We start from the raw sequence: 72,089 nt of genomic DNA, 5'->3' as shown, positions 1-72,089 counted from the left end.
CTAATTTATTTATTTATATTAATTAAACAAACAAAAATTTTAGATTTTTGTTTTGTTTGCCGCCTCAACTTATGCTAAATGGCTTATTTTCCATTTTGGTCCTTTTATTTTCTTTTAATCTACAATTCAACTTTTACCCTTTATTCACTTTAGTCCTTTTTCCTAATTGTTCTTAATTAAGCTAATTTCACCTTATTAGAACCTACTTAGGCACACCACTAGTCTCATAAATATTTCTAATAATTATTTACGAACCCATTTCACTAAGACGGAGGCTCGATATTCAACTTTTCCGATACCCGTGAATTTTGGGTCATTACACGTTTGCTATAAAAATAAATACCGAAATGGATTCGTTGCTTCAAATATTTACGGTTATCCATTTTGGTATTTAATTTTTTTGGATTATTGTGGTAAAAGAACTACATTTTACATATGTTGAATATCTCTTACGTAATAAAAATTTTGTTTTTGGGATAAAAAATGGAAAAAATAAATAAATGAGATGGTTTTGAAATAATAAACGATCGACTTACATTAGTGTATCCCAAATTATGTTGTTATATATTTGTTCATATGTGTAAAAATATAAGTAATTATTAAAAAAATAACAAAATGGTACAAAATTCATTTTCGTTAATTGTTAAGGCGATGATTGAATTTTTTGTGAGAAACTGCAGATATCGAAATGGCTTCTTTGATCACAGAAACGGATCACATATCAAATACGATTGATGTATCGGTAATAAAATTGTTATTTGTTATTCAGGGATCACCTTATAAGCTTGCACGTAATTGTAAACTAAAAAATATATAGGATTTTTCCTATATAATTCATCACCTTTTTACTTAAATTTATTGTTAAAACTAAGTAATTGTTTAATAAATTAATGAAATATGTGAAAATATGAAATTAGGGCATAGAAATTATTAAAATATGATTTTATACTTTATTATATAGTTTTCATGCATTAAATGACTTATTTTATGTTAATTTGAGCATATCATATTTTTAAGCTATAAAGTAGGCCATGCATGATTAAATTAAATAATAAAATTTAAAGTTATATTTAATATTTCATTTTTAATATTTCATTAATAAATTGAGTTTTAATTAATTAAGTAAATTGATTAATTAAAGTGGTTAAATTATATTATTTGGTCCTCTAAACTATCTACTATTTTTGGACAGGTCCGAGAATTTTCTTCTAATTGCAAAACTGTCCAAATTGGGAACCAAGTCAACCCAATTTTCGACTGCACAAGGATGTCACAAATCATTTTTTTGGTTTAATTACACAAAGTCCTTGAAGAGTTAAAGAAATCGGAGATTTTCCCGAAGATTTGCTGATGACCGAGTCTTAGTCATGAGTTGTTGTGGCACTCAAATTGACCAAAAATCAAGGAAAAATCAGCCACATTTCCTCAATTCATGGCCGGCCACTCTTGGAGGAAGTTTCAAAGGATGAACACTCCTATTTTTAGCAAACTAGCTCCCTTGCCTCACCTATAAATAAGAGCTCATTTCTCACTTTTTCAATCATCCTTCATCCCATCATCTCTCACTCATTCATCATTCTCTCAAATTTTTTAGCTATATTTCCCCTTCATTATCATTGTATAAGGATTTTAGCAATTAAGCCTCTTAAAGAACCATTGGTTGGCCACCTTAGAGAGCTATCAGCAAAGGAGCAACGCAAAGAAGCGAAAAAGCCTCGTCAGTCAAAGTCTTGGGTGACAGCTACTCTAAATTGGGTTTAATATTTCTTTCTTTAAATTTAATTTGAAGATGTTTGCTATGTGTTCTTTGTTCTTGTTTACAACAATGATAGCTTAATTTTATTTAAGCTAGGATGATTATTTTGATTAAATAGCATTTATTTGATTCATGCTTATAATGTTAATTTGTGCCTCAATCGATCATGTTTTCAATTAAAATCAAGTCTGTATTTCGTTCATACGTGATTGAAATGCACCTGAATTAGCTGAGCGATCCTAACCAGACGACGGCTAATGGACGCATAATTGAAATGTGCATGCTCAATTTAGATCCTAACCCGATTGAATTGTAGGTTGCATAACAACTCTAAGCAAGCTCTATTATCTGTATAGTTTTTAGATTTGTGTGATTAAATTGTTTCAAACCTAACACGTCCCTGATACCTCACACGAATGCTAAGAAACCCTTAGTAAATAAGGATCAGTAAAATGTGTGTAAAGGGTTCCGAAAAGACCTAATGTGGTTTCCAAACTCATGAAAGATCGAGTTGCCATGGAATGTTTTTTCGAATGTTATTAAGCATGTTGATAATAAATTGAGTTTAATTAAAGTAATTATCCTAGTTTATTTATGTTATAATTGTTGCAAATTGTGTTTAATTTTACTAAAATCTATTTCATTCATATAGTTTGCATACTTAGGATAATTTTCATTAGGGATCATTGCATTTAGTTTAATACATTTTAATCACCACTTCTCAACTATATTGTATTTTATTTATAATTTTACAAATTAAGTGACTTAGCACAAATACAATTCCTATGGAGACAATAACTCGATACTTACTTATTACTTGATAACGACTGTGTACACTTGCAGAAACCCGAGCGTTACAAGTTTTTGGCGCCGTTGCCGGGGATTGTCAATTGTTGCCATAGTCATTTTTTTCGTGAAATTATTTATTTTCAATTTGATTTTTTTAACATTGTTAACTTATTCTTTTTAATTTTTTTGATTTTCTCAGGTGTTTATGAGTATAGATCGAATTATCGATTTACTCCCTCTAGACCCTGAAATTGAACGAACTTTCAGACAAAGAAGACGTGAACGAATAGCTCAAAGACAAGTCGAGATGGACCTTGGAAATCAAAATCAAGACCAAGGTAATGAAGCCGATCATGTACGAAATCCTATCCTCATTAACGATGATAGGGATCGATGCATATGGCAATATGTTGTGCCACTTTTCAGTGAGTTAAACCCAGGAATTAGAAGGCCAGATATTGAGGCAACCCAGTTTGAATTGAAACCAGTGATGTTTCAAATGTTACAAATGGTGGGCAAATTTAGTGGTATGCCCACGGAAGATCCACATCTCCACATTCGATTTTTTATGGAGGTGAGTGATTCATTCAAGATAGTCAGTGTGACTAAATACGCACTGAGGTTGAAGTTGTTTCTGTACTCGTTGCGAGATCGAGCACGAGCATGGCTCAATTCATTGCCCCCAAGTTCCATATCTACATGGTAAGAATTAGCAGAGAAATTTTTGGTTAAGAATTTCCCACCTAGCAAAAATGCTAAGTTAAGGAACGAGATCACAACTTTCCAACAATTGAATGACGAGTCTTTGTATAAGGCTTGGGAGCAATTCAAGGAGTTACATCGTAAGTGTCCTCATCATGGGATTCCTCATTGTATCCAATTGGAGACATTCTATAATGGTCTCAATGCACATACAAGATTGATGGTAGATGCTTTCGCGAATGGTGTAATTTTGTCTAAGTCTTATAATGAGGCTTATGAGATCATCGAGAGGATTGCGAGTAATAACTATCAATGGCCAACAAATCGAACAGCTTCAGGAAGACGTGTAGTCAGAGTTCATGAAGTTGACTCTCACTTCGTTATCAGCTCTGGTATCATCTATTTTCTCTATGTTAAAACAGCTAACCGCTAATAGTACTAATAATTTTGTAGCCTAGCTACCAAGTCCATTTGAAGTAGTTTCCTATGTGTACTATGGGGAAGGTCATTCTTTTGAGAATTGTCCATCAAATCCCGAGTTAGTGTACTATGTGGGGAACCAATATAAAAATAGGAGTGGACAAGGACCCCAGTCCAACTTTTACAATCCTTCATGTCGTAATCATCCTAACTTTTCTTAGAGCAACCAAGGAAATGGACCAAACAACAACTTATTGCAGCAAAGACCCAACCAATCTCAAGGGTTTAATCAGTAAGCTCCAAAACCACCTCAAGCTGAGGCATCAAATAGTTTGGAGAACTTGTTGAAAGCGTACATGGCAAATAATGATGCTTTGATCCAAAGCTAAGTAGCAACACTGAAAAATTTGGAAAGCCAAATGGGTTAGTTGGCTACGGTGCTTTGTAATAAACCACAAGGAACCTTGCCGAACAATACTGAGAATCCAAGTAATTTGGGTAAAGAACATATCAAGGTAGTGGCATTGCGAAGTGGTAAGACTCTGGAACCCCGATTGATTGATGTCGAAGATGAGCATATTGAAAAGGAGGGAAGTCAACTAGATGTTGAAGTTCCTACACCAAAAGAATCAGAATCTGCAAAGTCTGACAAGGTAAACCCTGACTTAGTGAATTTAAATATTTTAACATCTTCTTTGGATGCAGATTTACCTACTCAGAAAATTTGTCTAGTTCAACCGAAAGTTCCATCACCTCCATATGCGCAAAGATTGCAGGTACACAAGTAGAAACATGAGGTGCAATTCAAGAAGTTTTTGGATGTTCTGAAGCAGTTACACATCAATATTCTGTTAGTGGAGGCTTTAGAACAAATGTTGAATTATGTGAAGTTTATGAAGGATATACTATCCAAGAAGAAACGACTGAGTGAGTATGAGATTGTTGACTTGACAAAGGAGTGCAGTGCGTTCCTGTAGAACAATCTGTCACTGAAATTGAAAGACCCAGAAAACTTTACTATACCCTGTAACATTGGTGAATCTTACTGTGGTAAAGCTTTGTGTGACTTAGGAGCGAGTATCAACTTGATGCCTAAGTCTATTTTCAAGATGTTAGGGATAGGTGAAGTAAGACCTATAATTGTGACGCTTCAGCTAGCAGATTAATCGTTAGCATATCCTGAAGGAAAGATCGATGATGTTTTGGTAAGAGTCGATAAATTTATTTTTCCTACTGATTTCAGTAATTTAGATTTTGAAGCAGATAAGGAAGTGCCAATTATCCTTGGGAGACCTTTTCTAGCCATGGGGAGAACGTTAATTGATGTGCAGAAAGGTGAACTCACCATGCGAGTTCAAGACGACCATGTAACTTTTAACATTCTTAAAGAGATGAAATTTCCCGATCTGACAGAGGAGTGTTCAGTTATGGAAGAGATAGAAACCTTGATTTCTATGGGAAGCAATTTTGAAGAAGATCCATTGGAGAAAGCCTTAGATCTTAACCCTTTAGAGGATGAAGAAAGTGAAGAAAACATGGCTTTGATGGAAGCCAATCCGAGAAATTTTATTCAATCCACACGGTTTGAACCATTGGAGTTGAAAGTTAGAGAATTTGTGTAACCCAATTTGTCAATCGAAGAACCACCTACACTCGAACTAAAGGTACTTCCTTCCCATTTGAAATATGTTTATTTATGTGATTGTTCTACTTTGCATGTGATTATTTCAGCAGAACTAACAAAATATCAAGAGGAACAACTGATTGTTGTTTTAAAAAAATTTAAGAAAGCAATTGGTTGGACCATAGTTGATATTCGAGGTATAAGCCCTTCATTTTGCATACACAAAATTATTTTAGAAGAAGGTGAAAGAGCTTGAATTGATGGGCAAAGGAGGCTCAATCCTATTATGAAAGAAGTTGTGAGGAAGGAAGTGATCAAATGGCTAGATGCGGGGATCATCTATCCTATTTCAGATAGTTTGTGAGTAAGTCCGGTGCAGTGTGTGTCGAAGAAATGTGGAATCACAATTGTTGAAAATGAGCGTAACGAGTGAATTCCAACGAGAACTATTACCGGTTGGAGAATCTGTATTGATTACAGAAAGTTGAACAAAGCCACTTGGAAGGACCATTTTCTGGATCAGATGTTAGATCCTAAGGTAGTCATACGATTCCTACATAAGCATGTGTTTACACGATTTAGGACACCAAGAGCTATTATTAGTGGTGAAGGTTCTCACTTTGGAAACAAATGGCGTAAGTGGTTGCTTGATAAATATGATGTGAAGCACAAGATTGCTACTGCCTATCACCCTCAGTCTAATGGGCAAGTTGAAAGAGTGAATCGCGAAATCAAAGGTATCCTTGAAAAGGTAGTTCACCCAAGCAGAAAAGATTGGTCTCGAAGGCTCGATAATGCATTATGGGCCTATCGAACAACATTTAAGACTCCATTAGGAATGACTCATTATCGATTAGTCTTTGGAAAGGCATGCCATTTACCATTAGAGTTGGAGAATAAAGCTCATTGGGCTTTGAAGTAGTTGAACTTTGATCTTGAGCAAGCCGGCGAGAGAAGGATGTTACAATTGGATGAGTTGGAAGAGCTGAGGCTGTTTTCCTATGAGAATGCCAAAATGTGCAAAGAAAGATCAAAGAGATGGCATTATACTCATATACAACCTCTCGAGTTTAAAGAAGGCCAAAAGGTGTTGTTGTTTAATTCAAGGCTGAAGTTATTTCCTAGGAAACTGAAATCCCGATGGAAAGGACCTTATACCATCTACCGAGTTTATCCGTATAAGGCTATTGAATTATACGACAATTACAGAGGTACATTTAAACTTAATGATCAACGTCTCAAACACTACTGGGATGGTGAAGTTGAGCAAATTGAATCCTCGCTCAAATTAGCAAACCCTTAATTTTTCATGAACTCATTGTATAAATAAATAAGTAATTAGAACTTATTTTCTTAATTTATTACATTTAAGTAATTCTTTCTAAGGAGATTGGAACTTAAGCGGGACCGCTGTGACCCCTCCAACCTTTCCTGGAAATTAATTTAATGTAATTTGTTAAGAAGAAATTTTCTAATTAAAATTTTTAAGTTTCATTTTGTTTAGTTTATATTTTAAATTTTTATGTTAATATAGGGGGTCAAATTTGGCGCAAGTACTAATCAGTTTTTTTTTAAGATACAGTCTGAGTTTGAGGCCCAAGATAGCAAAAAGGAGGAAAAAAATAGGCTACACCCTAAAAATCCCTAAATCTTTTCTTTGTGCCGTCAACTTCAAATCCCAAAAGAAACCATAGTCATTTTCTTTTTTTTTTGCCGAAATACACGTTTGCTGCCGCAAAGAGATCGCTGTCGTACTATCCTTGCTATCGCAAGATTTTTTCCATAGCAAGTTATACCAACTTTGCCGATTTCTCTTTTCTCTCTTGTGCAGAAACTCTGCTGAATTTTCGGGAAAATACCATGTCTCACAAAAGAACTAAATCATTAAAGACTACTCCTGAAAACCAGATTGTGGTTGATGAAGAAGTGAAAGAGTGATTTGATTCAATTTTCAAGCATCAACCTATGATGCCAGAAAAAGGTTTTAGCCTGAAGAGTAATAATGTGATGGTTGTTCCTGTACCAATTAGAAAGATAACCAATGCTCTCAAATGGGAATGATTCTCGTTCACTTCCCGATGATGAACGAGTTCAAGAATTCTATGCTAGTTTGATTACGCAAGATGCTACTGAAGTCATTGTTCGAAAGAAAAAGGTACCTCTTACTTCTAAGTCCATCAATGATTTGTTAATTTACCTGATGTTGAAGAAGATAAGTACTACCCTATGATGAGCAAAATCAATTGGGATTTTCTTCAACAAGTACTTGATGTTGTGACAAATTCGGGATCCAATGGATTATAAGAAAGTATGAGAGCCATTCTTGTTGAAGAGAATACTTGAAACCAGTAGCAAATGTATGGTTTTATTTTGTTTGCTACAGTTTTATGCCTATCTCACATAGTTTCACCATCTCGATGGAACGGATGCTCTTGTTCATGATTGTGCTAAAAAGAATAAAGGAAGTGTTTATTTCCCATCATTAATCATTTCACTTTGCTTAAGGGCTCGTGTTAGAACACAAGCAAATCTGAAGGGGCAGTATGTTCAAGGATGCATTACAAATATGATCTTGAAAGATTAGTAGAGAGGGTGCATGAATTGAATCAATGCGAGCAAGAAGAGCCAACTGAGTCGGATACAGAGGAGTCAACAGATGGAATCAAATCGAAGCTAATTGATCCACAGAATCAAGAGGAAGAATCTGATAAGGAACTGAACATTCCTGAACCAAGGGTTGTGCCAGAAGAAGAACCGGTCAAGCTAAGTGTTGAACCTGAATATACAACTGTCATGCCGAATTCTGCAAGTACTTCAAGGAAATCGGAGTTGTCAATTTTGATGGATATGTGCAAGTTCATGCACAATCAACAACAAACATACTGGAAATATGCAAAAATTAGAGATGACTCAATTCAAAATGCTTTTAAGAATATCCCTAATACTTTTGTTCCTGAGTTCCCAAATGTTGTCTTTGAGACATGGACGGAAGATACTGACGATGCAAGTGAAGATGGAGCTAAAGAAGACAAGGGGAATAAGCAGAAAAATAAAAGGAGGGATTCCTGTCCTGTTATTTTTTTAATTATTTTTAGGTCTTTAGGAATTTATTTCTTTCGTAATTAGGATTTAATTTTTGCAAAATAAAACATAACAAGCATGAATAAATACTTCTTTAGAAAGAAAAATATTAAGTGATGGCAATGAGAATGAACATGTTTAGGATTGGGTTATTAGGAAAGACTTAGTATTTAAGAAGTCTTAATGACTCATCTCTCTTTCTTTACAACCCTACCTGGTGTTCAGTTTTCATTCATTACTTTATTCTCGCAATGAAGACATTGCTTCTTTTTAAAGGGGGTAAAGCAAATTGCTCAAATTTTTAAAATTTTCAAGTATGTTTCAAATCATTCTTTCATAAGTATGTCTTAATAAATGAATGTTTAGAGAAATTCTTTTTAATAAGATAGCTTGTATGCAAGCATGAAGGATAATTTTATCTGAGTGATTGTATGTTATGAAAAATGGAATGTTTTTATGATCTTAGTCTTAAGTAATGTTTGCCCTGAAAACTTAGTTTCTCTTGAGATTAGACATGCATGAAGGTTTAATCTTTAGAATTGACTTAGTAACTTTCTTGAGGCGAAATCCTAGGGGGACATAAAAATCTAAAATGATATAGGCACCATTTTTCTTTGGATCGTTTGAGCCTTTTCAAGCCCACCTTATGATATTAAACCCTTGAAACTATAATTTTGAGCTTAAAGGCCTGTTCATTGTAGTTAACCTACATTATAAACCAGTTACCATCTTTTTTAAAATTCTCCTAATTTTGTGCACCTATCTTAACTAAATTTTTCTTGGGAATCAACATTTGAGGAAATTTTCAGAAAGATGTATGTGCTTATGCTTAAAAAACAACAACAACAAAGACAAAAAAAAAAGAGTGTAGAAAAATTTGCTCAGTCTCCAAAAATAAAATGTATGAGTATCAGTTCAAAATAAGTTTGGGGGAGTTCCACAGGTTCACTTGAAGAAAAAGGTTGAATTTTGAAAAATCCAAGACAAGTTAAAGGTTAATATTTTGAAACCGAAATGTCCCATCTCTTAAAATTCCCACCTTTAATCGAGCCCAATTACAACCTTGTGAAAAACCCATTGATTTGATGATTATGTCACCTACATTAGTGGAGAGGAAGTATTAAGTTCAACATATGAATATCATAAATAAGCCTTATGATTGTTTTGCTTGATTGATGAGAAATTGTGTTGAATGAAGAATATTATCTATAGATGGGACATACATGCAAACTATGATTCCTGTTGACATATCTTGAAACTTAGAATAAAATTTTCAAAATGTTTGTATATGAGTTACTTGTTAATAAAGAAGATATATGAGCATAAATTTATTGATGCATGATTATGAGACAAAGATTGATGCTACTTACACTCTTAGCAAAATTTGCCTTAGCAAGACCTTGTGCTGTGCATGAACATTACTCGGGACGAGCAATGATTTAAGTTCGGGGGTGTGTAAATTGAAAATTATATAGGATTTTTCCTATATAAGTCATCACCTTTTTACTTAAATTTGTTATTAAAACCAAGTAATTGTTTAATAAATTAATGAAATATGCGAAAATATGAAATTAGGACATAGAAATTATTAAAATGGCTTATTTTATGTTAATTTGAACATATTATATTTTTAAGCTATAAAGTGGGCCATGCATGATTAAATTAAATAATAAAATTTAAAGTTATATTTAATAATTCATTTTTAATATTTCATTAATAAATTGAGTTTTAATTAATTAAGTAAATTGATTAATTAAAGTGGTTAAATTATATTATTTGGTTCTCTAAACTATCTACTATTTTGGACAGGTCTGAGAATTTTCTTCTAATTGCAAAACCATCCAAATTGGGGACCAAGTCAACCCAATTTTCGGCTGCACATGGATGTCATAAACCATTTTTTTTGGTTTAATTACACAAAGTCCTTGAAGAGTTAAAGAAATCGGAGATTTTCCCGAAGATTTGCTGATGACCGAGTCTTAGTCATGAGTTGTTGTGGCACTCAAATTGACCAAAAATCAAGGAAAAATCAGCAACATTTCCTCAATTCATGGCCGGCCACTCTTGGAGGAAGTTTCAAAGGATGAACACTCCTATTTTTAGCAAACTAGCTCCCTTGCCTCACCTATAAATAAGAGCTCATTTCTCACTTTTTCAATCATCCCTCATCCCATCATCTCTCACTCATTCATCATTCTCTCAAATTTTTTAGCTATCTTTCCCCTTCATTATCCTTGCATAAGGATTTTAGCAATTAAGCCACTTAAAGAACCATTGGTTGGCCACCTTGGAGAGCTATCAGCAAAGGAGCAACGCAAAGAAACGAAGAAGCCTCGTCAGTCAAAGTCTTGGGTGACAGCCACTCTAAATTGGGTTTAATATTTCTTTCTTTAAATTTAATTTGAAGATGTTTGCTATGTGTTCTTTGTTCTTGTTTACAACAATGATAGCTTAATTTTATTTAAGCTAGGATGATTATTTTGATTAAATAACATTTATTTGATTCATGTTTATAATGTTAATTTGTACCTCAATCGATCATGTTTTTAATTAAAATCAAGTATGTATTTCGTTCATACGTGATTGAAATGCATCTGAATTAGCTGAGCGAGCCTAACCAGACGACGGCTAATGGACGCATAATTGAAATGTGTATGCTTAATTTAGATCCTAACCCGATTGAATTGTAGGTTGCATAACAACTCTAAGCAAGCTCTGTTATCCGTATAGTTTTTAGATTTGTGTGATTAAATTGTTTCAAACCTAAAACGTCCCTGTTACCTCACACGAATGCTAAGAAACCCTTAGTAAATAAAAATCAGTAAAATGCGTATTTACTAAGTAAAGGATTCCGAAAAGACCTAATGTGGTTTCCAAACTCATGAAAGATTGAGTTGCCATAGAATGTTTTTTCGAATGTTATTTAGCATGTTGATAATAAATTTAGTTTAATTAAAGTAATTATCCTAGTTTATTTATGTTATAATTTTTTCAAATTGTGTTTAGTTTTACTAAAATCAATTTCATTCATATAGTTTGCATACTTAGGATAATTTGCATTAGGGATCATTGCATTTAGTTTAATATATTTTAATCACCACTTCTCAACTATATTGTGTTTTTATTTACCAAATTTTTAATATAATTTTACAAATTAAGTGACTTAGCATAAATACAATCTCTGTTGAAATGATAACTCGATACTTACTTATTACTTGATAACGACTGTGTACACTTGCACAAACCTAAGCGTTACAGTAATTTTTTTATTTAGTTGGCATACATTAATTATTACGGTTGAATATCTGGTCATGGACAGAGTCCTTACCGCGTGCTGATGGGTCATGTCAACAGTGTGGGCTATTTGTTGGGTGAACGTATTATGCCATACTTGGAGGCATTCGGATTCAGATCGGCGACATTGATTTACATGTTTTATTTGAAGTGCGACTTGATCTCCGTTTTGGTTAAATGGTGGCGCCCAGAGACCCACACCTTTCATTTGCCGTATGGGGAGTGTACCATCACTCTGGAAGATGTCACACTGCAATTGGGGCTCCCCATCGACGGTTTTGTGGTCACAGGTTTTAGTATATTGTTCGATCTGGAGACCTTTTGCTATGACTTATTAGGGCACTCGTCCGATGTTGGTGAGGATAAATTAACGAGTTTGAGATTTACATGGCTGAAGGCGAATTTTGAGTATTCACCAAATACTGCCACTGAGCAGGATTTCATGTTCGCCACTCGAGCATATATAATGCATATCATAGGGGGTGTACTCATGTCTGATGCAAATATAAACAAGGTCCACTTGATGTACTTGCCCCTGTTGCAGGATTTATACGTTGTCTATTTGTATAGTTGGGGCTCAGTAGTACTAGCTACATTGTATCGCAAACTTTTTCGAACGACAAAGCATCGTGGACATAGGCGGTTGCTTGGTATTACTGCAGTCCTAGATTCTTTACAGGATGTTATTCTTGGCATCAATTAAGCACTAAATATATGTCTTTCCACTCATGAATAGGTGATAAAATTTAACCATCACAACAAGAATTTTGCTTTGTCCAATATGAAAATTTGTTTTAACAAGTTTAATCTTTTTGTAAACGTAGTACTTCTCTGGGTATCTAGAAGTCATATACGTTTCCCATTTACTGATAGATGATCGAGACACACGTCGGGTCCTGAGTATTTTTTTCTAATATTCAATATATGTTATTAATTGTGTTACTACCTTTATGTCATTTGAATCGTGTTACTACTTCAATGCTATTAATTGTGCAGTTCATCTAGATGTCGTACTCATTACCAGACATTGCGCAAGTTATTCCCCCATTTGCTCACATCCACTCACACTTGTGGTGCATTAACGTACCCTTGATGAATTTCCAAATGGTCAAGTGGTATAATGAGGATCGAATATTGCAACAATTCGGGTGCGCCCAACATATTTTACATCTTTTATAGAGTTTGAGGGTTGTATATGGAATTAACAAATGGGGGAAACACGACAAGAATTCGACATTGGAGCATGAAGAATTTATTATATTATGTAACAACCAGACGAGGCGGAGACCTTGGATGGATTATGCATTGTCTCGTACATGGAATGTGGGAAACCCTTTTTATTTGGTGGGCAAACAATGCTAGTCCCTCCACATTTGTATAGACTAAGGCACCTTTCCCACCGCATGTCACATCCGCCTTCTGCACCCGAACCGGAGCTCGCACCTGAACCGAAGCCCGAATTGGACCCTATTCATGACAGGTCTTATTTACATTCTGAGGGTAGTTATTATCATTCGAACCTGGGGGTGATAATTATTTTTTGAGCTCATCAGGCTTCGCATATCAATCGAAGATTTTCAGTTCCAATTCAAATCATAAGGATCCAAAATCATTGATGATGTTTGATACCTTCAGCTCGAACCCACCCTAGTACTCAACCCCTTCAGGGCAAACCTTTAAGACATACGATTTCTCGAGTCTGTTTAGCACACCCCAAGGTTTGTCGACAAATACCTTGAATGATGACATCCACGAGCAACCTCAACATGAATTTCGACCGCCACAATGGTATACCCCTAGGACAACACCATCCGATCATTAATTTTAAAACTTGTAATTATATTTACTACATGTAATTTGCAATTTAAATTTTCAAGATTGTGTTAATGATAAAATTTTTATTACAAGCCCAAACATGGAGTACAGTCTAGCCATATTCCACCTGATTGCGATGATTATCCAATATGGTAGAGTAGATGCGGGCATTTATTCCGATTATAACCAACTACTCTGCACACACCACAAATTTTATCATCGATTTTCTCCCTCATGTCCATTTTATTATGGATCCTAGTGACTTACGGGTGACCTTTCAACTTCCTATGTAACTTTTTGTCCAGGAAAAGCTCGAAAGTCGGCGGAGACACTTCATATATAGACAGATCACGTAGCATGGGGAACTCATTTTCCCAGATACGTAATGTGCACTTGAGAGTGTACACCTCATCGATATATTGTTCAGCATTGATCGAGGCGCGAGCACAAGCTGCAATTGTGTGCGCATTGGCATAACGAAGTGATTGGAACCTTCCGTAATTACACTGTCCATTTCAGAGATCAACTTCGTAAGACCTAGGTGGGGTACCGGGTCAACGACTGATGGACTTCTAAACTAAAAAAGTTTCTAACTGTTGAGAATATATTTCTACATTCATCGACCTAGATCTCTGATGATTCACATCCATTGCCTTCCTAACATCTTCGAAAAACATGTATCCCACCTCCATCTAGTTGACTTGTTTTAGCCCCGTTCTTGCATCAATGTAGCCAACTTATAGAACGTAACTGAGAAAATAGATGAAATCGGAAGATGTCGTGTTCGTCTCAACACGAAGTTAACTGCCACTGTCAAGTTGGTGGTCATTTGACCATATTGAGCCCCATCATTGAAACTTAGAGCCCATTTCCACGATTCCATGGTACCCAACCACTCTCGAAAAGGAGTATTCGTTTCACTTTGTATGTCACCCACAAGTCTGGTCATCTTTTGCCTAAAAAGGTATGGCTTTAACTCGTACACTTTGTATGTATTAACAAAAGACAAGTTACAGTATGCAAAATTAATTTGTTGTAGTATTAAAAACATTTAAAATATATGTTGAAACTAAAATTTACCCATTTTTACAACTTGTCTCCGCTAGTCTGTATTTTTTTAATCTCAGTGGAAGTTAGTCGCGATATGTTGGATGCAATAAATGGATCTCCACGAAACACTGGTATGCCAAATCGCGTCAATATTCCCTTCTTTCTATCAGATATGATGCAAATATTGTCCTCTTTAACAACATACATCTGCAAGTTCATCAGGAAGATTTCTCATGATTCTATGTTCTCCTTGTCCACGATGTCAAATGCTATTGGGAGCAAGTTCCGATTCCCTTTTTGAGCAACCACAATAAGTAGTGTCTATATATATTTTTCGTATAGCCAGGTTCCACCTACCTGTACAACCGGCTTGCAGTAGGGAAATGCCCACATGCATGGATCGAACGTCCAGAACATCCATTGAAAAATTTTTCTTCCCGGTTGTAGTTGGTTGTCCGAATCGTAATAAGGTCATATTTGTAAGTTAATGACAGTCTCTGGCATGTACTCACATATAGCAGCTATCCGCTTATGTAACTCATTGTACGACACATCCCAATCTCCGTACAACTACTCTATGTCCATCTGTTTAGCTGTCCATCCTTTTTGGTATAACACTCGGTATTAAAATCGTTCTTGCATTTTAAAAATCAGTATAAAAATAAGAATGGCCAGCATGTTCTTTACCATTGGCATGATGCATGTGTAGATAATTTTGGAATCAAGTTTACGGTGATCTTGCATCATACGTGTTGAAGTGCATGTGTGAGGTCCAACAAATTTTTGAATCTCCTACATTTGCGACCTTTGGATAAATGTGGCTCGTACCTGTCAATTGCAGCCTTTTGCCGACCACCAACACCCGGCAATATATAATGTTGGTTTAAACATAACAACTTTATAATCAACTGACACATTTATGCTATACTGCTTAATGGCAAATACACATTCTTCCTTGGTAGCGAATTTTTAGCCCACGAACAACTTCTCATGTCCAAAATATATGGCCAACCGGTGAGCAAGTAGTATATCGGGGTATTCTGGGAATTTAAACGCATGCGCCGCATTAGATCTATGATCAACATGTGTGCCCCAAGATCATTGCATATCATAATGCCTCGATTCGGGTTCCCAATTGAAGATACATTAACATTTTCATCATCATTCGTGCCTTCGTTATTGATATCATCCAGGACCTTGTCTAGATCGAGATCACTATACTCTTCAACCTCGTGATTAGAAAAACCATTATTATCATATACATCATCGCCATCCGCATCGGTCTCAATCACCACCGAATGTATTTGTAAACAGGAACCTAGATTAAGGTTCTCAGACGTAGGTGGAGCATTAAAATCGATGTCGACACCGCATAAAGTTGATCTCCTATCAATGTACGCTCTCAGAATCACTGTACACGGATCTTGAACTCCACATTCTTCACCTAATGGAGTGGAATCTTCAGCTGGCTCCACATTAATGAACTCAGCAAACAACTAAATCAGATCAGTTTTGTGACTCTGATCCGGACAATAAAGTGCGACCATTGTCTCCATGTCTCCATGTCTTCATTGTCTACAAGTTCCATCTCGGTGAATTTTATGAGATCTATCGAAACTAAAAATTTGTGTAATAGTCTCGAGATCTTCCTCCCACAACATCTAAATTTTTTTGCACTGATCATTTCTTTCATATCATCAACCGAGACATTTCTATTAAATCTCATTACTATTTGTTGGCGGCATTCAAATATACATCCAACTATTGTTGTCAAAATTACTCCATCGAAATAAACTCATATGAAAAATTGATTATCCATCTTTAATAATAAATCTGTAAAAATAATTAAATTTCTTAATAATTAATTTTTTAAAAAAATACTGAAAAAAATTAATATATACTAACATTGAATTCTTCTCTGTTTTCTCTCCTTCTACAACCAATTTTTCCCCTTCTATTCTTATCCTTCAAAAATGTTAAGAAAACACTACTTTTAAATAGGTTCAGCACGGGTGTTGCCTCTTTCTCACCTTCCACCGGTGCCGCCTCTTTCTCACCCTCCACTGGTGTCACCTCACTCACCCTCCATCAATTAAATCGTATTTCTACACCAGAAAATACTAGTGCCGCCCATTTCTCTCCCTCCACCCCTTGGTTCTGTTGCAAACATACCATTTTAGTAAATAATGGGATTGGCATACCATTTAAGTATTTAATTTTTTATTTTTGTATTATGTAGGTAAAAAAGTCTTTTCCACAATTGCACTATTAGCTGGAAAGCCACTTTACAGGCCATTGTGGCATTATCAACTAAAGAGGCAGAATATATGTCTATCACAGAGGTTGTGAAAGAGGTCATTTGGTTGATACGTCTATTTGGGGAATTGGTTGATAAAAACGACAAGACTATTGTATATTGTGATATTCAAAGTATCATATATCTCATTAAAGATTAGATGCATCACGAAAGAACAAAACACATAGACATTTGGTATCACTTTGTTCAGGAAGTGGTTGTTCAATGAGATGTTCAGATTCACAAAATCGGCACAAAAAACAATCTAGGCGATATGATGACAAAAATTCTTTCAATTTCCAAATTCAAGCACTACTTAGACTTGGTAAGTATTTGACAAAGATTGAGTTAGGCCCTTGACGGGGCTCGGTAAAGAAAGCGTTGCAAAAATACGAGTCAAAGTGGAGATTTGTGGAGTGTACCTCGCATTTTGACTGAAATAGAGTCGACATCGTGATGAGGAAGAGTCGACGTCCTACCAACACGACACACGACGTCCTGGTGAGAAGAAATTGGCATCCTGACGATGCGATGTGTAACATCCCAATGAGTCGGTAAACAACGTTAGGACATGGAGACATGTTCCTTACTAAAGCGTATTTCTTCTCCTAGTCAAACTTTGTTATCCTTTTCCATACTAACTCTGATTATTTAATGGATATTTTAGTCATATATTCACACGAATTTCAGCCTATAAATAGGTCTTTTATCAACCCTAAAAAATTATATTAAACAGCATAATTTAGAGAGAATTTTGTAGGAATTTAGAGAAAATTTATATTTTAGATTTGGCCATTCAAAACAGATGCAACACTTCACTTTATTAAGAGAAAATGAAATGGTTAAGGAGTTAATTATTAGCCTTACAAAAGGAATTATTAATAAAAACAACTCATTAAAGTTGAACATCTATTTAGCCAACATTCACAAGTTCTACAACATATTAAAATTACCTTAAGAAAAAATTAAAATATTCCATTAATAAAATATGAAAGATTATATAATACACTCAATGAAAAGTTTAGATTTTACTAATAATGTTAAAGGATGATAACTACTTCTTTAAAGATGTAGTGAAAATGAAAGGATTAAATAATGATTTGGTCATTGAAGTATATTCATTTTCGCACTTGAAATTTTAAATTTTTGAGTTCATTTTGAAACTTAAAATATTTATTTATTATAAGTTATGGTTCATTTTTAACACTGTTTTTAAATAAAAAAGACATTTTTTCAAATGTGTCACATGGATTTTTTAGAACTTTTGTGCTTTAATTTTAGAGGCTCATTATGATGTACTTCAAATGTCAAAAGAAGTATCTTCATTTTAAGTGTTTTACTGAATTGGTGTCATGGGTCAACCGAGCACCAACTTAAGCTTCTTTTGGATGGGTGGTGTGTTTACCTCTGGTAAAGTTAAAACAACAGTAACGACAAGATTAATTATTATAGATGCGAGATTGGATATTGTAGTAATGCGACTAAAAATAGTAATGAGGTGTGCGTTTAGATTTAAACGTTGTTGTAAGAGTGATGTGAGAATAGAAAATGCTTATTAATGACATTAGATTAAAAATGATATATAATAAGATTTTTAAATTATTTTATTTTTATGAAATTATTAATGTGGATTTGTAATTTTATTTAATAAAATATTATTATGTATTATAATATTTTTATAACATTTTAATTAATTATGGTATCATTTTAAATTATTTATTATATTAAATGATAACTATTTTAATTATTTTTCATAGTTAATTCATTTCTTTATAATAATATGAAGTATTATTTTCACAATTAATATCATACTTAGATTGAAAAAAGGATAAAAACTTTAGGTAAGAAAATATTTCAACTTTTGAAGAAAAAGAAGTAAATCACAGCTAAAAGTATGGTCATTATTGTCAAATTAAAAAAATTATTTTTTTACTACACTAAATCGGAGGTCATTTCTGGGCAATTTACCAATAAAAGCTCTGTTTTTTTTAAAATTTACCGAAATAGGCCCATTTTTTGATTATTTACCGGATTGGTCCATTTTCCCCGAAATCGCGTCCACATCAACAAGAATGTCGGGGGCAGCGTCGGATTATCATGACCCGCGTCGGTATGATGTCTTGACTTCAGAAATCGCGTCCTAGAGGAAGCGATTTCATTGAAGTAGCTTATCATACCGACGTCAACTTGCATGTCGCTTCCACACAGTGAAAAAGTGTCCAACGGTCAAAAATTTGACCGTTGCCCCCCCAAAGGTCAAAAAAAAGAAAACTATAAATACCCCCTACCCCTTTATATTTTTTCACAAACAAATCCTCCCTCATATTTCCTCTCAATTTCCTCCCAATTTTCTCTCAATTTCCTTCCAAAATTCTCATAAATCCATATTTAATTTCAATTTCCTCTCAATTTCATTCCAAAATCTCTCAAACCCATATTTAATTTCAATTTGCTCTCAATTTCCTTTTTTAAAATAGTTTTAAATTTTTTTTATATTTTTATAAATCGTAAAAATTTCTACGATTTCATCAATGGCCGGATCATTGACTCGTCTTGATAGGCATCATATATTGGTGGAACAAATGGAAATGGCAAGTGTTAAATTTAATTTTTAAATATTATTTAAGAATTTTTATTTGTGCTTTTTTAGATAATTATTAATTTATTATTTGTTATAAAAGTCTGTAGATCGGGTATTGGAATGCAATATCCGGAACATGCATGGTCCTCCATCACCGTTGGTAGAGAACTACCTGCGGGAAGCGGGTTTTTGGCACATGGTGACGGTAGGCCGGGGATGCAAGTTGTACCCGAAACTAATCAGTGCGTTGATCGAGAGGTGGAGACCCGAGACGCACACATTCCATCTTCCATGTGGAGAGTGCACTATCACTCTAGAAGATGTGAGTCTGCAATTGGGATTGCCGGTCGACGGGAAGCCAGTCACCGGGACTGCTCAATCTAGCAATTGGGAGGCGGTGTGTTACGAGCTTTTGGGCGCTATTCCGGATAAAATGGAGGGAGGTAATATCGAGATGGGCTGGTTACGTGACACATTCCCTAATCCGGATGAAAATTCAACCGAAATTGAAAGAATCTGATATGCTCGGGCATACATTCTTCAAATAATTGGAGGTTATCTGATGCCCGACACGTCACGGAGCTGCGTACATCTAAGATGGCTTCTGAAAATCGTAGATTTTAGAGAAGCCGGTGAATTTAGTTGGGGGTCTGCGGTCTTGGCAACGTTGTATCGGGAGATGTGCGGGGCGACGCGACCGAGGAGAGCGAAAATCGGAGGTTGCCTGTCACTACTGCAGTCATGGGCACGGTTTCGCTTTCCATTTCTACGTCCTCGAGTGGACCACCCATATACATTCCCACTCATAACGAGGTAAATTTTATATTAGATTTTACAATTATTATGTAGATTTTAAAAATAAAAGAATGCTAAAAATTTATTTAATTAGGTGGAACCATCCTGCAAGTAATGCTCGATTACCTACCAAACTTGAAGATATACGGCTTCTATTGGACCAACGGTCGGAAGCAGAAGTAAGTATTATTGCAAATAGATATTTAGTATTTAGTATTTAGTATTTAGTATTTAGTATTTAGTATTTAGTATTATGTATATAACTAATATTTCTATCATGTTCATATAGTTTCAATGGACACCATACGAGGATCCGACAATTCAGGCAGTAATACCGGAAGAGTTTTACAAAATCTGAACGCTTGGCACGTCAAAGTCGTGCTGATCAACTTCGCAACCGTGGAGCCGCACCAGACAGACAAAGTGCTACGACAGTTTGGATGTAGACAACCGATTCCTGTGGACCCTGAGGAGTTTAACGATCACCACAAAATTGACCTTCGGCTATTAGGTACGGATTGGCCTAGATACTGGTCCGGGTACATAGAAATGTGGGAAAATCGGCATGAATATCAACCTACTCGGGAACCAATCATCGTTCCGGAGTTAGCGTGCGTTCCAGAATACATGCCATGGTTTAGGATCCATGGCAAGCCGTATTTACTGACGCCAGAGGAGAGGCAGTGGCAAATACGTGTCGGAAAGGAAAGGCGCGGGCCTCTAAATCCAAGAGGACAAGACTACGAAGGCAGCCCTTCAACGAGGCCCAGACAGTCACCCGGCTCATCATCAGCGGCCATGCAATCACTGTCCCGCACGAGAGCACCGACACAGTCACCTGACGCAGCAATTCAACCGATGATACCCACGCAACCGCCTTTTCAGATGATTCCAAGTGCGTTTCCTAGCCCTTATATGTACTCTAACCCTTACATGTATCCTTTTCCGAATCCTATGGCAGGTTGGAGTCAAATGCCTGGTTCAGCTCCATTTCCTGTTATGCCGAGCGGACCGCCGATATATAGGCCAGCGGCGCAGGAGGGATCGCAAGGGGGGCCGTCGAGGAGCTCTCCTTTTTACCAATCCCCACCAACGTATGGCTTTCAAACACCGTCGCCGTTCATGATGCAAACACCTCCACATACACTATTCTTTGAAGGTGGATCATCATCCCAAGTCCGACAACTAGATGCCGAACCGGAAGAACCAGAAAAACCACCGGAGGAAGAACAACCGCCGCCGGAAGCTAGAGGAAGGAGGAATCCGGTACAGAATCACGACATACCGCCATGTGGAACCGAATCCCCCGGGCATAGACATTGATTGCCGTATTTAAATTTATTATTTGATGTAATAAAATAAAAGTTTATTTGATGTAATACGCATAGAAAGTTTTTCGAGTTATTTTGATATTATTTCATGTAATAAAATAGAAGTTTATTTGATGTAATACGCATAGAAAGTTTTTCGAGTTATTTTGATATTATTTGATGTAATAAAATAGAAGTTTATTTGATGTAATAAAAACCCTAACCTAATTTAATTAAAAACCCTAACCTAAAACCTATTTAAAAACCCTAACCTAATTTAATTAAAAACCCTAACCTAAACCCTAATTAAAAACCCTAACCCTAACCTAATTTAATTAAAAACCTTAACCTAAACCCTAATTAAAACCCCTAACCCTAACCTAATTTAATTAAAAACCCTAGCCCTAACCTAACTTAATTAAAAACCCTAACCCTAACATAACCTAATTAAAAACTCTAACCCTAACTTAACTTAATTAAAAAACTCTAATCCTAACCTGGTTTAATTACAAACCCTAACCCTAACCTAAATTAATTAAAAACCCTAACCCTAACATAACCCAATTAAAAACCTTAACCCTAAACCTAATTTAATTAAAAAACCCTAACCCTAACCTAATTTAATTAAAAACCCTAACCTAAACCCTAATTAAAAACCCTAACCCTAACCTAATTTAATTAAAAACCCTAACCTAAACCCTAACCCTAACCTAAACCCTAATTAAAAACCCTAACATAACCCAATTAAAAACCCTAACTCCAACCTAATTTAATTAAAAACACTAACCCTAACCTAACTTAATTAAAAAACCCTAACTCCAACCTAATTTAATTAAAAACACTAACCCTAACCTAACTTAATTGAAAAACCCTAACCCTAACCTAATTTAATTACAAACCCTAACCCTAACCTAAATTAATTAAAAACCCTAACCCTAACATAACCCAATTAAAAACCCTAACTCCAACCTAATTTAATTAAAAACCGTAACCATAACCCTAACCTAATTAAAAACCCTAACCCTAACCTAACTTAATAATTTTTCATAATTTGATAATTTTACTAACCATTAACACAATTTTTGACTTAATAATTTTACTGTGTGCATGGCAATTTTAATAACCATTAACACAAATTTTGACTTAATAATTATAATTTTACATAATGTTAGATTTGGTAAAATGTTTTGACCGGTACTAACAATTAAAAATTAAACTAATTTGATAATTTTACTAACAATTAATACAGTTATCAATTAATAATTGAATAAAATATATTTTTTTTAAAATTACATTCAACTATTGTGATTAGGGCATGATCGACTTGTATGGCATGGGTTCCTACACCATCCGCACAACTTCTGTTGACTGGCTGTTTCTCGGATATCCATATTGTTCCGTATTCTAGTGGAGCAAGGTCGATCCTTTGGTTTGCGATGCAATTCTCTATCCGATAACAGCTTAAAAGGAGCAAGAGATACGGACAACCACTTACGTTCATCTGGGACATGTGGGAAAACGTGTCTCCATACGTTGTACATGTTTTCTAATTTGTACACTTCGTCCACATAACTCATCGGATCCAGACGGAGTTTCTGACAAGCTGCAATAACATGAGCGCATGGATAACGAAGTGCATCAAACTTCCCACAGTCACAAGTCCTGTTTCGCAAGTGTACACGATATTGCCCGCCAACAACACCTTGGTGCGGTCTGTCAAACTCCGTCACACGAAACCATAAATTGTCTCGATCGTGACACACTGTGTGCATGATGTTTGCCCTCGCCTTCGCCTTGTTAATTTCTTGAACTACCTTACTGCACCATACATGGCCACATTGCATCTGGCCTGCATAACTTGCTACTCGCTTTGGAAATAGCGCCGCTAAACGAAAATATGTCTCTCGTATAACCGATGTTATCGGTAGATGGCGCGTTCCTTTAAGAACAGAATTTATGCATTCTGCCAGGTTCGACGTCATATGGCCATATCGTAGGCCTCCGTCGTATGCTTGTGACCACTATTCGAAACGTATGTTACAAAGGTAGTCCGCCCCTTCTCCGTTTTGGGATCGTAAAATTGCCAACATCTCATGAAAACGATCTTTATTTATTTCATACCCTGGGAATATAAGATCATAGCGAATATTTTATACCACTTCTACCAATAAAACTAATTCAAATTGACAAACGAAATAATACAGTTATAGACTAAATACCCATGTTGGTCACTTGTCGTCGTTCGCTCTTAGATGGATATTGCCTGTAGTAGTTCGAAGCAACGTGTCTTAGGCAATATCTATGGTGTGTGCGCTGCCACAAGCTTCTCTCTCGATCAAATGCAGCTAGTATACCGGCGCCCCGGTCTCAAATAACACAGATATCAGGTTGGGGGCACACATGCCTCTTTAACCTAGAGAGAAAGAAATCTCAGTCATCAAACGACTCCCCCGGTGTTATTGCAAATGCAATTGGAAAAATTCTCCCACCGAGTCTGTACATCGCAACCAATAGCCGATGAGTATACCTACCGAACATGAAGGTACCGTCAATTTGTACCAACGGCTTGTAGTATGGAAATGCGTCTCGGTATTGCTTAAAGGTCCAAAACAGGCATTTGAACACTTGGCATCCACGTATCAATCGGCCGTTGTAGTACGCATGTTCCGTTTCAAGGTCTGTGATGGCACCTGGGACGTATCTCTCTAGCACCTGACACCACTGCCATATTTCATTATATGAGGCATCCCACCCACTATGCATCTTCTCCAACACCTTTTGCTTAGCTATCAAAGCCTTGCAGTAAGAGGGCGTGTACCCCATTTGGCTACGGATATTGGCAATTAACAGCGGCACTGAAGTTCTAGGATCTGTTTTTATCGTGGGCAGTATCAAGCTAGCTAACATAGCTGAATCCATTTTGGGATGATCTTGTGAAACACCTACAGAAGGAGTACATTAAATAATGCAACATTGCAAAATAAAAGTATTATTCAGATACATTCAATACTGTACCTGCAGCACATGTATGTGGACCTTTGTACTTTTTTATCTCCCACAAACCCTGTCCTTTTCCTTAATAAGGCGTAGGTTTTCCATGAACATGTGTCGTCTTGCACCGCACACTTCGCCTCAAACTTATCAGATTTTGATTTAACGACGTGGTAATTAACGCCGTTTTTTATGCTATGCTGTTTCAAAGCACCAATAAAACTATCCTTGTTGGTAAACTGATTACCAACTTCAAGTTCACCGAAATCTACCCCCGAACTTGTACTATCGCGCAACCGGTGTGGTAGATCTAGAAACTTTAACGTATCATCTGCAGACAGATCGACATTATGCATGTAGGCTGAAGGTGAGTATGCTCTGAATCGTGGATTTTCTTTATCATCTGAACTCCTTTCAGCATCTTCACCTTCTGTTGGAATAGGCTCCGATTCAGAAAATAAGCCAACTTCTGCACCATCCTGCCCGGCTCTCGAGGTGGATCCATATCAGAATCATCTTCTAACCCACAATCATCTGTAACGTACGACGTCCCCTCACCGGTTGACGTCGTAGGTAGTACGTCATCCCTTCTTTTGGGCATTTGATAACGCCCCTAATTAGATGTAGATTACCATCCACTAGAACTTGATGCCGTTCCCCAATACGTATTTCCAGCATCAAACGTCGAGCCACCGACGTACATGTCTCATCCACTGACAGAGTGTCTTACGGGGGATGTGCATTCGACACCGCTACCGAACATGGGCTGTTCCGTATTTTGTAACCCGCTAACCGAGTGTCGGCCAGGGGTCGTGTATACATCTCGAACACCGGACGGAAGTACATTAGTTGGCGACGTAAATTGTACATATAACTCAATATAAGTTGCTCCACTAGCAAGATGAGTCTGCACCATTGCCTCCAAGCTACAAGCACCTTTTATGTCGAACGAGTCATATGTCACCGGATCAACACAAGGACAAAATCGATACGTGATTGACAGAACTTTTATTGGCGTCGTTCCGAAGATTTTACGCCTAATTCTTTTACGAAGTTCTGTCAAATCTATGTTCTGGTTAAATGACAGCCGCACCGTATTCTCCGACAAAAAAACAACACCATTCTCGGTGTGGCAAACCTCACCATCGTAGTAAATAACAGCACTAATACGTTCACTCATTTTGAAACTCTAACTTTCTTAGCCTCTCTAAATTGTTTCGCTATGACTTATGCATTCTAAGAACATTTTCTGCCTAATTTATAGCCTCATTAAACTTACTATCAGTAGCAAAATCGCGTCCACGAGGGCGTGATTTCACAATTTCTTCTCAAATAGCATCCTGGTAGAAGCAATTTTATACTATTTGCTCAGAAACGTCAAAAAAAATTTCTTACATGACCTACTGTAGCAAAATCGCGTCCACGAGAGCGCGATTTCACAATTTCTTCTCAAATAGCATCCTGGTAGAAGCGATTTTATACTATTTGCTCAGAAACGTTAACTTGAAATAATTTATTCTGGGACCTAAAAACCCTAAAAAGCCTGAACCCTAAACCCTAAAAGTCAAAAAAACCAAACTTGGAAAAAAACGTGAAAATCGCGTCCCCCGTAACGCGCTATGTGGCGTCAGGACATCGCTTCCACGTCAGCGCGACTTGCTGACATGGAAGGAAGTCGCTCCCTAAAGGATGCGATTTCCTTCCAAGTCGACAAGTCGCTACCGACGTGGACGCGATTTCGGGGAAAATGGACCAATCCGGTAAATAATCAAAAAATGGGCCCATTTCGGTAAATTTTGAAAAAAAAGGCTTTTATTGGTAATTTGCCCGTCATTTCTCTAGGTTTGAAGTACAAAAATGTTTCACAACTCACCTCAGAGGTAGAGGTAGAACTGGGTTTAATATCCCATCCGATACTAATTCAATTTAAATAATAAAAAGTATTTTTAATTTAAATTTAATTATAAAATATATAAATTATTTTTTAAAATATCTTTTTAAAAATTAAATAAATTTTTTGGGTGAATCAAATTAAGTTGGCCCGAAAATGGACTCGGACATGATTTTTTTTTCTTAGAATAGAGTCTTGACCCGGTTAATGAACAACTCTAGGTAGAAACTGAATCAAAGGGGCCTTAATTATAAAATTATTAAAATAATTCAATATACAAATTAAATTATATTTTTATGAAAATATTTTTGCTTTTTTATATAAAATTATTGTAAGTAATAATCAAAACATAAATTGATTTTTTTTAATTTTTAAAAATGTATTTATTAATTTTTTTTTCATAAATCTAGTTACTTAACAGCAAGTACATAAATTTACAATTTTTGATAGTTAAATACACAATTTTATCATTCATCAGCAAATAATAATAATAATAATAATAATAATAATACATGGCAACTCAAAAACATTTGCTAAAAATTAACCTCACCAACCATTCCCAGAAGATGCATGGTAATTTCCTTCCACACTCTATTCCTGCCAACCACTCGGCCAAGTCTCCAACGGTACGTCAGCAGAGCCGAGCTGCGTCCCATCAGGTGCACAATAACCAGGACCACCCACATAAGGGGTGAGACCCCATATATTGGACCCTGGTGGAGGAGGTGGGTGGCGGTAATAATAAGGTCCGCCATATGCCGTGGCTGCGGGGGGTGGGGGAGGATATGGCAGAGGCGGAGGCGGAGGCGGAGGCGGGGGCGGCGGAGGTAGCTCATAGTAACCATTTTGTGGCAGAAAATAATTAGTTTCTTGGATCAGATTCAGATGCTGACTTCCAGACGATGTAGGGTGAAGCTGATGAGGTCCCTGCACCAACATATCTTCTAAATCTAGAACTGGATAATGGGCTTTCGGCGATTCGCTCTCAACTTCCAATGAAGGCTCAGGCGCAGGGGAGTGATGATAAAATAGGGGATAGCCAGTTATCAGGCTCGCCGGGGTTTCCACCTTTGAACCCTCATCCTTCCCAATATTCACCACCTTAAAAGAGAAATTCAACTCTCCATTTGCTTTGCCATCCGTAGTCCGTACCTGGTAAGTCACAAATCTAACAACTCCATTATTAGACTCTTGGATCAGATCCAGTAAAGGAACCACAACTTCCCCGATTGTTTTGTCCCCAAACATGGCTCCTTCGTGGCGCAGATCAAAGTGAACAAATATTTTATCGCAATCCCGAAACAAGTCGTCGCTAACTTCAAACCGTATCGTATGGTTCCACTCGGGATTTCCATCGCCTTCTCTGTCAGTCGGTGTCCTCTTAAGCTGTTTCCGATCTGTTTTCTTGTCATCATCACCCGCAATGTAAACAAAGGCATAGACTGAGAGCTTCTGGAAGAAGTTGAATGCTTTAAGAGACTTGCAAGAAATTACTCTTAGTTCTATGAAGCCACCGGTGGATTCCATGAAATATAAAGCAAAGAAAAAAATATTCTGATATACTTGGGACAACATTTACAAATTATTCATCATTAAATTGCTGGGAGGGTGGGCGGGGGGGGGGGGGTTTGGGCCTGAAAGTAACACTTGAATAAAATGCCTAATAGCTGAAAAATCTTAACGCTTAAGCCAATTTCGCAAAAATACAAATTCTGAAAGGAATGCAATCGACCAGCCCATAAAGTCTGCTGAGAGAGCTTGGATCTAGGGATGTTATTATCTTTCTTTTTCTTTTTCTTTTTTTCATACTTTTGAATTTTGTATTTAATCTAAGGCGTTTTGGAAAATATTTTTATCTTTTGTTTTTATTTTTTAATGCTTTTATGTGTTTTTAAGCGCGAGAATAAAGTAATTATGCGGATAATTATAAATAATTATATTCAATCCAATTACATTATTTAAATTTAAAAATTATTTTATTCAATAATAATTGTATTTCAATTTTAAGACATATATTTATTTTTCAAAATAAAATGATATGTTATAGGGAATACTAGAATAATTAGATAAATGACTTAAAAAAGTTAAAAAGACCCTTAATAAAAAAATTAATTGACCCCTTAATAATAATAATAATAATAATAATAATAATAATAATAATAATGATAATAAACTCAATCAACTAAATCCTTCCATTAGCAGGAACCATTAGTTGACAGGTTTGACCGTTAACGGCTCTGACATAACTAATAACAACCACCTAGAGATGACATGTGTTATGCCATATCAGCAAAAATTTTAAAATAAATTTAAAATAATTTAAAATAATTAATAAAAATATATTAATTAAATGAACCTAGGCACAAGGTTGTTCAGGTTAATTTGAATTTAGACAAACAATTGCCTAGATTCATTCAGACAGTGCAAAAATATAAAAATAAAAATTATAAAATATAAAATATAAAATATGAAAAATTCAAAAAATGTATTCATAATTTATAAAAAAGTTAAGAATTAATACAAATGCATCTAGAATGAACTTGAACAACCATTTGTTTTATTCATTTTCAGAGTACAAAACTATAAAACCTTAAATTTTATAAAATATTAATAATTCTAAAATATATAAAAATAATAAAATTATAAAATTATTTCACTATTAAATATAGTAAAACTTAAATTATACTTTTATGTCAGTATTATCAAGAAATATTTAAAAATATTTTGTATGTGTTTAATTTTTTCATATTTGAATTTTTATGTCAATAATTTTTTAATTTTTTTCATACTTAATTTTAGAATATTTATATTTTTAAAATAATTATTAATATTTTATAATTTCTAATTTTTAATATTTTGCATTCCTCTAGAATGAATTTAGATAAATGGTTGTCCATATTCTAATGAATCTAGACAATCATTTATCCAAATTCATTCCATATGTAATTTTTATTAATTTATTTTAAATAATATATATTTTAAATTTTTCTTGACGTGACATGCCACATCAACATCCTTCCACGTGGCATGCCATGTATCATTTACTAGTGGATGTCGTCAGTCATGTCAGTGATGTTAACGATCAAATCAATAAACTGACGATTTTTGTTAACAGGAGGGCCTAGTGATTGGTGTTTTTTTTTTTCATTAAGAGCTCAATAGGGTGCACTTTTTTTTAAAGGCTCAGTTGATTTTTATTTATTTTTACTAAGGGCCTTTTTGGCCCTTAAGCTTAGCTAAAATTGCATAAGATATTTATTTTTCTTTTCTTTTCTTTTCTTTTTTTTGTAAATTTGACTCATAATTGAATTGTAAAAAACTTTATTGAACTAACATATTATATCAATTATTTGATTTTGGGTTTTGTTATTTGTTATTTGTTTAGATAATTTTTTCTCAAGTATTATTGATATTTTTATAATAATTAATATTTTTTCAAAATTTAAAGTTATGTACTTATGTATTTACAATTTATACTATCAAACATAATATATGGAATTACAATGTAATTACAATCTATCAATCAAACATGTTTAGAGAATTAGAATTCCTTATAATTAGAAGAGGATGTAGTTACTATCCTCATAGTTACACTGTCATCCAATTACTTTGTGGTGTCCAAACACACCCTAATTATCAAACTTTACCAAACATTTAAGGATTGAAAGGTTGAGGTGAAGGTCACGTCCTTCTAACCTTGATGAGTGCTCTTTGGACACCTGCAAAGAAGAGGCAACCATGAGGAGGGCATTGGAGGTTGTCCTCTAAGGCACACTCTAATGGTTTAGTCATGTTGTGTGAATAGAGTAAAGAGAGTAATTTATTGTACTCGAAAACCACACTAGGTTCAGTTCCCAGGAAAGATTGGAGGGGTCACAGACGATCCCGCTGGAAACTCAACATTTTAAACAAAATCTCCCTCCAATGTAATTTACTATCACAATATATCACTACAAATGTACCCTACAAAATATTGAAAGAAAAACAATAACAACATCGGAGTTTTAACGAGGTTCGACAAATTACACCTACATCTTCAGACAGTACCAAATATGTTAGAGTTGTGTGACCCAAATTCTAAGAGATTTCTTGTAAGTCAAATTAAACAAAATATATTTTCTTTCTAGAAGATTTAGTATTTATTAGTATAATATATTTAACATTTATTAGCATAGTTTATTTGACCTACTAATTTAGCCTATAAATAGGTTCTTTTACAACCTTAGAAAATACACCCATTAGAGATTAGAACTCATAACACATTTAGAGAATTTTGTGTTTACGTTTTGAGGGTTCTTTATTTTCGGGTTTTCGGGGTACTCTTCTTTTGTACTCTTCGTTCTTTTGCCATTATAGTAAAATTATCTTTTCTCTTGGTTTTTTATCCTCTTTGGAAGAGTTTTTCCACGTTAAATTTGTGTGTTCAATTTCTCAATTTATTCCGCTATTTTTTTACTTGTTTCTTAATCGGGTCAATCCTAACAAAATATATTTCACTACAAAAGATACAAGTGAAAATTACAAATAGGAAAAGAGAAAAATTTCCTAATAAAAAAATTGGCAAATTTTGGAATGATTTAAAGGTGGAGAGACCACCTCTATTTATAGTAGTACAAGCACTCTACCACCTTATCAAATTTCCACATCATCAATCTCCTTGCAAGAAAACATTTGATAGTGCCTTCAAAATTCAATCTTCAAGTTTTAACATTGATCAATTCCCAGAGTCTCTTGTACAAAATGATACCAGACATCAATGTGCTTCGTCCTTGCATGATAAACTTGATTCTTTTGCCAACTAAATAGCACGATGATTATCGCAATATACTTTAAGACACTTCTATTTAAATTCCAGTTCACCAAGCAACCCTTGAAGCTAAATTGCCTATTTTACAGCCTCTGTGATTTCCTTATACTCCGCTTCTATAATAGATAAGGTAATTGTTGACTATAAAGTAAACTTCCAACTAATAGGCGCCTTTGCAAGATTAAACACATAACCAGTAGTTGACCATTGTTTATCCACATCACTAGCATGGTTTGAATCATAATATCCAACCACACCCTGATTAACTTCCTACTCAAAATAATCCAATATCCATCGTATTATGGATATACCGCAAAATCCATTTAACAGCTTGTAATTCTCCTTTCCTGGATCATGCATATACTTCCTCACAACCTTAACTGCTTTTCCAACAACCTTGAATCCTTCTGGCTGAGTCATATAGATTTCCTCTTCCAAGTCTCCATGTAAAAAAGTAATTTTTACATCCAACTAAACTAGTTCCAAATCCAACAATGCCACCAAAGCCATTAAAATTCTAATGGAAGAATGTTTCACAACTGGAGAAAACACATCATTGTAATTAATTACCTCCTTTTGGGCATAACCTTTCACCACCAATCTTGCTTTGTAGCGCACCTTATCTTGGCCAGGAAATCCTTCTTTCTTTGCAAACACCCACTTGCACCTAATTGTCTTCTTTCCCTTCAGCAGACTAGCTAGCTTCCAAGTCTGATTATTATGAAGGGATTGCATTTCTTAATTCATGGCAATCCTCCACTTTTCTTCTTCAGAACTATGAGTTGTTTCATCAAAAGTAATAGGAATGTCATCAGCTACAATTGGTAATACGTATTCCACCATATCAGCAAAGAGAGCATGCTTTCTAATTATTCTCATTGGTTTATTAGTTGCAATTGATTCAAGTTGCTATAGAAGTTCGTGGGTCTAAACCTCCTCTTCACTAAATCCTCCCTATTAGAGTCTACTTCTACCATAGCAGAATCTTTAACTTCTCCATTTGCTGGAATCATCACTTTTTCAAACTTCACCTACTTATGAGTATCATCTGATTGCTCCTTTTGCACCTTTGAAAACATGGTAGATTCATCAAAGATGACATCCCTGTTAAAGATAATCTTCTTCGTTTTTGGACAACAGAGGTGAAAACCCTTATGCTAGAAGGGATCCCTAAGAACATTATTTTCTTAGCTCTTGGATCCAACTTCGATTTCTTAACATGATAGTATGCAGCGGGACCAAACACATGTAATAAATCATAATTTGTAGCAGGCTTCCTAGTCCAATTCTCTAATGGTTTTTCCCTTTAATTGCGGTAGATGGTAGGCGATTAATGAGATTGCATGTATGCGTTATAGCCTCAGCCCAAAACTCTCTACCCAATCTAGCATTGGATAGCATACATCAAGCTTTCTCCAGTAATGTTCAATTCATTCGTTCTACCACCCCATTCTGTTACGATGTATGTAACACCCTATACCCGACTCGGTCATCGATCCCGGATACTAGGACACCACACCACTGTCTCACATCATGTTCATATCAAATCGTCATGTTATTACACATGCATCTTTTTTATATATATTTATTAACATAGTATTCACATGAATTGCCAATCATACATTTACTTTTTATCGATAAAACGTGTCAGCATTCGTTCAATAAACATAAAATAAGTACTAAACTTACATTAGGAACACTTAGCAAAATTTCTTAAAATTTTTATGTAGGTATCAATACTGAAAATAAGGTGTCGATAATTCTCTCAAGTGGTATCGATATCGCTTGGAAAATCGATACCAAACTAGCATTTTGTTTTTCGTTTTAAAAGACTAACTATCGAAAAATATCGGTACTACTGAACAAGTATTGATAATTTCACCCCAAGTAACAATACTCGTGATAAAATATCGATACCAACTAGCAAAATTGACTTCCTGCACTTCAAAAATTTCAGAGGTATCATTTTAAAAACCCAAATATCGATACCTCTGTTCCAGACCTTAAAACCACAACATATATCAGCACATAAATCATACCAAAATAGTTCTAAACGTCATGCATCAATTACCTCACAAAATAAACACCAAAATGTCCCAAATAGCAATCCCAAACATCATATTCTAAGCCCACAAATCATCAAGATTAACATGCATGGAATCAATTAAAGATCATAGCAAAACTGACATAAAATCTACCAAATTGCCTTTTATTCCCAAGAACAAAAATAAGCAAATAACACCTCCTAATAGTAACTAAAAGTTTAGCTTGGATCACCCTTCGACCACACCGCTCACAATGACACTACTTGTCTGCAATGGATAAAAAGGAGTGGGTGATGTAACACCCCTAACCCGTATCCGTCACCGGAATAGGGTTACGGAGCATTACCGTGCAAACAAAATAGTAAACCTTTCAATTCATACATCAATGTAAACTTAGTTTAATTACATTCAATTACATTCATAACATCTCTTAATCGAACCCTCGAGGCCCTAAAAATACTTTAGAAACAATCCGAGACTAAATTAGAAACATATGGAAAGTTTAAGTAAAATTAGAAAAATTTAGACTGCAGAGGTCACACGGCTGAGACACACACTCGTGTCTTAGGCCATGTAACCTTCGAAATAGGGACACATGATCGTGTTCCGGCCCATGCTCTCACCTGTTTAATTCTTTGAGTAAAATTTAGACTTGCATGCTTTTAAACCTACATGGGACACACGGTCGTGTGTCACACACGGTTGAGTCACACACCCGTGTCTCAGACTATGTGGACCCAAAATGAACCTTAAACAAAAATTTTAACATTTCAAGCTTACTTAAACCTTAAGAAACTCAAATACCAACCAAAATACCTATTAAAAATGTCATTAATCAAGCCAAAAACATACCAAAATTAACCTATTAAGTGCCTAACCAATCTGCCGTCGTTGGTACCACAAGTATATACAATTGTACATCAAAATAAAACCTCAAACACAACTTATCAATTCATTAAATCAACACTTAACCAATGTACCTTTCATAGGTACCTTAAATACAAATATCATTAACACATACCATTTCTATTTGCTTTGAAACATCTACCTCATTCACATACATTATATAATATGGAAATTTACATATAATATCATACTTAGCATTTTACTTATTCCAAAACATTAGTAATAACTACACAAAAGCCTATTACATGCCATATAAATCGAATCAAACATTCCAAAAACTACCGAAATAAGCTAGATAGTGTGACTTGAGTACCGATCCGATCGTCCAACCTTCCGGGTATCTACAAGAACATTAAACAACACAAGTAAGCTCAATGAAGCTTAGTAAGTTCAACGTATTAAAACGATAAATCTTACCGAAGTAAATACAACAATTCCAAAAATAAGCATTCAACCACGAAGGTTTCCTGTCATCTACAATCTCAACCGATAAATCACATATATATTCAATTTAATACTCAATGTATAGCAAACCCATCAAATTCTTTAAACAAAATTACCTTACTGAGATTTTCAATTCGAAGAATGACTTACGGATATGAGTTCATCATCAGTCTAACCAAAACACACCAGATGCTTACACGAGCCAATCCCTCCGAAAAACACCAATGCTTATAAGAGCTAGTCTAACCAAAACACACCAATACTTATAAGAGCTAGCCCCTCCAAAACACACCAAATAAAGAGTATAACACTAGAGTTCGCAACAAATGCTGCACCTCAGTTTACTTGAGTAATATATATATACATCACTCCATAACCATCTCCACTCCAATCCCCATAACACACCTTATCACAATTGTACTCTATCCCGCGTTCAATCCAACCCGATCATCAAATTCAATAACATATCTCAAATAATCATTCATTTTCAACAATTTAATATATATTATACCATTATACTATTCAACAATTCATTTAGATATTAAATTTTAAATCGTACGAAGTTTCCTTGACTGAATTATAGTAGTTGTAGAAGTTAAGGGACTATTCCGTAATTTTTCTTTTTCCACAAGTATCTATGGGATCTTGATCTAAATATAAAAGTTCTCAATTATTTGCTTACATTTCACATTCCAATCCATTTTACAATTAATATCCTTTTATTTTTAAAATTTATACAATTACCCTAAACTTTTACAATTTTGCAATTTAGTCCCTTAACTTTGAAATTCATCAAATTAACCATTTTCTCAAATCAAAATTCTACTCAAATATACTAGGCCTTCAATCATCCCTAATTAACATTAAATTCACTATTGAACCCTAAAATTTTTTCATCTTTACAATTTAACCCTAAAATCAAAATCTAACAAAATTTATTTTACAAAATCATCAAACAACACAATCAAAACTCCAAATACATGATATTCATCAAAAAAATTCAATATTCATCAATGAAAACTTCCAAAATTTTTAACAAATTCAAAAACGAGGGTACGAGATAGCTAGACCTAGTTGCAATGATCTCAAAAACATAAAAATTACAAGAAATAGAATTAAAACAGACTTACATGCAAGGTTCCTATGATAGCCGAATATTAAGCTTCAAAAATGGTGAAATGCTTTAGGTCTTCGATGGAACATCCATAAAGATGATAATGATTTTGGTTTTATTTTATTAAACTTTATTTACTAAATTACATAATCACCCTTAGTTAAAACCTTATAAAATCACAATTTAAAAGCCTATTATGGTCCATTAATATCCAAATGGACTAATTATTATTTAAGTCCATTTTCATTTCATATTTAAACTATGAAATCAATGGAAATTCAAGATTTACTAATATTTGCACCTTTTTAAGTTTAGTCATTTTTCCTAAATTAACTATCTAAACATTAAAATTTCTTAACCAAAATTTAATACAACTCTAATGACTCTATAAATATTCTAAAAAGAATATTTATGAGTTGATGCGATAGAAATTTATGGTCTAGAACCACTATTCCGTCACCACTGAAAATCAGGCTATTACAACTCTCCCCCTTAAGAAATTTTGTCCTCGAAATTGTTACCTAAGAACAGATTCGGATATTGTAGTTTCATCGATTCATTTGTTTCCCATGTAGCTTCTTCTGTACCATGATGATGCCACAAGATCTTTACTAACGGTTCTCATTTATTCCGCAATTCTTTTACTTGCTGAGCTAAAATTCTCACTGGTTCCTCCGAATACGTCAAATCTAGCTGTAGTTCAATCTCACTATGAGGAATCACATGCGAATGATCAGATTTGTACCGTCTTAGCATTAAAACGTAGAACACATTATGAATTTTCTCGAGTTCAGAGGGCAAAGCTAATTTGTAAGTTACAGGGCCGATTCTTTCAACAATCTCCTACGGTCTAATAAATCTCGGACTCAGCTTTCCTTTCCTGCCAAAACGTAACACTTTTTTCCACGGGGAGAGTTTTAGGAATACTCGATCATCAGCAGCAAATTCTATATCTTTTCCTTTTAGATCCGAATAAAATTTCTGACGATCAGGCGCAACTTTCAAGCAATCTCAAATAACCCGAACTTTGACTTCAGTTTCTCGAATCAAATCAATTCTCAACATTTTGGATTCACTCTATTCAGACCAATACAATGGTGTTTCACTTTCTTCTGTAGAGAGTTTCAAGTGGTGTCATTTTTATACTAGATTGATAACTATTATTATAAGCGAATTCAGCTAATAGTAAGTACTTTTCCCAACTACCTTCAAACTCGAGTATACAACATCTCAGCATATCTTCTAGAATCTGAATTAGTCATTCTAATTGCCTGTCAGTCTGAGGATGAAACACTATGCTGAAATTAGGATAAATGCCTAAAGCCTCGTAAAGTTTACTCCAAAATCTTGATGTAAATCTCGGATCATGATCAGAAATAATGGATGTTGGAACTCCGTGCAATCTCACAATCTCGGATACATATAATTCTGTTAATCTCTTAAGTGAGAAATTTGTTCGGACTGCCTAAAAGTGAAATTTTGTATCAAGTTAAAATATGTTTATGTGGCCATATCACATGCATGGGGTGGAACATGTGTAAGGAGGAAGTACTGGCAGTTTATCTACAATACTGGTAGCTTCTCTGCACCAGTTTATCTGCACTACTGGTGGCTTGACCACATTACAGGTTGTTTATTTACAATACTGAAAGCTTTTTTGCACTACTAGCAGTTTATCAGCATTACTGGTGACTCGACCACATTACTGAGAGCTTGTCTGCATTATTCGTGGTTTGTCCACAAACTGGAGTGTTTGAATGGACGAGTCCTGGGAACTTGATTTTGGAGTGTAACAGTGATGGGTGGATGTTTTAAAACAAATCTGCATAAGTGTTTTATAAAAATCACATTACCGTGATCATGTGCATAAGGAGAATTGATTATGTTGTATGATGATTATATGTTCATTGTTATTTAATTGTTGAATAGACTCACACTGGGCTTTAAAAGCTCACTACTTTAGTTTCATAACCTTTCAAGCAATACTCGGACTTAGGACTTAGATTCAACATTCAATGGAGCCTCTCGGATGGTTTTTAATAATAAGTTAATAAATTATTGAGATGTTATTTTTGGACTTTGGACATTGGACATTTTATTTGGGTGTTTCTTTATTTTACAACTATAAAACTGCCATGCATGCATGCAAACTGATGAGATTTTTAATATTTTACATTATCAGGTTTATCCAAATTATTTGTTATTTTACTCGATTTTAAACAAAATTATAACTCGCGATTTTCTAAGTATTTTGAAAGTCCATGCGAAAGATTTTTACCTAAAACTATTTTAAAAATAATTAAATTTCAAATTCCTTGTTTTAAATAACCTAAAAATGACATTACGATAAATCTTGTCTTTTTCAAATAATCATGTTTTAATAAGTATTTTTAAAAATAAAATCACTTAGTATTTAAATTTTAAAGTTTTCATAAAAACAATTGGAACCTAGTTATATTTAACAAGTAAATTATTTCCGAATGTTGTTAATGTAATTTCCGAGATTTCGCCATAGCATTTAGGTCTGATTTAGGGTGTTACAAAGTACATAAAAAATGTTTTAAAAAAAACCAGAAACATACCTGCTCCCTTTCTTGAAAACACCCTCCGTACAAAACAAATTATCAACAAAAATTAAACAAATACCCTTTCTATTGTTATTTGCATTTAAATAAAAAATAAAAAAACAAAATCTTAAGAAAAAAAATAGAAACATACATGTCTTTCTTTAAAACACACCATTTCTACAAAATCAAAAAACCAATAAAATCAACACAACCATTTGTAAAATAAACAAATCAATAACAAAAAAAAAAAATTCACATACAAACCTTTTACCTGCTTCTTTTTCTTCACCGTTCTATGAAAACCAAAACTCAATTTTTTTTCTTCAAACCACAAACGGTCCATACACACACACTCATATATATGTGTGTGTAGTGACATGGGTGGCAAGGTATGGAGGGAATAAAAGTGGCAGCAAAAAATATTTTTTGGGGGTGGTTTATGGACGACACTTGTATAGGTATTTTCCTCCTCTTTATCATTTTGGGCCACGAGCCCAATCTGTAATTATTTGAATAATTTGAACTGAACTAGAAAAATAAACTGATTAGTACTTGGGCTGAATTGACCCTCTTATTAAGCATAAACAAATAAAATTAAAATTTATTTTGGATTACTTAGAAATTTTATTCTTGGAAAATTACATTAAATCAATATCCAGGAAAGGTTGGAGCAGTCAATAATGGTCCCGCTTAAATTTTGATCTTCTTAGACAAAAATTAATTTAATGTTCTAATTTAAGAAAAATAATTTCTAAGTATGTCATTTATTAAAAATAAAAATATGAAAATCAAAGGTCTAATAAATTGAACAAGGTGTCAATTAACTCAATTTCACATCCATTGTTGTCGCACAATTCTATAGTTCCATATAGATAAAATTTTTGAATGATATAAGGCCCTTTCCATCGGGATTTGAGTTTTTTCGGAAATAATTTTAGCCTCTAATTGAACAACACTTTTTGTCCTTCTTTGAATTCTCGAGGTTGTATACAACTGCCATGCCGTCTCTTAATCTTTCTCTTTACACATCTTAGCATTCTCATACGAAAATAACCTCAACTCCTCAAGTTCATCAAGTTGTAACATTCTTCTCTCACCGGCTTACTTTAGATCCAAATTTAATTGTTTCAAGTCCTAGTGAGCTTTATTTTCCAACTCAAGCAGAAAACGACATGCCTTTCCAAAGACTAACCGATAAGGAGTTATTCCTAACGGTGTCCTAAAAGCAATTCAATAGACTCATAGAGCATCATCGAGCCTTCGAGACCAATCTTTTCTATTAGGTCGCACCACATTCTCAAGGATACCTTTGATCTCACGGTTCACCCGTTCAACTTGCCCATTTGACTGTGGATGATAGGCAGTGACAATTTTATATTTCACATCATACTTGTCAAGCAACCACTTAAGTCATTTATTTACAAAGTGAGATCCTTCATCTTTAATTATAGCTCTAGGAGTCCCAAACCGTGTAAATACATACTTATGTAGGAATCACATAACAACCTTAGCATCGTTTGTTAGGTATGCTTCAGCTTCAACCAACTTTGATACGTAATCCATATCTACTAAGATATACCTATTACTATAAGAAGAAGGAAACAAGCCTAGAAAATCAATGCCCCATACATCAAATAATTCTACCTCTAAAATATTTGTCAAGGGCATCTCATTCCTCTTTGATATGTTTTCAGTCCTTTGGCATCTATCACAAATTTTCACATATGCATACACATCCTAGAACACTTTAGGCCAAAAGAATCCTACTTGTAAAATCTAAGATATAGTGCAAAAACCACCAAAGTGTCCTCCATTTGGAGATGATTGACAGTGATACAAGATCTCATCAATTTCACTTCCAGCTACGTACTTCCTGATTATGTTATCTGTAAATTGTTTAAACAAAAACGGATCCTCCCAAAAATAATACCGACTATCGTGAAGGAATTTCTTCCTTTGTTGGTATATTGTTTCTCAAGTTATTATTCCACATGCTAAATAATTCGCATAATCAACAAACCAAGGTATTTCATGAATTCGGCTTACCTCAAAGAGATGCTCATCTGGAAAATTTTCATTAATTGGAAAAAGTGAATGAGTTACCTCGTTTTGTTCCAACGTCGATAAATGATCAGCTACTTAGTTTTCAACACTTTTTCTGTCTGGGATCTCAAGATCAAATTCTTGGAATAAAAGTATCCATCGAATCAGTCTTGGTCTAGCATCTTTCTTTGTGAGTAAGTATTTAATGGTTGCATGGTCGATAAATACTGTAACTTTGGTACCTATGAGATAAGAACGGAACTTGTCAGAAGAAAAAACTATAACAAAGAGTTTTTTTCAGTTACTGTGTGATTAAGTTGGGCTCCTATCAAAGTTTTACTTCCATAGTATATCGGATGAAACATTTAGTTTCTTCTTTGACCCATTACCGCTCCAACAGCAAAATCGCTTGCGTCACACATCAGGTCGAATGGTGCGTTCCAATCAGGCGTAACAATTATTGGGGATGAGACTAAACTTCCAAACATGCTTTAGTAAAATAAAAATGGTGTCTTTCTTTAAAAGTATACGCAAAGGTTTAGAAATTTCTGAAAAATATTTAATAAACCTTTGATAAAAACCTACATGGCCTACGAAACTTCAAACTCCTTTAACTCTGATTGGTAGTGGTAACTTTTCAATTACATTCACCTTTTTGTCAACTTCAATCTTGTTTCTGGAAATTTTGTGTCCTCAGACAATTCCCTCATTAACCATAAAGTGGCATTTCTCTCAGTTAATGACAAGATTTGTCTCCTCGCATCTCTTCAGTGCCTTAGCCAAATTCGTCAAACGAACATCGTAAGTGTTACCAAAAATAGAAAAGTCTTCCATGAAAACCTCAACAAAATTTGCAACCATATCAGTAAATATTGCCATCACACATCGCTAAAATGTGACAGGTGCATTACATAAACCGGAAGGCATTCGCCTAAAAGCAAATGTACCATACGAGCAAATAAAAGTCATTTATGTTGGTCTTCCGAGGCTACAACTATTTGGTTATATCCAGAATATTTATCAAAAAAGTAATAAAATTTGTTACCTGCCAGTCGGTCCAACATTTGATCCATAGAAGGCAACGAAAAATGATCATTGTCTAGAATCAATTTTCTGTAATCAATACAAATTCTCTAACCCGTGATCATCCTGGTCTGGAATACATCATTTTGTTCATTTTCAAAAATCGTGATTCCACCTTTCTTTGGTACACACTGTACCAGACCTACCCATGAACTATCTAAAAAGGGGTAGATAATTCCCACATCTAACCATTTGATAACTTCCTTTCAAACAAACCTTTTCATGATTGGATTGAGTCTTCTTTGTCCATCAATTCTACCTCTTTCGCCTTCCTCTAGGATAATCTTGTGTATACAAAAAGACAGTCTTATTCCTCGAATATCAGTTATGGTCCAACCAATCGCCTTTTTAAGTTTCTTTAAAACTTCGATCAGCCGCTCCTTTTGGTGTTCTGTTAGTTCTACTGAAACAATCACAGGAAAAGTAGAATAGTTACCCAAATAAATGTATTTCAAATGGCAAGGAAGTGACTTAAGTTCAAATTTATGTGGTTTTTTGATTGTCAACTTTGGTTGCGTGTATTCCCGAGCTTCCAACTCTAATGGTTCAAACCGAGTTGGTTGAACATAGTTCCTCAGATTGGCTTATATCAAAGCCATATTTTCATTACCTTCTTCATCTTTCAATGGTTCAGTCCCTAAGTTGCTCTCCAATGGGTTATTTACAAAATTATTCTCTCATTCCATAGAAATTAAGGTTTCTAACTCTTCCATCACTGAACATTCCTCTATTGGATTAGGAAATTTCACTACTTTTAGAACATTAAATGTTACCTAATTGTCTTGAACTCTCATCATGAGTTCACCTTTTTGCAAGTTTATTAATGTTATTCCCGTGGCTAAGAAAGGTCTCCTTAGGACGACCGGCACGTTCTTATCTGCTTCAAAATCTAAGACAACGAAATCAACAGGAAAAATAAACTTATCTATACGTACTAGAACATCCTCGATCTTTCCTTTTGGGTATGCTAAAGATCGATCTGCCAGTTGGAGTGTCACAGTCGTAGGTCTTACTTCACCTATTCCCAACATCTTAAAAATATATTTGGGCATCAAGTTGATGATTTCTCCTAAGTCGCACATAGCTTTACCACAGTAAGGTTCTCCAATATTATAGGGTATTATTAAGCTTCCAAGGTCCTTCAGTTTTGAAGGTAGCTTGTTTTGTAATAACGCACTGCACTCATTTGTTAAAGCTACAGTCTTGTATTCACTAAGTCTCTTTTTCTTGGACAGAATGTCCTTCATGAACTTGATATAGTTGAAAATTTGTTCTAAATCTTCCACCAATGGTATGTTGATGTGAAGTTGCTTTAGAACATCCAAAAACTTCTTGAATTGTACCTAATGATTCTGCTTATATGGTTAGAATTTTTGATGATATGAAGGTGATAGAACTTTGGGTTGGACTGGACAACATTTCTGAGGAGATAAATATGTATCTAAAGAATGTGTTAGCTTATCAGAATTCACTAGTTTATATTTTACCTCATCAAACTTTGGAAGTTCAAGTTCTTCTACTGTGGGAATTTTAACTGTTGGTTGACTTTCCTCCTTCTCAATAGGTTCATCTTCTATCACAACTTCCTTGTGTTCCACAGTCTTACCACTTCATAAAGTGACTACCTTGCAGTGTTACTTACCCAATTTTTTTGAATTTGCTGTATCACTCGGCAAGGCTCTTTGCGGTCTATTACGAAGCTCCGTAGCTAACTAACCAATTTGGTTCTCCAAAATTTTTCAGTGTTGCTGCTTGAATTTGGATTAAGGTGTCATTCTTCACCATGTATGCCTTCAACAAATTCTCCAAACCATTAGATGATTCAGCTTGTGGTGGTTTTGGAACTTGTTAATTAAACCCTTGAAGTTGACTTGGTCTATGTTGTATGTAGGTGTTGTTCAGTCCATTTCCTTAGTTATTCCAAGAAAAGTTTGGATGGTTTCTCCATGAAGGATTATAGAAGTTGGACTACGGTCCTTGTTCACTTCTATTTTGGTGTTGATTCCCTACGTAATAAACTGACTTCGTATTTGATGGACAATTCTTGAAAGAATGAATGCTGCCATAATATACGCAGGAAACAATATTGAATTGACTAGGTGATTGAGTTGCAACATGATTAAAACCATTTGTAGTAAACTGTTTCAACATTGAAGAGATAGATGATACTTGGACTGATAGTGAAGTGAAGGCATCTACTTAATGCGCTCCGGCTACTCGTCTTCTTGAAGTTGATTATTTTTTAGCCACTGGTAATTGTTATTGGCTATTCTCTCAATGATCTCATAAGCCTCATTATCAGACTTCGACAAGAGAGCACCATTCGTAGAAGTATCTAACACCAACCTTGTGTGTGCGTTGAGACCGTTATAAAATGTCTCTAACTGGATGAAATGTGGAATCCCGTAATGAGGGAACCTATAAAATAACTCCTTGAATATTTCCCACGCCTCATATTAGGATTCATCATCCATTTGCTAGAAAGTGGGGATCTTATTCCGTAACTAAGCATTTTTGCTAGGTGGAAAATACTTTACTAGAAAGCCTTTAGCTAACTCTTGCCAAGTAAATATTGAATGTGAGGGCAATGAATTGAGCCATGCTCATGCTCGATCTCGTAACAAGTATGAAAACAACTTCAACCTCAATGCGTCTTCAGCTACACCAACTATCTTGAAGGAATCGTTCACCTCCATAAATAATCAAAGGTGAAGGTGTGGATCTTCTGTGGGCATTCCACTAAATTGGCCTATGGTTTGAAGTATGTGAAACATCACTAGCTTCAATTCATACTAGTGTGCCTCGATCTTTGGTCTCCTAATTCCCGGATTAAGTTCATTATAAAGGGGCACAGCATACTGTATTATGGCTCGATCCCTATCATCTATAATAAGGATTGGATTGTGAACATTAGCGGCTCCATTTCCTTGAACATCATTTTGATTTCCAAGCTCTATTTCGACTTGTCTTTGGGCTATCCTTTCTCGTCTTCTTTGTCTAAATATTTGTTCAATTTCAGGGTCTACATGTAATAAATTGATGATTTGATTTATACTCATAAACACCTGAAAATAAATCACAAAAATTAAACAAAAAAGAATAAAAATTAATTAGTAAAGTTAGAAATAAAATAAATAAAACAAAAACCAAATCGCAAAGAGTAATTTCACAAAAAATGATTAACGCAACAGTCCCTGGTAATGACGCAAAAAACTTGTAACGCATGGTTTGTGCAAGTGTACACAGTCGTTATCAAGTAATATGTAAGTAAAAGAGTTATCGTCTCCACAGGGACTGTGTATGTTAATCAATTAATTGTAAAATTAATATTAACAATTTGGTAAGAAAAACACAATATTTTTGAGGTGATTGATGATGAAATAAAATTAAATAATCTAGATACAAAGTGATCCCTAATGCAAATTAACCTAAATGCAATGTATGCAATGGAATGAATGAGTTGGGTTTAGCAGCAAATTCAAAAACTTCAACAATCAATAACATGAATAGGCTAGAATAATCACATCATTCAACTTAGTTAATTTACATCATGCTTAATAATGTTCCGAAAAATATTTCATGGCAACTCAATCTTTCATAAGCTTGAAACCAATTTTAAATCCTTCTGGAATATTTTACTTAGAAAAAACATACATATTACCATGATCATATTTAACTAAGGGTTTCTTCGAATTCATGTGAAGTAATAGGGATGAGTTAGGTTTGAAACAATTTAATCAAATAAATCTAAAAGCTATGCAAGGCAATAGAGCTCCCACAAGTTATTACAAACCTTTAATTTAATCGAGTTATGATCTAAATTAAGCATGCTCCTTTCAATTACTACATCCATTAATCGCTATCTGGTTAGGATTGATAAACTAATTTTGATGCATTCAATAACATTTTCATGAATGAAATACATGCATGATTTTAATTGAAAGCATGAATGACTGAGGCACGGAACATCATAAACATAATTTAAATGAATTTCATTTAATTGATGTAATCATTCTAGCTAAAAAAATTAAGCTACCATTGTTGATGAAAAAATAACAAAACAAATTTTGAACATGATTAATATCCAAAATAAAACAAAGATAGGGAAGAATAAACTATAATTGATTCGACAGTTCTTCGGGAATCAATCGTAGTGGCTTCCTCCAATCCTCGTGTTTGCCCCTTCGCAAAGTGCTCCTCAAGGTGGCTGGCCAAGAGAGTATTTTCTCAAGGATTTGCTAGCTAATGTAGAGGGAAAATGGGGATTGCTATACGTGAAAGAGAGAGAAAATGTAATGAGAGGAAAGAATGAGAGATGAAGAATGAATGTTGAATGAGGGATAATTGTTGAGGGTGTAGAGGGTAGTATTTATAGTGGATGGATGGCTAGTAGGTTTGCTAAAAATAGCTTAAAGTCCCTTAGGTTTCTCTTTCCCATGGCCGACCATAAACTATGGAGATAAGAGTTTATTTAGTTGCTTGATTCATGCATGAAATCATGCTTGAATCAAGCAAGGTGGTGGACGGTTTCAAGGGTAAAGTTTGTGTGCTAATTTTTTATTTACTTTCAATTGTCAGGATCTCCAGTAAATCTCCCAAAAGTGAATTTTGAGCTGCCCAAATACCCTTGCTGAATTGGGCTTCATTCTCCCTTTTTGGACAGGTTGATAACCCAAATGCTTGTCAGACTTGTTCATCAATTGCACAAACTTTAATTGGGTCAAATTAATTTCCTCATGACCTATTTTTCCTTCCCTTTGTAGGCCATATAGAGTGAATTTGGCTCATGTCCATGTAGCTTTAATAAATAAGCTATGCCAAAGTCCTTGGTTGAACTGCAACAATTAAATCAAGATTAATATGTAGCATAAAAAAATTAAATTATGTACAAATTTAATGCAAAATATCACAAAATTGCATTCTTAATTAAATTATGCCCATTATCTTAATATGAACAAAAGTTTCCCAATTAATTATTAAATACTTGGAATTAATATTATTTTAAGTAAAAAAGTTTCATAAACTACTAAAAAAACCTATATAATTTAGAGTTTACACTGGCTAGACCTTCTGAACATTTTTCGTATTCCAAACAAGTATTGAATGTCCCTCTCAAATATCTAAGAATCCACTTAACAGTTTGCTAATGTAAATTGTCGGGTTTGGCCTTGTATCTACTTACTACTCTAATATTATGTAAAATATTCGGACGAGTACAAATTATTGCATGCATTAAACTTTCAACTCCACTGGAATAAGGAACCAAGGACATGTATCTTTCTTTGTCTTCGGTTTGTAGTGATTCTAAAGCCGAAAGTCTGAAGTGTGCAGTTAAGGGAGTACTAACTGGTTTAGAATCTTGCATTCCAAATTGCTCAAGAATTCTTTCGATGTATGTCTGTTGTGATGGAAATAGCTTCCTAGAATGTCTATCTCTCGAAATTTCCCACCTTAAAATTTTCTTAGCTACACCAAGATCCTTCATCTCAAACTTAAAGTTCAACATGGTTTTAACTCGATTTATTTCTGATGGATCCTTAGCCATAATTAACATATCATCAACATAAAGCAACAAATAAATAAATGATTCATCATCTAAGCATTGTAAATATACACAACCGTCACACTTGCTCTGAACGAAACCAATACTTAACATGAATGAATCAAACTTTTTATACCACTGCCGATGAGACTACTGACTGCCTCTCTCCCCCGATCTAACGAACAACGGGAGAGAGTGGAAATCAACACTTGAGAATTAAAATAAAATATATTTTTTGTTGTTTTACTGCAAGTGTGACAGGCCAGTTGTAATATTTGTAGTGTTACAGTGTAACACTAGAGTATTCCAAGGATGGAATCCAAGAGAATCGTGGATTGAACAATTTCTAAATAACATGCGTATAAAATAAAGAGTCTAACCAACTAATTGCAAAAATTTATATTATGAAAAATCGTAAAGTCAAGAGAAATTAATCTCTTTTACCATCAAGTTAGCAGGGACTAAGTTGTAGAATATGTAAAGTTACAAAATTAATAATTAAATAACAACCAGTGGTTGTTTGGCATTGATATTTTTCACTAATACTTAAATTAGGGATCCAAATCGCTTAAACTCTCAAAATGGCTCCATTTTACCTCTCGGTCTCCAATTTACCAAGTTAGACAAATCAATCCAGATTAACTCTCTATCTCACCAGTTAACCTAAGACTAATGAATTGGTGACCAACAAGATATCCTCTCGATCTCACTTGCATAAATGTTCCCTTATGGTTGTCAATCCTAATTTTTAAGTTCATTCAAATTAATCCAATTTATCACAATTTGGTCCTTTATCCAAAAATCAGCTCACTAAATCTTCACCAACCAACCCCCTTCAAGGTTTAGCGACTCATGTTGGAAATAAAACTAACAACCATGAAAATGAAGAACAAAGAAGCCATTAAAGAAAGCTTGAGAAAAATATAAAAGATGAGATTTTTATGCAAGAAAAATAAAAATGCATGTAAAAAGAAACATTCAACAAGAAATCTAAAGCAATAAACATAAAAGGAACAAATTTTAACAAGTGTAAAGTAAATGAAATTGAAAAACATTAAACTAAATCTGAAAATGCCTTACAACCAAGGTACAGGGACTAAAAGTGCAAATAAGCCTAAACTACAGTGTTAACTAACTTAACTAACACTAAGAACAACTAAAAAACAAAAGTTGTTGGGAAATGTAAAATCTACAGGTAAGGAAATGAAAATAAGAAACCCTAGAAGAAGAGAAAGAAAAGCTAAGAGAAAACCTAGGGAAAACTAAGCCTAAACTAAGGTAAAGTGGCCTTTTTTCTCTCTCAGGCAAATTTTGGTTGATATAAAAGCTATTTTGACCCAATTCTAGTACCCAAAATACCCTTAAACAGGCCTTCAATGATTGATGCTTCGGTCAAATACTACCCTTTTTGTTCATTTTTGTCCCCTCACGATATCGGTATCACAATACCAAGGAAAAGGATATCATGATACCTTGGACAATTTCAAACTTGGGGGACTTCTTGGAGAGTGGATATCACAATACCACTAAAGGGTGATCTCCAATCCCAAGTCTATTGGAGGTATCGGGATTCCAAGGTTTGGATATCATAATACCCTCTCCTTTGGTGCCGTTCTCGCTCGATTTCAACCTTTAACACATCCCTACATCACTCAACCATACATGAGGGCCCCTAATGACACTATTGGCAAAATTGGGTCTCAAATGAGTAAAAATAAGTCATTTACACTTATTAAAATAAAATCTAAAAATTACGAAAAACTACAAAAAAAGACGTTACTTTGCTTGAGAATAAGCTCCTTAAGTATACTGGGAAAGTCTAATTTTCCATATCAAATTACGACAGATCAAACTCTCTCAGATTTAACTCTTTGCTTGTCCTCAAGCAAACATGCTAAACATGCAAAAGAAAAGATGACTCTTGGACTATATCAAACAGTTGAGTCACATAGTGGTAAAACATCGAACTCGTACAAGAACTATCTCGCATGCAACTTAAGAGTGATATTTATTTAACTTGTTTATTCATAATGCAAACATAATTAGTTCACTAAGTTAAAATGTTAATAGATATAGAGGCAATGGGAACTAGGGGTACATAGCAACAAGTAAGCTTTTAGGCTCTAAGCTATTTCAAACAATGCCTAAGATCTTTCCCGAATCAATCAAATAACACCAATTCTTTCAAGCATACATCTACTTAAACGAACAATTAACAATTCAAATTATTTCTCTATAATGATCTGTATATTTTATTCATCCTATGGTACACTTTATACGTTTTCATTTAGGTTATTGTCTCTACCCTATTATACACATTAACTAATTGAACTAACTAGTCTAGACTTAAGAATAACAAATTATCTAGTATCATTTGAAATTTATAAGTTTGCCAATTCTATGTTCAGTATTCAATATTTAAAACTAATAACTTATTACCTAATTGTAGTCCAAGCACCATGCAATTACACAAAATAAAAAATGAAAAATATTTTTGGTGTTTTTGATTTTTTTCAAATGGAAAAAATTGAAAATAAACACACAGAATAACATAAAAGTACGAAAGAATAAAACACATAAAACTATGTGCATACTCCCACTCTTAGACTACATATTATCTCTAATGTGTTCTTGAAAAAGATAGAAGGTTACCAGACTTCCCTAGAATGGAGTGTCAGACTAGCTAGGGGTCCACCTCCTTGCTAAAGCTTTTGAACGTTGTGTAGTTTTTCAGGGTGATTCACTGCACATAAAACAAGCACACAGAAATAACCAAACCAAATATGTAATCTAAAAATAGAAAAATAAGTTCCAAAGTTAGTGTAGTTTAAGAGTTTACATACCACACTGGAAACACGAAAATTTATGTGTTTTTACACGCCCTTTTTAACTTAAAATCATGCTATTTCGGTTAAATTCTTGTCAAAAAATAATTAAATATTATAAAATAATTAAATTATGTTAAAAATATGAACATGATGAATTTTAATTAATTTTATAATTAATTTTGACTATTTTCGATAGATTCGCACAAAGGGCGAAAATTGGTTCGGTAGATAATGCTCGAAGAATAAAATCGAGAAGCAATTTGAAGCATCGAGGCAAATTTGTTTCCAGCCTAAGATGGTCCAAAACTGTGTGTTAATTCATAATATAATTAATATTAATTTATTCCAAATTTAATTTGGGATAAATAAATTATTCTTAATTAATTACGGAAAAAAAGGGTCCAGTTGAACAACATTGCTTGAACCGAATCTAGTGAACCAAACCATCCACCAATTGGGCTGCCAAGAACCGTCCATATGCTGACCTAAATCAGCATTTTACTTGACTAAATAAGCTTGCAAAAAATCCCTTGAAGAACTTTCAACCTTGCATTCAAACCCCTCCAAAAAATGTGACTTTATGAATTTGCCCGAGGCTATTTTTAGCAAAGTTGAATCTCTCAACTTTGTCATGTGTGTGGCCAGCCAAGGGGGGTCTCCTTGGCTGATGTAATTTGCTATTTTTAGCAGCCACAATCATCTATAAAAGTCACCCCTTGCTTATCATTCAACTCATCCCTCACACTCTCATTCTCTCATCTCCTCTCTCACTTTCTTTCAAATTTTCCTTTCCATTTTCCCTTTTGTTCAAGTTCCGATTTCTTCTCTTGGGAAAGAAGTCCTCATCAGCCATTTTTGAGCAGCAATTAAAGTGTTCATAAGCCACCTTGATAGCCGAGGATAACGGAGAACGAAGAACAGAGAACTCAGTCAAGCCACGGAGAATCATCGGATTTGCTTCTTGTTCTGTATCTCTTTAAATTTTGTTGTTGTTTTGACAAACATGTTTATGAATATTTATGCTATTGAAATTTTTATTTTAATAAATATAGCTTGAATTTAATTTGTGTTGGGTTGATTATATTTTGTCTGCTTGAATTATTGAAATTGTGTTTGTGTTGTTATAGGCCTCGGTAAGATGCTTGATTAAGTAAAAACATGCCTAAGTTATTCTTGGAATATTAATTGTTAGATAACTAATCAATTAATTATTAAATTGTATTGAAATTGTAATTAGTCGACACAATACTTAATCAGTGCATGTTTATTCTTCTAAGGTAGCTGAAGTTAATTTAGCATTGTATTTGGCGATACATATGCCTTGCATAACTTGCAAGATTATTGTGATTAAACTGTTTCAAGGTAGAAATACTCTGTTACCTCACTTGATCTTTTATATGCTTGTGAAGATTGATTAATTGCTTGGATTGAAATTGAAAAATGTTCAAGATATTGATTAATCTAATAAATATGTATGAGCAGTAGTTAGCAAATTACCGAGTTACCATGAATTTGTTCGTAGCAGTATAAACATAAGTTTAATAATTCTAAGTTAAAAGAATGTAATTAATCCAACACAATTATATCATCTTGATTAAACCTTATTTGAAATTGTGCATTAGAACCTTTTTATTTTTAATTTTTTTACTTAGTTTTTAACCCTTAGTTTTTAATCATCTTTAAACCAAAATATTTTCCATCACCAAAGTGTTTTAACATTAATTTCATAAATATTCTTTTTTACAGTCCTTGTGGGTACGATAACTCGACATTTACTTGTCACTTTATTACTTGTTGCGATTGTGTACACTTGCACATTTTCGTCATTCTAAGTTTTTGGCGCCGTTGCTGGGGACTGTTTTTAAAAAAAACCATTATTTGTGAATCTGTTTTTACATTTTGGTCTATTTACTTTCCTGTTTAAATCTTTACTTAATCTTTTTGTGATTATTTCAAGTGTTTATGAGTATTGACCAGATTATCGACTTACTCCCTGTGGACCCTGAAATAGAACGAACCTTTCAACAGCAAAGAAGACAAGCGAACCAGAGAAGGACCGAAGAGATAAACTTTGTGAATATGAATCAAGGAAACAGAGCAAACCTTGCTCAGAATCCTATCCTTATTGCTGATGATAGGGATAGATCTATACGATAGTATGTCGTGCCAGTATTTAACGATCTTAATCTGGGTATTAATAGACCCGAAATCGAGGCACAACAATTCGAGCTGAAGCCAGTCATGTTCCAGATGCTTCATATTGTGGGTCAATTCAGTGGAATGCCTATTGAAGATCCTCATCTTCACTTAAGACTATTTATAGAAGTGAGCGATTCTTTCAAGTTAGCTGGAGTACCCGAAGATACATTACGATTGAAGTTGTTCCCATTTTCGCTAAGGACAGAGCTCGTGCCTGATTGAACTCATTACCACTGAACTCTATTTCTACATGGTAAGAGTTAGCTGAGAGATTCCTCATGAAGTATTTCCTACCGAGCAAGAATGCCAAGTTGAGGAATGAGATCACTGCCTTCCAAAAAATGGATGATGAGTCCCTATATGAGGCATGGGAAAGGTACAAAGAGTTATTACAAAAGTGCCCTCATCATGGAATTCCACATTGCATTCAACATGAGACATTCTATAATGGTCTCAACGCTCACACGAGGATGGTAGTGGACGCCTCTGCTAATGGTGATCTATTTTCTAAGCCTTATAATAAGGCTTATGAAATTATTGAGAGGATTGCCAGCAACAATTATCAATGGCCAACCAATCAAGCAGCAACATGAAGACGAGTCGCTGGAATACATGAAGTGGACGCTCTCACTTCACTCGCATCTCAAGAATCTTCAATATCCTTAATGCTTAAGAACCTTACCACTAATGGGTCTAACAATTTTGCAGCCCAACCACCTAACCAATTTCAGAATATAGCCTGTGTGTATTGTGGAGAAGGACATTTATTTAAAGAATGTCCATCGAACCACTAATCCGTATATTACATGGGTAACCAAAACCAAAACTGAGGCACGCAAGGACTGCAATCCAAATTTTATAACTCATCGTGGCGAAATCACTCGAATTTTTCCTGGAGTAACCAAGGGGCTAGAACCAGTAACACTTACACATAGCCTAAACCAACTTAGTTGCCTAGTTTCCTCTAACAAGTTCAGGAACCAACCCAAGCGGAGCCATCCAATAGCTTAGAGAATCTATTAAAGGCATACATGGAGAAAAAAACAACGCCACTCTAAGGAATTTGGAGAATCAAGCGGGCCAGCTTGCTACTAAACTTAGGAATCGACCATAAGGTGCTCTACCTAGTGACACGAAGAATCTGAGAAATCTGAGGAAGGAACATTGTAAAGTGTTGACATTGAGGAGCGGAAAGATAGTAGAGCCCAACACTGTCGAAGTTGAAAAGGAGCCAACTGATGCTCAAGATTCAGAAAAAGTTCAACCAAGTGTTGAAATTCCAGTTTCACCAGAACCAGAATCTGCAAAACCCGACAAAGTAACCTCAGGACCAGCTAATTCTGATCAACTAACAATGTCGTTAGATGCAAAATTATTGCCAAAGATGAATCAACCAGAATCAGTCCTAGTAATGAAACCACCACCACTCTTTCCCTTAAAGACTTCAGAAACAGAAGCGGGAGATTCAATTCAAGAAGTTCCTTGACGTACTCAAGCAACTTCACATCAACATCCCATTGGTTGAGTCACTTGAGCAAATGCCGAACTATGTCAAGTTCATGAAAGATATCTTGTCTAAGAAATGAAAACTTGGAGAATTTGAGACGGTAAATCTGACAAAGGAATGCAGTGCATACCTTCAAGACAAACTACCTCCAAAATTGAAGGATCCTGGATGTTTTACCATACCGTGCAACATTGGAGCAACATGTTATGGTAAGACCTTATGTGACTTAGGTGCAAGTATCAACTTGATGCCTATGTCAATATTTAGAAAGTTGGGGATAGGAAAAGTTAAACCAACTACAGTTATGCTTCAACTAGCAGATCGATCCTTAGCACATCATGAAGGAAAAATCGAGGATGTATTGGTACGTGTAGATAAGTTTATCTTTCCTGCTGACTTTGTAATTCTAGATTTTGAAGCAGACAAAGAAGTACCAATCATCCTAGGAGGTTCGTTCCTAGCAATTGGAATGACCCTTATTGATGTGTAGAAGGGTGAGCTCACTATGCGTGTTCAGGATGATCAAGTAACATTTACGTCTTTAAGTCTATGCAATTTCCTGACACAATGCATGATTGCTCTACAGTGTCCGATTTAGAAGATTTAGTAGTGGAGAAGGAACTCAATTGTGTTGAGGACCCACTAAAAATAATTTTGACATTGGATCCTCCAAATGATGAATAGGATGATGAATACTTAGCTTTGCTAGAAGCTAATTAAAGGGGATTTAATCCGCAATCCCGTTTTCAATCTTTGGAGTTAGAAAAGAGGGACTATTCCCAACCAAAAGCGTCGATCTAGGAGCCATCTAAATTAGAACTCAAGGTATTACCTTCTCATTTAAAATGCATTTATTTAGGTAATGTTTCTACTCTGCCTGTGATTATTTCAGCAGAATTGACCACTAAGCAAGAAGAAAAACTTATCTTAGTTCTGCAATAATTCAAGAAGGTCATCAGATGGACCACAGCCTATATTCGCGGTATTATTCCATCTGTATGCATGCACAAGATTATCCTGGAATATGGAAAAAAAAGGGACAATCGATGGACAGCGGAGACTGAACCCCATCATAAAGGGCGTAGTAAAAAAAGAGATCATCAAGTGGTTAGATGCGGGTATCATCTATCCCATCTCAAACAGTATATGGGTAAGCCCGGTCTAGTGCGTGCCAAAAAAACGAGGTATCACGGTCGTAAAGAAAGAGAACAACGAGTTGATACCGACTACAACGATTACGGGATGAAGAATCTGCATCGATTACCAGAAGCTCAACAATGTGACTAGGAAAGATCACTTTCCTTTGTCGTTCTTGGACCAGATGCTGGATAGACTTGCAAGACAAGATTACTACTATTTTCTCGATGGATACTCAGGGTATAATAAGATTACAGTAGCACCGGAAGATCAACACAAAATGACATTCACCTGCCCGTACAATACATTTGCATTTAGACGCATGCCATTTGGTTTATGTAATGCACCTGCTACATTTTAAAAATGTATGATGTCTATTTTTACTGACATGGTTGAGAAATATTTGGAAGTTTTTATGGACGATTTTTCAGTATCCGGAGATACTTACAATGATTTCTTAGCTAATCTAACTAAGGTACTAAGGCGATGCGAAGAAATAAATCTCGTACTCAACTAGGAAAAGTGTCATTTTATGGTACGAGAAGGAGTTGTACTAGGGCATCGGATAATGAGATATAGGATCGAGGTAGACAAAGCAAAGTTAGACGTTATTGAGAAACTCTCACCTCCAACATCTGTAAAGGGTGTTAGGAGCTTTTTGGGCCACGCCGATTTTTATCGAAGATTTATCAAGGACTTCTCCAAAGTTGCGAAACCCTTATGCAAATTATTGGAGAACGACTCTATATTCAAGTTTGATGAGGAATGCTTAAAAGCCTTCAACAATTTGAAGAGTCAATTAGTCACGGCACCCATAATCATCACACCAAACTGGGATTTCCCATTCGAATTGATGTGTGACGCAAGTGACTTCGCAATTAAAGCTGTCTTGGGCCAGCGAAGGAACAAAGTTTTTCATCCCATCTACTACGCAAGTCGAACCCTAACAGGAGCTCAACTGAATTATACGGTAACAGAAAAAGAGTTACTTGCTATAGTGTTTACTTTCGACAAGTTTCAATCTTATCTGGTAGGTACCAAAGTGACTGTCTATACGGACCACTCGGCAATTAAGTATTTACTTGCGAAGAAAGACGCTAAGCCGAGGCTGATCCGATGGGTACTTCTACTTCAAGAGTTCGATCTAGAAATTCAAGATTGAAAGGGAGTCGAAAATCAAGTAGCAAATCACTTGTCCAGATTGGAGCCACAAGAAGAGAATTCTCCTCTTATACCAATTCAGGAGACGTTTCCTAACAAACGTATCTTAAAGGTAAATCATGTCCATAATACCCCTTGGTTTGCTGATATTGCTAACTATTTAGCTTCTAGTTTGATGCCAATTGATAAGACGTATCAACAAAGGAAAAAGTTTCTTCACGATGTGAAGTACTATTTCTGGGAAGAGTCATATGTGTTTAAAAAGTGTGCAGATCATATGATTAGGAGATGCGTGGCAGAAGATGAAATACCGAAGATTTTATACCATTGTCACTCAGCTCCAAGTGGGAGACACTTTAGAGGTACACGTACAGCGGCCAAAGTATTACAAGCTGGATTCTTTTGACCAACACTATTCAAGGATGCATATGCTTACGTGAAGAGTTGTGATCGATGTCAAAGGGTTGGAAATGTCACCAACAGAAATGAAATGCCTCGAACAAACATTATTGAGGTAGAGTTGTTCGATGTATGGGGTATTGACTTTCTTGGTCCTTTTTCTCCATCTTGTGGTCACAAGTACATACTAGTAGCAGTAGACTATGTGTCTAAGAGGGTCGAGGCTAAGGCATATCCGACAAACGATACTAAGGTTGTGATAAAGTTTCTGCAGAAGCATGTGTTCACAAGGTTTGGAACCCCAAGAGCTATCATCAGTGATGAAGGATCCCACTTTGTGAACAAGTGGTTAAAATGGTTATTAGACAAGCACGGAGTGAAACACAAGGTTGCAACAGCTTACCATCCGCAGACAAATGGGCAAGCTGAACTGGCAAATAAGGAGATCAAAGGCATACTTGAGAATGTAGTTTACCCGAACCGACGAGATTGGTCCACAAGATTAGATAACGCTTTATGGGCTTATAGAACAGGATACAAGGCACCGTTAGAGATGTCACCCTATAGGTTGGTCTTTGGGAAAGCCTGCCATCTACCATTGGAGTTAGAGCACAAAGCTTACTGGCCTCCTCAACAGCTTAATTTGGATCCTAAGCTTGTGAAAGAGAAACGGATGTTCCAACTCAATGAGTTAGAAGAGTTTCAAATGTTCTCATATGAAAATGTCAAATTACTTAAAGAAAGACTCAAGAAATGGCATGACAACCACATTCGAGTTCGAGAATTTGAAGCAGGTCAGCAAGTCTTGTTGTTCAATTCCAGATTGAAGTTCTTTCCAGGTAAGCTAAAATCATGTTGGTCCGGTCCATTTACGATTCACCAAGTCTATCCATACGGAGTTGTTGAACTCCAAGGTAAGGGAGGTAATTTCTGAGTTAATGCTCAGCGCCTGAAACATTATCAGGGAGATAAAATTGAACGGGATAAAATCTCGTTCATTTTATCGAATACTTAATTTTTCTTTTTTCGTTTTGAATAAATGATTTAGGGTATATTTTCGGGTAAAGTATGTTTAATTAAATTCTGTCTAGGAGATTGGAACTTAAGTAAGACCGCTTGTGACCCCTCCAATCTTTCTTGGGAATTTATTTTGACATAATTTTTCAAGAAATTATCCCCTAAATGGAAAAATAAATTTTTAGTTTCAAATAAAAGGGTCAATTTTGATCCAAGTTTTAATTTGCAACTCAATTTTAAATTTTCATTAAGTCTAGGGACTTAATTGAATTATTTCTAAAATTTAGTCGCTCTTTTCGTAAATAAAAAACTAGGTGCCTTTCTTTGTGAATATTTTCAAAAGCATCTAGAATAAATATGTTTAATATTATTAATAGTTTGATAAACTTTAATATATAATTATATTATTTATAATTTATAATTTATAATTTATAATTTATATATTAATTTTTATCAACTTAGCTTAGAATTTGGATTAATTAGGAATTTTTATATTTCTACACAATAAAAAAAGAGATGGGAATCAAAAGTAAATATGGACAAGTAGTAAAGTTTAAATTGTGGCAATAGGTATATACATGTCTAGGATTGGATCTAGGAAGAGCTTGGTACTTAAGTAGTCAAATTGACTCACCTCCTCTTTTCTGGAATTCTATCTGGTGTATAGTATCTATTCACTTTAAACAATGAGGACATTGTTCATTTTAAGTTGAGGGGGCCGAAAATTGAAATTATTTTCACTCAGAATAAAAAATTTCTTTTAATTATGAATATGATATATTTTTATTAAATAAATTTGAATTTTGTTAAGTATGTTAAATTTAAGTATGAATAAAGTTTGATTATTTCAATAAATTGTTATGTTAGCTTAATAATGACATGAAATGTATTTCTAATAAAGCATGTAAATCATACCATAAAATTTTAGTTCTTTAGGAAAGTTAGGCATGCATGAAAGTTTAAGTCTTTAGAATTGACTTAGTAGTTTCTTGAGGCGAAATCCTAGGAAGCATGGAACGTTGAAAATGATTTAGGAAACTGTTGTTTGGACCGTTTGAGCCTTTCAAGCCAACCATGATGAAATTTTTATCCTTTGAAACCCAACTTTGAGACTTTATGGCCTAATTTTATTTGAACCCTTACAAAGTTAGCCATCACTTTTCTTAATTATCTTAAAAATGTCCCAAACACTAGACTCGGTAATATTCTAAGTATTTTTTGAAAATAAGTTTGGGGGAGTTGCAAAGAAGTATGAAATGCTCTAAAAATTGTAGTACATGCAGTAAGATACTCGAAAAAAAATCATATGTACTTGAAGTAAATTGCACTAAAGAGCATGTGAAAAGAAAAGAAAAGTTGATGTATTAAAGGTAATTATTTCGAAAGGTCCGATACAAGCTGAGTCTAGGGTTTTTTAAACCTAAAATTATATATCTTTTACCTATCCCTAAACCCAGCCACGTTACAACCTTGTTAAAGACCTATTGATTTAAAGTTACAATGTTACCTACATTAGTAGAGAGAAATTGCTTTGTTCAACATATGAAGGAATCAGTTAAGCTTAATGATTGCAGTTTAATTTTGAATAAGGGATTAACATGTCTTTATTAAGAAACATTTAGTCTAATTTTGCTATTGTAGTAATTTTTGAGATTAGTTTAAACGATATATATACTTGAGTAGCATAATTATCAAATTTCTTGTTTTTGAGCCTAAGTATATTGATTTCGTGATTTTGGGAAGAATGTTGTTCTGAAGAAGTTTTTCAAAAAGTGTTTATGAGAAAAATTCTTTTCAAATTTGTGCATTACTCGGGATGAGCACTGAATTAAGTTTGGGGATGTGGAAACACGAAAATTTATGTGTTTTTCCATGCCCTTTTTAACTTAAAATCGTGCTATTTTAGTTAAATTCTTGTCGAAAAATAATTAAATATTATAAAATAATTAAATTGAAGAATGCCCTCTATAAAAGCTTCTTCAATATTCCTTATGAGATTCCAAAAACTTTCCAAAAATCCCAAAATGAATTCCTAACAGAAATCCAGAATAGACTTAATGCTTTGGAAAGCTACGAGTCTGAATTAATTGCCCTTGATACCCCAATAAAAACCTAATATTCAGTAAATACATTACACCAATCTTCCCAATCTGACTCGGATCAGTCAGATGAACAACAAATTAACAAGATGGCTTGGAAAGAACCAAAAAGATTATATTATCCAAAAATCACAGCACTTGATCTTAACATAGAAGAAAAGCATGTTTTCCAAAATAAATACAATGCTAATACAATCTATGAATGGAATATAGATGGAATGTTTGAATACAATATTCTTAGTTTATTACAACAAATGACAATGGTTTCAAATGTTTATAAAACCCAAAATCAAAATGGATTAATTAGTGATCATACGTAGCTAATCTTTTAGTTGCTGGATTTACTGGTCAATTAAAAGGATGGTGGGATCATGCACTCACTAAAACCCAACATGAAGAAATTTTAAAAGCAATAAAAAAAGATGACCAAGATAGAATTATTTTAGACGAACAAGGAAGAGAAATCCAAGATGCAGTAGCAACTTTAAATCTCTAAACATTTTATTGGAGATCCTTCTCATCTTAAAGATAGAAATTCAGAATTATTATCAAATTTAAAATGTAAAAAATTAACCGATTTTAAATGGTATAAAGATGTCTTTATGACCAGAGTTATGCAAAGATCTGATAACCAACAACCATTTTGGAAAGAAAAATTTCTAACAGGACTTCCCACTTTATTAGGAGAAAAACTTAGGAATCAAATAAAAGAAAATTACAAAGGTATTATTCCATATGAAAAGCTTACATATGGTGAACTAATTAGTTTCACCCAAAAGAAGGATTAAAATTTGTCAAGATTTAAAATTACAAAAACAACTTAAGAAAGAAAGATATCAATGTAGAAATGAATTAGGATCATTTTGTCACCAATTTAACATCGAATGAACCTTCTTCTTCAAAAACATGTTGCCCTGAAAAGCCAAAAATAGGAAAAGAATATTTCAGAATATTATAAAAACCTAAATATAGAAAATACGAAAAGGAAGAAACAACAAAAAGCAGAAAACAAAATTGATAAAACAATAAAATGTTATAGATGTGGAAAACCAGGACATATTTCAAAATATTGTAAAATCAAAAGAAAAATCAATAATTTAAATTTAGATGAAGAGATAGAACAAAATTAAATGAAATCCTATTAGAAACAACTTCTTCGAAAATGATACATCTGTAAACAGATGAATTACAAATAGATGAATTACATACAACATCACGTCTTCTAGTGATGAAAATGAACCTTCAATTAACATGTTAACCAAAGATCAAGAATTTATGATTGAAGTTATTGATAAAATTCAAGACCTAGAGCTTAAAAGAGAATACCTTTTGAAATTAAAATCCTCATTAAAAGATAAACCGAGAAAAAGAAAAGGAAATCATATCTAGTCAATCACAAATGTATAATATACAAGACATAATATTTAATAAATATGAAAAAATAAAACCAAGGCAAATTATAAATTCAATTACATTTGGAAATAAAAGCATTAAATTGGAACTTTCTCGACTTAAAACAGAACAACAAGAAATGAAAGAACAAATGGGGTCCTTAAAACACGAAATCGCAGAAAAAAGTTCTTCAGAAACTGAACCTGAACCTGAAGAAAATACGCAAGAATCTATGATGATTTTAACTGAAGTATCTATTCAAAGATATTTAATAAAAATAAGTATTGTTATAAATAATGAATTTAAATTAGAAACAATAGCCCTTTTTGATACAGGAGTGGACCAAAACTGCATTAGAGAAGAAATAATTCCAACAAAATATTATAATAAAACATCGAATCTCTTAAAGTCGCAAATGGTAAAAAACTAAAATTACTTACAAAATTCCCAATGCGAAATATCCAACAAAGGTATAAAATATCAAACATTTTTTAATGGTAAAATATATTACCCAAGATGTCATATTAGGAACCCCATTCATATCATTACTCAAACCTTATAAAGTAACAAATAATTCTATCTCCACCAAAGTTTTAAACACTAAGGTAGAATTTCCTTTTGTAGAAAAACCGAAAATAAGAAATCTCAACTGTTAAAATCTTTATCCATTCGAATGGGCAAATTAATAATTTAATTAATTATAAATGAAGCAAATCTCTTTTCTAAAAGAAGAAATATGTTTTAAAAATTAACGGAACAATTAAGAAAAGAGAAATACAAAAAGAATAGATCAAATCAAAAAGAAATAGAATCAACAATTTGTTCGACATTCCTAATGCCTTTTGGAGCAGAAAAAACACAAGTAACATTACCATATGAAAACGATTTTGATGAAAGACAAATACCCACAAAAGCAAGACCCATACAAATGAACAAAGAAATGGAAGAATTTTGTAGAAAAGAAATACAAGACCTTCTTAATAAAAATTTAATTAGGAAGAGCAGTTTCCCTTGGAGTTGTTCAGCATTCTATGTAATAAAAAATGCAGAACTTGAAAGAGGAACACCAAGATTAGTAATTAATTACAAACCTCTTAATCAAGCCTTAAAATAGATTAGATACCCGATACCAAATAAGAAAGATTTGTTACAAAAACTTTGTAATGCAAATATTTTCTAAAAATTTGACATGAAATATGGATTTTGGCAAATCCAAATAAAAGAAGAAGAAAGATATAAAACAGCATTTATCGTACCATTTGGACAATATGAATGGAATGTAATGCCTTTTGGGTTAAAAAATGCTCCATCTGAGTTTCAAAGAATAATGAATGATATTTTTTTACCAATATTCTCAATTCACAATAGTATACATCGATGATGTATTAGTTTTTCAGATAATTAAGAAAAACACTTCAAACATATATCGATCTTTATAAAAGTCATAAGAAATAATGGTTTAGTAGTTTCTAAATCCAAAATAAGTTTGTTCCAAACCAAAGTAAGGTTTTTAGGTCATTATATTATCCAAGGAACCATTACCCCAATAGAACGATCTATAGAGTTTGCTAGCAAATTCCCAGACCAAATTCTTGATAAGGTTCAATTGCAAAGGTTCTTAGGAAGCCTCAATTATGTCATAGACTTTTATCCAGGTCTTAGCAAATTATGTAAACCGTTATTTGATAGGCTCAAAAAGAATCCACAACCTTGGACAAATAACCATACCAATATTATCACCCAAATCAAAAAACAAATCACTAAGCTTCCTTGTTTATATTTAGCTGATCAAAATGCCCCCAAGATAGTTGAGACAGATGCTTTTGAAATAGGATATGGTGGGATCCTAAAACAAATTAAAGGAGGAAAAGAGCAAATAGTCCAGTTTACTTCCAGACACTGGAATCCTACTCAGCAAAATTATAGTACCATTAAAAAAGAAATTTTATCAATTGTTTTGTGCATTACAAAATTCCAAAGTGATTTATTAAATCAAAAATTTCTTTTACGAATCAATTGCAAATCAGCAAAAGAATTTTAACAAAAAGATGTTCAAAACATTGCCTCCAAATAGATTTTTGCAAGATGGCAAGCAATCCTGAGCATATTTGATTTTGATATTGAATACATCAAAGGAGAAACTAATTCTTTGCCTGATTTTCTGACTAGAGAGTTTCTTAAAAAATGCTTCCCAAACTTCGAGACAAAGGAAATGAGAAAATAGAAGAATCATCCAAAACCCAAATCACCTCAAAACCAATTAAGTCATGGTATTGAATTTGTCATGAAGAAGATGAGAAATCATCGTCGTCGTCAAAATCCTCCAAAAATGCAATAATTCAATATGCACAAGATCCAATGAGATTGGTTCTCAAATCAAAAAATGGATTGAGTCCCTTTCTCAATCTCCAGGAAGTAGCATTGGCCTTTTCACAAAAGAAAGAGGAAACTCCTCTCAAACAAATTGCAGCTGAAGCAGCAAAGGTTTCAAAAAATAAAGAGATTGTTTTACACAAACCAAAATCTCTTAAAAATGTTTTAAAAGAGACTTCTCTCCAAGATGTTTTTCCAAAAGAGATAGCAGTGTCTTCACAGACTGCTATACAAAAATCTTCACAATATTTTCCAAACAAATATTTTGAAAAAATTCTTGTTTTGGAGAAAGAATTTTTAGAAAAACCTCCACAAATACTTGCAAAAGAACTTTTCAATGGGTGGTATTTCAAACCATTGGATTCTCAAAAACCCCAACATTATTATGAAAATATACTGGTCCAAACTGGATCAGTATTGTTCAAACATTACACAGATCCAAAGGATCCAAATTTTATTACCCATTCGACAGCCCAAATATTAAAAATTCTTCGACCAAGAGATTGGAGTGAAGACCCAAATTCTCCAAAGAAATTCCTAGCCAAATTTACCACCAAAATAAACCATTACCCATATTTTACATATTAGGATTACCAAATGGCATGGTACAATGCCTTCTTAATGAAAAACCAACACATAAGACATTCTTGGCTCATATATTTCAAATATGACATCCAATTCAAATTCCCAAACTGGTTCCAAGAGTGGTGGAATTGGTATAGACCATCATCCTTTGAGATACTACCAGAAAAAATTCAAAACTTATAACCCAAATTCTTTGACAAATTTCATCCTGAACCAGATCAAAAACACATTTACATGACAATCAATTTTTCTCAAAACTATGCATTTCTTGGATTGTCTCATGGAATTATTCTAATGAGCAAGACCAACATACTGGAATTCCATTATTAGTTCGCAACTACAGGACTAAATGGTGGGACAAATTTAATGATGAAAAATATGATTCAAAATATTTGGATAATTTTTTCAACAAGAATCTAAGATTATGTAAGTCCGTAGCCCCGAATCAAACCACAGCAAAATTTCTTCAAGCAAAGTTAACAGCTAGTGCAATGTTAGCTCAAGCCAAGACCAAAAAAGAATACAAAAAACTCATGGCTGAAATGTTCAGCTCATTAGACTCCGAATCTGAAGATGAATCTTCAGCATCCTCAATCAAGACGATGAATCTTGCAGATGATACCACTTCGGTAACCATCACTAGGTCCAAAAAGAAATAATACCAGAAATGATGTATGAACAGGAGAGATTCCCTGCAAGAAATGATGTGTGAACAGGAGAGATTCCCTGCAAGAAATGATGTGTGAACAGGAGAGATTCCCTGCAACAAAATAATGCGTGAATAGGGATTATTCCCTGCAAGAAATGATGCGTGAAAAGGAAAGATTCCCTGCAAGAAATGATGTGTGAACAGGAGAGATTCCCTGCAAGAAAAGACAAGTAAATAGTTCTATAATTTGTATTTTTGTAATCAGAGAATATATTCGCTGAAAAGTTCTAATCAAAGTTTCAAATGTAATGATTTCCCGATTCAGATAATGTAAAGAGAGAATAGCCCTCTATAAAAGGCTATCAGTTTCAGAATGAAAGACAGAACTCGATTTACCCATTTGAATTGTTTCTCTAAATTTTCCAAAAAGCTTCTTCAAAATTTAATTTTAAGTTTCCAAATTTTCAAATTAAGTTTTCAAACTTAAGTTTTCAAATTTCAAATTACAAAAATAATTAAATTATGTTAAAAATATGAACATGATTAATTTTAATTAATTTTATAGTTAAGTTTGATTAATTTTGACTATTTTCGACAGATTCGCACAAAGGGCGAAAATTAGCTCAGCAGACAATGCTCGAAGAATAAAACTGAGAAGCAATTTGAAGCATCGAGGCAAATTTATTTCCAGCCTAAGATGGTCCAAAAATGTGTGTTAATTCATAATATAATTAATTTTAATTTATTTCCAATTTAATTTGGGCTAAATAAATAATTATTAATTATTTATGGAAAAAAAAGGTCCAGATGAACCGCATGGGTTGAACCGAATCTAGTGAACCGAACCAGCCACCAATTGGGCTGACAGAATCCTCCATATGCTGACCCAAATCAGCATTTTAGCTAACTAAATAAGCTTGCAAAGAAGCCCTTGAAGAACTTTCAACCTTACATTCAAACCCCTCCAAAAAATATGGCTTTATGGATTTGCCCCAGGCTATTTTTAGCAAAGTTGAATCTCTCAACTTTGTCATGTGTGTGGCCAGCCAAGGGAGGTCTCATTGGCTGATGGTTTTTGCTATTTTTAACAGCCACAATCAACTATAAAAGTTACCCCTTGCTGATCCTTCAACTCATCCCTCATCCCTCACACTCTCATTCTCTCTTCTCCTCTCTCACTTTCTCTCAACTTTTCCTTTCCATTTTCCCTTTTGTTCAAGTGTCGATTTCTTCTCTTGGGAAAGAGGTCCTCATCAGCCATTTTTGAGTAGCAATTAAAGCGTTCATAAGCCACCTTGATAGCAGAGGATAACGGAGAACGAAGAACAGAGAACCCAGTCAAGCCACGGAGAAACAACAGATTTGCTTCTTGTTCCCTATCTCTTTAAATTTCGTTGTTGTTTTAACAAACATGATTGTGAATATTTATGCTATTGAAATGGTTATTTTAATCAATCTAGCTTGAATTTAATCCGTGTTGGGCTGATTATATTTTGCCTGCTTGAATTATTAAAATTGTGTTTGTGTTGTTATAGGCCTCGGTAAGATGCTTGATTAAGTAAAAACATGCCTAATTTATTCTTGCAATATAAATTGTTAGATAACTAATGAATTAATTATTAAATCGTATTGAAATTGTAATTAGTCGACACAATACTTAATCAGTGCATGTTTATTCTTCTAAGGTAGCTGAAGTTAATTTAGCATTGTATTTGGCAATACATATGCCTTGCATAACTTGCAAGATTATTGTGATTAAACTGTTTCAAGGTAGAAATACTCTGTTACCTCACTTGATCTTTTATATGCTTGTGAAGATTGATTAATCGCTTAGATTGACATTGAAAAATGTTCAAGAGATTGATTAATCTAAAAAATATGTATGAGCAGTAGTTAGCAAATTATGGAGTTGCCGTGAATTTATTCGTAGCAGTATAAACATAAGTTTAATAATTCTAAGTTAAAAGAATGCAATTAATCCAACACAATTATATAATCTTGATTAAACCTTATTAGAAATCGTGCATTAGAACCTTTTTATTTTTAATTTTTTTTACTTAGTTTTTAACCCTTAGTTTTTAATCATCTTTAAACCAAAATATTTTCCATCACCAAAGTGTTTTATCATTAATTTCATAAATATTCTTTTTTACAGTCCCTGTGGATACGATAACTCGACATTTACTTGTCACTTTATTACTTGTTGTGATTGTGTACACTTGCAAATTTTCGTCGTTCCACACACAAATATAAATAAAATGAAATACTAAAGCATATAACTCTAGCAAATCTCCTCACAGACCCTCGCTTGGTCTCGCGACTCCTTTGCCTTTCCCCTTCATAACCGTTTTCTTGTAAGATAGTCTGGGCCGATCAATCAATTCTCGGATGATGAGGCTCCCCATGGATGATTGCACTGACATAAATCCACTCTCCAAATTGTCATTATAGTGCACAAAGTCATCATCCTCCGTTGCCTCGTCATCTTCCTCCTCTTTGAATTCTTCTTCTTGCTCCTAATCTCTGACTACATTATCGTCCGATGACTCACTTGATCGATTGGGATATTATATGCTCTACGCTCCTTGGCTCGCTATGAAAGTATCCATGAATGGCTTCATTGCCTCCAACACTCTTGTGTTGTAACGCATATCTCCTCCATGCCTACGTTCCCATTGTGTAAGCTCCTCATCGCTTTCGTGGCACTTTTCTTCTTGATTACCAGAGGTAATTCCATCTTGTGCTTTCTATTTTTATTCCATTCTTGGATTTGCTTCCTATAGAGCTCTTGAAACTGCCTAAGCATATTGTCCCTAATGATACTCTGAGTGAGGCGTGGAACTGCTCGATTGAATCCATTTCCACCCCCGCTCGGAAACACAAGTTTGTGATCAGACGGGGTAAATAAATGCCAACCTTTACACCTGAGATGCAGTTTTTGATTTCTTTGTTTATCCATCGCCCTAAGGACACTCACTTTTTCTATAAAGTACAATATAAAAGAGTAGCTCAAAATACATTAACAGTGCTAGTGTTCAAAAGGGGGCTAATAATTGTGCAAATAAACTACATCCATAGTTTTGCAGCCGGAAACATAATGGCTTGTTTAAAAGATAAAGGGTAATTATGATACTCCTCCTACTTCCACTCTCCCCTTCCATTGGTTAAATTTGCTAAAATGGAGTCCATGTCGACATTGTTCAATTTGCCAAGGTCCATGTCGGATAACTCATCCCTTTCACAATAAGGGACACCATAGTAGCCACTAATTGCCTACAAGGGGATCTTAACAACCTTTTTTTGAGCATACAATTTATTTTTTCAGTATATTTTAAGTAGGATTAAAACACCAAAACAATCGGTATCACTATTGGTGTTGTCGAAACAAAGGCGAAATTCATCCAACGATGAAAACGAATAATATTCCAATCCTCCTTGTAATGCAAGGAAGAGGGGTTGAAGCCTCATTCAAGGATAAATTAGCGTCCTTAAATGGATAAGAAAAAGGCTTTGGCTTTTTTTTATTTGAACTTAACCGAACAATACTCTGGTTCCAAAGGTGGCTCAGATTGGGATCTCGATCATTTTTTTTATTTTAGGAGGCATGGGTATGCTCTTTAAAACTAGACTAACAATAAAAAAGATACTAACTAAATAACCCACAACAAATCAGCACTAAAACTAAAATGAAAGATCACGATAATAAAGATAACAAAAATATGAAATATAAATGAAAAAGAGAAAAAGAAAACTTAAACCATGTTGTTTGTAGTGGTTTTGTGGTGTGAAAGATGAAGCTCCGTGTTTTCCAATAGAGGTGATCATGAGTCGGGTCAGGCCGGGTTTGGGCCGGGCCCAGATAAAATTTTAGGCCCATTTTTTAAGTCTGGGCCCAGCCCGACCCAAAAGAAAATTGCTAAGCCTGAGCTCGGCCCGGCCCATATTAAATTTTACAACACCAAAAAAGTAAATATTTAATATATATTTGATTAAAAAGTATATTTGATTAAAAATAAAAATATATATTTAATGCCAAACAAGTTTTACTCGTTTTTTTTGCCCAAACCCATATTTCGGGCCTATATTTTTACCCGAACCCTCCCATTTTTTGGGCGGGCCGTCAGGCCGGGCCGGGTACCCCAACCCATGATCACCTCTATTTTCCAAGAAACAAGCGAATGGCACCTGCAAATAAACAAAGAAAGGCAAAGACAAGCAAAAAATGATTGAAATAAAAGTGAAAATGAGTGAGGAATTGGGGAAGATTTGAGAGAAATAAAAAAGATGAGAGTGTTTTGGGGTTTTAGGGATTTAAACTTTGAAGGATTTGGGAAAAAGTAAGGGCGTTGGGGTGTTTGGAGGCTATTGTAATGCCCTAACTAGGAATCACTTGACCCAACTCTGATATCGCGATATCCCCTGTTTTTGGATCTTTCAAATTCCATTTTGTCTAAGGTATCACGATACTAAGGGTTGGGTATCAGGATACCACTGTGCAAAACCAAATTTTTGATTTTTGATATTCCAGAGGTATTGCGATACCAAAGGGTCGATACTGCGATACCCAAAAAAAATTTGTGGCGCCAATTGAAACTTTCCGTGAAATCGTGATATCCCCCTTCAGTATTGCAATTTCACTGAACAAACCCCAAAATAATTACAAAATTGTCAAATATTCTCTCAACTCTCCAAAATCTGACCTACAAGTTCAAAATTAAACCAACATAAATTAAAATTGCTAATCTAAATGCAAAAAAAAATATGGAGTCCATGCTCAATAATTTAAATATTTACAAATTGATAGTTCAATTGCGACATGTGGCATGTTAAAAATTTCTTCCAGGGTTATACGTGACACCCCCGTAGTAATGTTTGCACAAGGTCTCGGGCGCCAACACATGTCTCGCCTTCTTCAGCCCAACAAGTTGATTCACTAACCGTCTCTTCATGATGCCTCGATTCCTCATTCGGATGCCTCGCATCCTTGGTCTCGAACCTGTAAACATACACCACTTTAAGTATTTCACATTGCTAGCTGCGTACTCAGACACTACCTAAATGGTTTGACATTCTATCTCACTATTAGGGGACACTTCCTTGACCTTAAGCTCAGGTTCCACACACCTAAAAGTCTTTACCTCTCCACCTACTTCCATAGTCACCTCTCATTTGTCCACATCTATGGTGGCCTTAGAGGTAGCTAGGAATGGTCTCCCTAATATAATGAGTATCTCTAAATCCTCTTCAAATTTAAGAACTATGAAGTCAACCGGTAAGATGGACTGCCAAACCCTCACTAAAACGTCTTTCAAAACTCCCTTTGGGTTAAATGGGCCCCTATTGGCTAGTTAAAGGGTCACTGAAGTTTCCCTAATGTCACTAAACTTAAGCTAAGATAGATGGACAAGGGCATTAAGTTTATACCCGCTCCAAGATCACAAAGCGTCTTACCAAAATTTACACCTCCAATCTCTATCAGAATGGTAAAGCTATCGGGGTTCTTAAGTTTTGGTGGGACTCTCCTAGACACAACAGCATTACACTCGGTATTAAGAGCACATCGCCCTTCTCTCCCAATCTTCTTTCTCCTAGAAACCACTTCCCTAAAGAACTTAGCATATTTCAACACTTTTTCTAGGACCTCAAGTAATGGGAGGTTGAAATTCAAAGCCTTAAACATCTTGAAGAAATTTAGAAATCCCTCATTGTCCCACTTCTTCTTCTCTTCTAGTCTACTCGAAAAAGGGTATGAATGTCAGATTTGGTTATAGTGTTGGAACGGTTCCATCCTCTGGTTTAGCTTGTCTAGGCTCACTCTCGGGTCCTTCCTTTTCTCCCACCCCATCTTCAACACTAGGAATGTGAGTGCTCTTTTCCTTCTCACTAACTTCCTTTTCCCCAGTAATTGGTCAAATAGGTTCTATACCCACAGCCTCAGATCTAAGGGTAATTGCTTGGCATGTTCTTTTCCTTCCCTCTTTAGATTAGGCTTGGTATTACTAGATATGCTAGAAGCTAATTTGTTTTGCAACAATTGCAAAACTTGGTTCAATTGACCATGAATTTGACGCGCATTGGCTTGCACCACATACAAACCTTCCTCTACCTTGCTTACCCTAATAAACAATGGAAGGTCACTACTATAGGCCGATTTTTTTTTCTTACTCTTGGGGTACCAAAAATGGTAACGAATGATGATAAGTTGCATTGGGTATAGGAGGATTAAGGTCTTAGGCTCCTTGACTGGAGGGACCTCCTTAGTTCCAACCCCACCTAAGGTTAAGATGGTCATGCCACCGGGTTATAGGTGTTAAAGAATGGATTGTATCCTCCATTCCCTATAGAGTTAGCCTCTATTTCGTTGCTCTCATTAGCATTTCCCTACTAGGCACCTTCACTATCATGTCCTACATTAAAATAGGTTTGAAGGGGCTGATTTTGGAATTGCACCTTGGCCGAACTCATCTTTAATTGATTAAGCCTTTTGAAGACTTGTTGATACTTGTCCTCATTACTGACCATGTTCACGGTAGATTGTTTGGCTCTATATGTGAATCGCTCAACCAACCATATATAAGATTTTATTGCCATGTCATCGATGAGATGGCAAGATACGTCTTTAACATGATTTTCTCTGTGGACGCTCTGTCAAGACTAGAGCTCAAGTTTCAATCCAGCCCATTCTAAAAAACATAAAGTTATAGTCAATCTTGTAATCCATGATATGAGCATTTACGTAGGATGAGTTTAAAGTGCTCCCAAGCCTCGTATAGCGACTCCTCTTCCAATTGTCAAAAATTTGTAATATCCATATGAAGTTTCATTATTTTGCTCGTGGGAAAATATTTTGCCAAACACTTACTCGCTAGCTTATCCCAAGTGCTAATGTAATCTACCAGTTGTAAATCTAACCACATAAATGCATCATCACTAAGAGAGAAAGAGAATAACAGAAGACGAATAGCGTCATCGGGTACCTCATTATATTTAAAGTTATCACAAATGGTTAGAAATCCCATAATATGTTGATTCAGATCCTCATTCATTGACCCTCGAAATTGAAGGTTTGCTTGTATCATTTGGATCATTACCGATTTGATTTGAAATTTGTTAGCATTAATTTGTTGGGAAAATCTCGGTTTGAGAACAGTTTTCTTGCATATCAGAAAATTAAAATTTTAAAAATCGACCCGATTTGTGATATTTATAGCAATAAACCTTAATCGAATTCTTACCTGTGTTTTCGGCTTAGCGGACATTCATTGCTCCTGACTTTCAACGAAACAATCTTCTTTTCTCTTTTCGTACCATGCACTACTTCAATTGTGGGATCGAACCAATTGAATCGAAATACAGAACTAGAAAAAGTTTTCGTTTTTTTTGGGTGAAAACAAAAATTCTCTTTTCTTAATAGAAACCTGTAGAATTGTTATTCTGAAAAAATATATATACTATTTGAGAATAAACTATCTTTATTTTCGATAGAATAACAATCTTCCAAAGTTGTGTTCATAGCTCTACCGGTGCCATATATTTATAGGAAGAGAAGGTAGAACCCTTGTTGAGTTGTAGTGGTTTATTTCAAATAGAAAAACAACATTCTACTTAGACTAGGACTAGGGTGGATGGCACACTCTAGTATTCCTACTAGGTTTGTTGCCCTTTTTATGTCCATGAGGGGTTTTTGGGCCTCTCTTACATCGGATCCAATTACGAGTACTTCTTAAGCCTTTTTGACCCAGTGCTCTGTAAATGTGATCCGACCTGATTCAATTTTTCTATTTCCCAAAACAAACT

General features: G+C 34.5%; 2 protein-coding genes and 3 non-coding genes across 5 annotated transcripts; 1 reads left to right on the top strand and 4 right to left on the bottom strand.

Annotated features, from left to right (window-relative positions):
• Positions 1-3,302: 3,302 nt before the first annotated feature.
• LOC128039343 (small nucleolar RNA R71) lies at positions 3,303-3,409 on the bottom strand. The gene has a single exon (XR_008193846.1). It is a non-coding gene; the product is annotated as a small nucleolar RNA R71 (small nucleolar RNA).
• Positions 3,410-22,768: 19,359 nt separating this feature from the next.
• LOC128034623 (uncharacterized) lies at positions 22,769-23,998 on the bottom strand. The gene is made up of 2 exons (XM_052623314.1): positions 23,733-23,998; positions 22,769-23,635 (listed from the first exon to the last, which is right to left on the bottom strand). The coding sequence occupies exon 2, from the start codon at positions 23,493-23,495 to the stop codon at positions 22,809-22,811; it is 687 nt and encodes a 228-aa protein (XP_052479274.1). The 5' UTR covers positions 23,496-23,635; positions 23,733-23,998; the 3' UTR covers positions 22,769-22,808.
• Positions 23,999-26,835: 2,837 nt separating this feature from the next.
• On the bottom strand, positions 26,836-28,003 carry LOC105787923 (protein SRC2 homolog). The gene has a single exon (XM_012614528.2). The coding sequence runs from the start codon at positions 27,968-27,970 to the stop codon at positions 26,987-26,989; it is 984 nt and encodes a 327-aa protein (XP_012469982.1). The 5' UTR covers positions 27,971-28,003; the 3' UTR covers positions 26,836-26,986.
• A 15,801-nt stretch (positions 28,004-43,804) lies between these two features.
• LOC128039338 (small nucleolar RNA R71) lies at positions 43,805-43,910 on the top strand. The gene has a single exon (XR_008193842.1). It is a non-coding gene; the product is annotated as a small nucleolar RNA R71 (small nucleolar RNA).
• Positions 43,911-52,281: 8,371 nt separating this feature from the next.
• Positions 52,282-52,388, bottom strand: LOC128039522 (small nucleolar RNA R71). Its single transcript, XR_008194022.1, has one exon. It is a non-coding gene; the product is annotated as a small nucleolar RNA R71 (small nucleolar RNA).
• Positions 52,389-72,089: the final 19,701 nt, after the last annotated feature.

This window comes from Gossypium raimondii, chromosome 2 (assembly GCF_025698545.1).
Source record: "Gossypium raimondii isolate GPD5lz chromosome 2, ASM2569854v1, whole genome shotgun sequence".
NCBI lineage: Eukaryota > Viridiplantae > Streptophyta > Magnoliopsida > Malvales > Malvaceae > Gossypium > Gossypium raimondii.
This window is presented reverse-complemented; position numbering and strand designations above follow the sequence as displayed.

Excerpts from the sequence above, each read along its gene's own strand:
- LOC128034623 (XM_052623314.1), bottom strand. The coding sequence starts at position 23,495 with ATGACGTCGAACCTGGCAGAATGCATAAATTCTGTTCTTAAAGGAACG.
- LOC105787923 (XM_012614528.2), bottom strand. The coding sequence starts at position 27,970 with ATGTTGTCCCAAGTATATCAGAATATTTTTTTCTTTGCTTTATATTTC.